Here is a 72,089-nt window from a genome sequence, read left to right as displayed (position 1 = left end):
AGCCATTCATTAGGACTGCTGTGAGGGGAATCCAAGTCTCTGTGGCCCTGGATCCACAGGTAATTTAAGCTTCCAGAGACTGAATAGAGTCCAGCCACTGCCTCAATCCTGGGATCCCAAGCACATCCTGGATGCAGAGACGTCCTATTTGGCCCTCCTTTCCGAGAGCTGGAACACATTGTCGAGCTGCCTGAGCCCTCTAGGTGCAGCAGTGACTCCTCAGACTCCCATGTACTTAAACACACCCTCTTCCAGAACTTCACTCCAAAGATGTGAATCTTCTAGTTTACAGTTTAACTCTTTCAGTGGCATACAGAAGTTGTGACACAGTTAAACACCCACTCACACACTTTGCACAGAGTCTAATATATTTATGTTTTTACTTAATCATATAAAGCACAGGTGAGTACAAATCTAAAACAATAAACCCTACACGCATTTCCTTGCCTCAGTATCCTCACCACTTCAGGGCATTGTTTTGGTTTGGAGGTCAGAGTCCCTTGAGTTGTCCAGAGTCTTTCTGCTTCTGCTTCAGAGTGCCTGGCTTGAGGGTTGCAACGTGCTGGGTTGCTTGTCCCTTATGGACTGGAGAAAAATGCCCCGAAAACAGCTTCATCCCCTTTTAAAACCCTTCAGCACCATGTGTCAGGTGACACCTTTGCCAGCTTCCTCACAACCACAAATCCCTGTTAGGTGACTTTGTTGCCTGTGTGACCTCCTGCTGCTAAACCAGTCTGTCTGGGCAGGGACCAGTCTTGTCTAGAGTGACTAGATTTCCAACTGGGTACTTAACGTCAACTGTTCTCTATTGTCAGCCTTCTATATCTTTTTGTGTTGGGACTCCAGCCCAACATGGAGGCAAAACAGCAATAGAGAAGGCAAAAAGTTGCACATGGAAAATGTCTTCAGGAGTTGTATTACATCATTGAACCAAAGACAGTGTGTGAGCCTAACAATTACAGTAATTGTCAAGTTTTCTTTTCTTTCTTATTTGAAGGGTATATGTTCAATAGTGTGGTGCTGAAAAACTGGTTATGTAGCGCAACTAAATGTTTTATTTAAATTGTCAACATAATACCCAGGGTGAGATTACATGAAAGCAAAAAATCTCCCATTGTCAGAAGTCCCAATCCCTGTCTTGATTTTGTAAGGTATTATATATTTGCTATTTCATCTGTATGTAATATTCTTCATTTTAAAGGAAAATAAATTTCTAGTTAGAGATGTTAGTCTAGCAAGAGTACATTGTAACTGCTATGCTGTAATGGTTTATCTTTGGAGTTTTCGTCACAAAAAGGAATTTGGGAATATTAATTGTGTGTGGGCATAACTGTTTTATGGCAAAGACTGGTACTGGATTCCTAATGAGAGAAAGAAAGTGAATCCTATTATAATTTCTGTTGGAAGAAGAACAGGCTGACCCAGAGGTGGATTTGAGTAGATGGGCTTCTTTATTGCTGTACTTGTTCCCCTGGACCCAAATTGTCCAGTAAGCACTGGATTAGTTACATCATACTCCATTTAGTATGTAAATGTTTACATTTATTACAACACCCCCAAAACCCTTATGGAGTAATATGCCAATGCCCATACAATGAATATTGATAACCCTATACTGAATATAATTATTCCCGCCCTGATGACTATTTACCTTATTAGCATATTTTACCCATAAGTTTTCCTTTGAAGATACACTTCTTTGCTATAATTGCAGTCATGAACTTCTTGAATCAGCAGTTTCAGGGAAGGGAGAAAGGGGCCATGACCCCAAACTCGCATGTGAAAGAAAGCTGGGAAAGAAAGGGAGAGGGAGATAACACTATTTTACCCGAGAAGATTTTTTTTTGATTCCCACATTCCTTAGGCAGCTGCCCCTTATTAAGCCCTTAACAAGGAGAAAGGAGGGGAGAGGGGTAGCCCTAAATCTATCCAACACAGAACGATGCCTGCATTTTATCTATCAAGTGCTGAAGCAGTGCTTGACCGTGCCTTTACTCCCTAATGCCATTTCTGTTCACCAGCAGTTTCCCAGTTTTCTGCTTTAACTCTTACATATCCCAACAATTTCCACTTCTAGTATTTAGAGGATTTCTATAGAAAAATCCAGCTGTAGCCTCTTGCAAGGATAGGAATTCATGGTCTATGCAAATAGTTAAAATCAGATAGCAGAATTCTGTAGCACCGAATTGGTAAGTAAATGACTCCCCCTCTACATAGATTATATTTGCATAGAACACTGGTCCTTGGGCATGTTTAATAAGGTTACCCCTTTTGAGTTGAGCAGTTAGCCAATATTCAGGACCTTTCTGGGTTGTTTTCATCAGAAGGAGAAATTGATGATAGAGCAGGTATTTCTTGAGTGCAATACTCTTTATTTACAAAGCAGATACAAAGTTCTATTCCTCTGAACATCATTCTGCCGAAAAGAAGCTTACAAAATCCAGATGTGAATATGTATTGTCCCACTATTGCAAATGGCTCCCAGACTGTTGCTGATTCTGATGGAAGTGCTGAAGTATCACCTGGATGTGGATTAAAGGAATCAGTGCTGGGACAGCAAACACTAACAGTCACTGACCTACCAGGATGAGAAAAGAATGGAGTATATTCATGTATTCTCAGTTTGGGACCCCAAGGTACCAGCACAGGAACCAACAGATTAATTTGGTTAATCCCTCTGAGGCTGTAGCTCCTGTGTACCAATTACTACAATATTTAGCGCCTATGAATTTAGGCGCAACAGTATAGATACCAAGAGATCCTGTCATATTTAGGTGGTTAATTTGAACTATAGGAGTATCTCAGTCATTACACAATAAGTTTGTGATGCAAAATAAAACGGATGACACCAAAAGACTTGGTCCCTAGGTAGTGACATATTTGTTTATTTTGGAACCGAATAAAAGCTTCATAACCAAGGAAGACTTACCTGTAAGGCTGGAAGTGTCAGGATAACATGTAGTGTTGCCAGTTGGGTATATAAGCCATACACAAAGAAGAGTACACACAGTCACACAAAAAGGGAGGGCACAGTGGTTGAACTTTTTGGACAACCCCCTACTATCTTCCCTAGGGCTGATATTTTTTAGATACTCTGCCATTTCAAAGTGTGTGGTAAGGGGGGTGGACAGTTTGGATCTCTGGTTTCACACAGACACCAGATCTCTGCTGTGCATTACAGGTGTGTTTGTACTGATGGAGTAATAAAGAACCCTGTGTCTTCAAAGGACAGGATCTACATTTTGAAGCATGTTACACTATCACTAAACAAAGGGGAATTTAATTTTTCCTCACTGAGGCTGAATGAAAGGCAGCTAGCAGGCCCATCAGCTTCAACAAGGCCTGCCATTGTCTGTAGTCAAAGGCTATGTTTATACTTAACATGCTATAGCAGCACGGCTGCAGTTGCACTGCTGTAGCACTTCAGTGTAGACACTTACTACAGCAACTGGAAGGGTTCTCCCATAGCTGTATTTAATGCACTTCCCCAAGAGGTTTGACAGAAGAATTCTTCCATTGACCTAGTGCTGTCTACACTGGGGGTTAGGTCAGCTTAACTACATCTCTGATGGATGTGGATTTTTCACACCCCTGCAAGATGTAGCTTTGCCGATGTAACTTTTTAGTGAAGACAAACCAAAAGGCACACATTGACAGTTAACAGCACCCTTAAGCAGAGCAAAGATCTTTTCAGCAAGTCTGCTTGCCTGCTGCATCATGTATTACTAATGAAACATCTCAATTTATTTAGCGTTCAGCATATGCTCATTTGATCTCATCTCTCGCTAAATGCCCAGGATTTATCTCCATCTGTGTATTCTCTCTTTGTCCCCTTTTTTCCTGCTTTCTTGACATTCATAACAGATGTTGGCCATTGAAACATGCTGGCAATGAGAGAATGGTTTAGCAAAGGGATAGATCAGTATAGCCAGAATCCTGCTTTTGAGAATGCTATGACTGTGACACAAGCACACAGGACTGTAACAAAACTAGCCCTGTGAAATCCATCTGTCTTTCAGGGTCATGGTAAAGCAATTTGAGACAGGTTTTAGGCTATTTAGGTGAACTAAACCCTATGGTTCTAAATGCAGTCTCAAAGTGATCAGGGAATCCTATTCAGAGTAGCCAATATGACTTATTTACTAATAAATCAAAGCTTTCTTTAGAGAAAAGGGAAAAAATTGTGAGGGGAAAAAATGTTTTGGCAATGAGTATTTTAATTACCATCTGTTCTTAGCAGAAAATGGGAACTGGGTCTATGTATTTAGCTTTGTAAACAAAAATGTTTGTAAATAATTAGGAATACATTGTTCTATCTCTGGATGCACCAGGCTAAACACAAAACCATTAGGTCTTACTCCAAGTCAGAATCTCGGTGTGTTTGTGTTAAATAATAAAAGAATAAGGGCACGGGAGAATTAGCACAGAAGCAGTAATGGAACAAAAACAATTCTTTCCAAGTAATAAAAAGAGAAGGGAAAAACAAGAACACATTTGGAGCTTGCAGGATTCTTGGCATTTACAGTTATCAAGAAGAAAAGGAGGACTTGTGGCACCTTAGAGACTAACCAATTTATTAGAGCATAAGCTTTCGTGAGCTACAGCTCACTTCTTCAGATGCATATCGTGGAAACTGCAGCAGGCTTTATATATACACAGAGAATATGAAACAATACCTATTCCCACCCCACTGTCCTGCTGGTAATAGCTTATCTAAAGTGATTTCCAGCACAAATCCAGGTTTTCTCACCCTCCACCCCCCCACACAAATTCACTCTCCTGCTGGTGATAGCCCATCCAAAGTGATAACTCTTTACACAATGTGCATGACAATTAAGCTGGGCTATTTCCTGCATAAATCCAGGTTCTCACATCCCCCCCACCCCCATACACACACAAACTCACTCTCCTGCTGGTAATAGCTCATCCAAACTGACCACTCTTCAAGTTAAAATCCAAGTTAAACCAGAACATCTGGGGGGGGGGGGGTAGGAAAAAACAAGAGGAAACAGGCTACCTTGCATAATGACTTAGCCACTCCAAGTCTCTATTTAAGCCTAAATTAATAGTATCCAATTTGCAAATGAATTCCAATTCAGCAGTTTCTCGCTGGAGTCTGGATTTGAAGTTTTTTTGTTTTAAGATAGCGACCTTCATGTCTGTGATCGCGTGACCAGAGAGATTGAAGTGTTCTCCGACTGGTTTATGAATGTTATAATTCTTGACATCTGATTTGTGTCCATTTATTCTTTTACGTAGAGACTGTCCAGTTTGACCAATGTACATGGCAGAGGGGCATTGCTGGCACATGATGGCATATATCACATTGGTGGATGTGCAGGTGAACGAGCCTCTGATAGTGTGGCTGATGTTATTAGGCCCTGTGATGGTGTCCCCTGAATAGATATGTGGGCACAGTTGGCAACGGGCTTTGTTGCAAGGATAAGTTCCTGGGTTAGTGGTTCTGTTGTGTGGTATGTGGTTGTTGGTGAGTATTTGCTTCAGGTTGCGGGGCTGTCTGTAGGCAAGGACTGGCCTGTCTCCCAAGATTTGTGAGAGTGTTGGGTCATCCTTTAGGATAGGTTGTAGATCCTTAATAATGCGTTGGAGGGGTTTTAGTTGGGGGCTGAAGGTGACGGCTAGTGGCGTTCTGTTATTTTCTTTGTTAGGCCTGTCCTGTAGTAGGTAACTTCTGGGAACTCTTCTGGCTCTATCAATCTGTTTCTTTACTTCTGCAGGTGGGTATTGTAGTTGTAAGAAAGCTTGACAGAGATCTTGTAGGTGTTTGTCTCTGTCTGAGGGGTTGGAGCAAATGCGGTTGTATCGCAGAGCTTGGCTATAGACGATGGATCGTGTGGTGTGGTCAGGGTGAAAGCTGGAGGCATGCAGGTAGGAATAGCGGTCAGTAGGTTTCCGGTATAGGGTGGTGTTTATGTGACCATTGTTTATTAGCACTGTAGTGTCCAGGAAGTGGATCTCTTGTGTGGACTGGACCAGGCTGAGGTTGGTGGTGGGATGGAAATTGTTGAAATCATGGTGGAATTCCTCAAGGGCTTCTTTTCCATGGGTCCAGATGATGAAGATGTCATCAATATAGCGCAAGTAGAGTAGAGTAGGGGCTTAGGGGACGAGAGCTGAGGAAGCGTTGTTCTAAATCAGCCATAAAAATGTTGGCATACTGTGGGGCCATGCGGGTACCCATAGCAGTGCCGCTGATCTGAAGGTATACATTGTCCCCAAATGTGAAGTAGTTATGGGTAAGGACAAAGTCACAAAGTTCAGCCACCAGGTTAGCCGTGACATTATCGGGGATAGTGTTCTTGACGGCTTGTAGTCCATCTTTGTGTGGAATGTTGGTGTAGAGGGCTTCTACATCCATAGTGGCCAGGATGGTGTTATCAGGAAGATCACCGATGGATTCACCATGGAAAAGAAGCCCTTGAGGAATACAACCTGAAGCAAATACTCACCAACAACCACATACCACACAACAGAACCACTAACCCAGGAACTTATCCTTGCAACAAAGCCCATTTCCAACTGTGCCCACATATCTATTCAGGGGACACCATCACAGGGCCTAATAACATCAGCCACACTATCAGAGGCTCGTTCACCTGCACATCCACCAATGTGATATATGCCATCATGTGCCAGCAATGCCCCTCTGCCATGTACATTGGTCAAACTGGACAGTCTCTACGTAAAAGAATAAATGGACACAAATCAGATGTCAAGAATTATAACATTCATAAACCAGTCGGAGAACACTTCAATCTCTCTGGTCACGCGATCACAGACATGAAGGTCGCTATCTTAAAACAAAAAAACTTCAAATCCAGACTCCAGCGAGAAACTGCTGAATTGGAATTCATTTGCAAATTGGATACTATTAATTTAGGCTTAAATAGAGACTTGGAGTGGCTAAGTCATTATGCAAGGTAGCCTGTTTCCTCTTGTTTTTTCCTACCCCCCCCCCAGATGTTCTGGTTTAACTTGGATTTTAACTTGAAGAGTGGTCAGTTTGGATGAGCTATTACCAGCAGGAGAGTGAGTTTGTGTGTGTATGGGGGTGGGGGGGATGTGAGAACCTGGATTTATGCAGGAAATAGCCCAGCTTAATTGTCATGCACATTGTGTAAAGAGTTATCACTTTGGATGGGCTATCACCAGCAGGAGAGTGAATTTGTGTGGGGGGGTGGAGGGTGAGAAAACCTGGATTTGTGCTGGAAATCACTTTAGATAAGCTATTACCAGCAGGACAGTGGGGTGGGAATAGGTATTGTTTCATATTCTCTGTGTATATATAAAGCCTGCTGCAGTTTCCACGATATGCATCTGAAGAAGTGAGCTGTAGCTCACGAAAGCTTATGCTCTAATAAATTGGTTAGTCTCTAAGGTGCCACAAGTCCTCCTTTTCTTTTTGCGAATACAGACTAACACGGCTGTTACTCTGAAACAGTTATCAAGGAAATTTTATCTACATTAGCATGAAAGTCTCTCTTTTTCTCACTGTGGGAAATAGTTTAAATGAAAACAAAGCTACAGGTGAATTCTTGAAACAACAGTGTTTGGAAAAGGCAATTATGCACAGTGTCTAGAACATTTTACTACCTTTGTCACATTCATCACTAACTGCTAACTCCAACTCTACCCATTACTCTAGCTGACATTTTGTTTAAATGGCATAGAACTTGTATGATTCAAGGCAATGATTACATTGTATGGCACTGAGCACATTATTACTGCTTACATAATAATAGAATATGAATCAAACCCCAAAAGTATCAGCTGTTCACTTTTATCCAAACTGAATATAACTCTTCACTGATATCAGCATTTTCATTTTCTTCAGCTGTGATATTAGGAAATAGCTGAGAAGCAGAGGGCCACATCATCTCCTTCTGTGGTAAAATCTCCAGGAAAGGATGAAGAGAAGGAAAACACCGTATGAAAATTCACACACACACATGCGGATTTCAGGAGGAAGGCCCGAGGAGTAATTCTGGCCCTATTGAAGTAGATGGAAAAACTTATTCATTTCAATAGGACCAGGATTTTACCTCTCTGCTTGTGCAGTGGCTTTGCTACCCAACAGCCTCTGCTTCCTGACAATTACCTTGGTCTGCTTCTAGCCACAGATACCCCGCACACAAAAGGTAATTTCCAGAGATTCTCCATGGGGCCAGAGGGGGATAATTTGTTTCTCCTTGCCCATCATTCAGCCTACTCACGCCTTCCCATGGCTAGCCCAGTCTCCATCTCCTGCTCCTGCATGAAAAGCATAACCTGTGGAGAGGCATGGTGCTGCCCGGTTGGCCAACACCCAGTTTCCACATGATGGGTGGGAAGATCCAAGCACTAAGGATCTCCTCCATATGAAGATCTAGGGGACACAGTCTGAACCATGGAAATTTACATAAACATATTCTACAGGTATTCCTTCCTTCTTATTGCTAGGTAACTGGGTTTTTCTTAAGCTGCTACAATTATCAACAGACAAATGGCTTTTTCCTAGGGTGGTCTGTTTAAGTAAAACAAAAAGTCAGACCTTTTCTGTTTTCTGTCCATTGTTCACTTTTTATCATAAGTGTTTCCCATATATTTGTTAGCTTCTGAAACAGAGTTAGGTACTTTTAGTTACAGGTGATAAAGTAGTGCATGGATGTCATGCCACTTGTTTAGGTGGACCCCTACATCTGTGCAGAATCCCATTTACTTTAGTTATGGCTCCATGATCACATGAATCTAATTGCAGGACGAGGGCATCAGCAGTCCCCAATTCCTGTAATTGAATAACACAATGGCTGTTCCATCAGTCATTTGACCCAGGCACCAAAGCACAATTCAAAAAAGTTAGAGATAATTACTCATTTTTACTAAGAAATTGTAGTTTAACATTAAAAATAACACAAGAGTTTTAGTTACTGTTTGTGACTCTATAACACTACAGAAGTAGCACAGCATTTACAAACAAACCTGAAGACCAGGTCCTATCTCAACTCTAAGGGCTTGTCTACACTTACAATACTAGACTAGCTTCAGTATAGGCAGTACCTACGCCAACAAGACACTACCTATTGATGCAGATAATCCACCACCTTCCATTGACCTAGCACTGTCTAAATGGGGACCTATGTCGGTTTAACAACGCCACTCAGGGGTGTGGAGTTTTCATACCTCTTACCAATGTAGTTAAAACATAATTTTCTAGTGTAGACTAAGCCTAAATATCATTTAAGGCCAAACGAGCACTTGTATATTTATGTGTTTGAACTTTACCATTTCCCATCAGAAGAATACTGATAGAAGGACACATTCACAATACGATAAAGATGGGGCCAGAACCTGGTCCAGAACCTCTTTTGCCACCATCTTAAAAAATACTAACTACTGTACACATAAGTCAGATTAGTATTCATGTGCAAGAGATTTTTTTCCATTCTATTAAATTTATTACACCATCTCCACTACAGTGGTTTCTGATTAGTTTGTAAATTCCCATTGCTTTTGAGACCTGAGTATGCGCAAGGTTAGTATGAGCCTCCTGTACTTTACAAACAGACTAAATAACTTTGTTTCTTCCTAGATTACATTTACATATCTTAGGGCTTGTGTACATGGTGTGCACACCAGCTAGGGTGTAAATTTTAATGCACACCAGCACATCACACTATCTATCCATGTGGATTCTGCGGGTACGCACTAAAAGTTCCCTATTATTTGTTGACGTAGTCCCGTTTCAAACAGTACTATGTCAACACACACCAGGGAACTTTTAGTGTGTGCCAGTGTAATCGACATAGACAGAGTGCATGGTCTAGTATGCACTAAACACACCATATAGGTAAGCCCTTAGATCCTTATAGTTTTAGTGTATTTGTCCTCGCAGGCCAGCTGAGAAGTGAGGCAGTATTATCCTCATTTTATGGTAAAAGAACTGAGGCACAGAGAGTCTAAGTAAGTTGTCTACAGCAGGGATCAGCAACCTTTGGCATGCGGCCCATCAGGGAAATCCGCTGATGGGCCGGGACCGTTTTTTTACTTGCAGTGTCCACAGGTTCAGTCAATCGCAGCTTCCACTGGCAGCAATTCACCACTCCAGGCCAATGCAGGCTGCGGGAAGCGGCGGCCAGCACATCCCTCGGCTCACACTGCCTCCCGCAGCGCCCATTGACCTGTAACAGCGAACCGCAGCCAGGGGGAGCTGCAATTGGCTGAACCTGCGGACGTTGCAGGTAAACAAATGGTCCCGGCCTGCCAGTGGATTTCCCTGGTGGGCTGCGTGCCAAAGGTTACCAATCCCTGGTCTACAGTAATATAGAAAGTTTAAGGCAGTGCAAGGATTAAACCCAGGTCTCCCATATCCCAGGCTAGTGCCCTAACAACTGGACCAACCTTCCTCTCTGACTGATTAAACAATGGTATCTATAATATGGACAAATGGGTAAGGCTAGGTTTCTGGTACATAAATACTCAAGTCCAAGAGGTATTTCTTGCAAACACAAGTGGTAGTTCAAATCCAAAAGGAATGTTGAACCTGCTGCAAATGCTAATTCCTTGTGTGGTAAGAAATCCCAGCTGCTGCCTCTAAAGGCTTAGTAAAGATTATATCTGGTAGAACACTAAAATAGGTGATGATAAAAGAACAGGAGAGTTATCGTCTGTGAGGTATGATTTGATAATGCAGTTTTCATTTCAGATCCACAGCAGTAATTCCACACCTCCAGGGTCCTAATATAAATACAATCCAATACCACATCATGGACATTTATGACAGTGGATTTCAGCTTTGGGACAGTTTCATTCCCTCTATTCTTATACAGCATCTCAGTTCTGTGCTGGTGCTACAGTTACTTATTTGCCTTCAGTTCCCTGAGGATGTCACAGTAACAGCAAAACTGTAACTTTACTCACTTTTTAAATAAGAGCAGAAGGAGACAGTATACTTTTATGGGAAGCACAGAAACCAGATAATGTGGCATGAAAGAATACTATAAAGCTATGCAGGCAATATCAGTGGGAAGAACATAATGTAAAGGGATAGTCAGATGTTTTAAATGTTCTCATGCTGCTTTCCATTGTTTGTAATACCCCCTCAGAAGCTCACAGTAAAACTTATTTTCTCTTGCCAATTTAGTTTATGTTTGTAAAGGAATCATTAACCAAATTGGCTGCCATTTGTTTTTCTGTTTGTGCATCACTAATCTGCTGGACGCCAGCAAAAACTCAAATGTTTGTACAGCAGTGATTGCAGTACCACCGTAGGAAGATACCACAATTACTACAGGTACCTGGATGAGAATCATATTAGCAAAATGCTCACAGGTCTACAGTTAGTATTTGCTACAATCACTAATTACTTTCTGAGGATTTTCCCAGAGGGAAGTCACTTTGTTTCAGGTACATAAGAAAAAACTGATGGCTACTAGGCTTTTTTCTTAGTGGAAGTTTCTCATGAAGATGAAGTCAAACAAGATCATTTAAGACTAACAATCACTATGTCAAAATGTAAAATATTGGATCTGTCCTTTAAATGATGACAGGCTATGTGTGTAAGTTGGGGAGAACTGTAAGAGACAAACTAAAATGAAATAGGGACAAATTCTATTCTGTAGTATACCATGTGCAGCAATCAGGGCAAAATTTACCTGATAGGCACAGAAGATCTACCATTTTGGTAGATGGCAAGGGAGCTACATGGAGTACTGGGCATGTCAGAGGGGAGATGTTCACGCCAATTTTCCTTGTCCAGTGTGTGTGTGTGTGTGTGTGTGTGTGTACACACACAGGGATTCCTAGTAGTTTCAGTTTCCTCTGTGAGCTATTTAGCAGATAATGCAAGGAAGGAACATGGTACAGAAAGAAAAGGAAATACAAGAAAAGATATAAAAAGTAAAAACTTCAGCAGATAAGACTTATTTCACACAACTATCTACTCGAGAAGAATATTAAGGTTACAAACCAAAGCACTCTGAATTCTGGAATTTCAAGTTACAATACACTATGTAAGCATGTAACTGCAGACTATTTCCCCACAGGACCCCAGCTTCATTCAGCCTTCAGGGGAGGAGGTACCTTGCCTCATTTACTCCTTAATTTTGCTTCATTTATTTCACAGCTTTGAAATTCAACAGTGGATGAGGCAGTACTCTTCTAGACAGCAGCCTGATTTGCTACCTGATCCAGCTTCAGTAACCATCCAGTCTGAATGGGACCTGCAAGAAAGCAGTCTATGATCATGTAATTAAATATTATATGCTAATGCTAATATATAAGGAAGCAAAGGTAATCCTGCACAAGCTCCTTAACTTTGGCATTTCTAGATTTGTTTAATTTTGTAAGCCTCATATGGTCTTACTGTAGTTTTTTGAAGAGTGTGTGAGTGTACCAAGTAATTTCATCATGCAACTATTTGCTAAACAGCAGCAGAATGCTCTCTCCTGTAGAGTGTGCACATAATGAGGCAGTGGCTGTAATGCAGCCCTGTCTCCTTAGTCATGCACCTTTGCATATCAGCACAATTTCTTTTCACAGGCAGCCATGGGCAATACCTGTGAAACATTGGCAGAGTATTACTTCATTACATAGTAGAAACCAAACACACACACAGTTCTTAAACTTTACACCTCCAACAAATCGTCTCTCATTCATTAGACCACTGAAAACACCATCCTAAGAAATATTCGTACAGATTTCAAATATCCATCACCTCTTGTAAAATTCTAGAACTGTTCAAAACAAGAATACAGTTTTCTTTGAATAGCGACAGGAGTCCACCCTCTTTGCCTACACACGATTACACACAGTCTCCATAATGGCTGGCCTAGTTTTGCTCAAGTTTTCAGACAAAAAGCAAATACACAGACCACTCTTTGGCTGAGGACATCCATACAAAATTTCACACTGCAAGTTTAGTTTGAGAGTTGAAGGTATCTGAATCTGACCCCTTAGAAAGACTGTTGCAATCATAACTAGACATTGCTCTGCCTATAATGAATTGTGTTTGAGAAAAGAGGTGATCTTAGACAGAGAGTGAGCTCAGAAGTGGTGGAGGGGGAATAGTACTAGTGACTGGGAACCAAAATTAAGTTGTAGATTCTTTTACTTCATGTAAAAAATAAACCATTAGAGGATATTTGAAAGAATGATTGATTTTACACACACACACACACCCCTCCACTTTGAGAGAATCATGCACACGTATAATTGGAGAAATCAGAGTTGAAAATAATTTTCTTGCTGTGTTGTTGTAAGATCCTCTTGTCAATTGTCAAATCCGAAGCTTCTATTATAGCCTCTGTATAGGACAGAGAAGGCAGGGCAGGAGCACTGCATTGTCGCTGTTCTTTGGCAGTTGCACCTCTACATCAAGAACAGGTCAAAATGAGTTTTCTAAACATTTACCAGACAGTACAACAAGATAAGATTCTTCTTGGTGCAAATATGCCTGAAGGACAAAGGAAGAGATTGTTTTATTTATTCAAGTCTCTTGACTTTGATCCATGTGTCACATCATATTGGGATAAGCATACAATAGAGTGAAAACAAAATATGCCCACAGACAAGAATGTGAGACATAAGGAGAGTCAGGGAGATGTTTATCTAGATTTTTACATCTGATAGATCACTGCAGAATCAGAACATCTGAGACCTTATAAAATAACTGATATTAACCATCATTCAACTTTTCACTTGCAGTATTTTGTAGCCTGTAACAGATTAGCTTAAAAATATTTATGAAATTAACATATTTTCTAAATCTATTACTATGACCATTTAAAAATAAGCTGGGTATATTCTAGCAAAGATACTCTAATTACAGCTGTGCGTTTTATTTTCAGTTTACTGGCCAAACCAAATCAAAGAGAAATTTTGTTTGACCAAAACGAAAATGTTTCTGGTTCTCAACAAAAACAAAACTAATTTTGTTTTAATTTTGGGCATTTTAACTGATTTTTATGAAAAGCAAAGGAAATGTTAAAAGGCCATTCACAAAACCAGTGGTGGTGGTACCCTAACACCCTATAGCCTTGTGGATAGGGCACTCATGGGCAATGTGGGAAATCTGGGATGCATTACAGTGTCTTAACTATTGGGCTTCAGGGTATTGTGGTGTGGGTCCCAGTCTCTCTTGTTGAAGGTGTTTCACTTTGCATACATAAATATTCAATGGAGCAGGGACTGGAACCCACGTGTTCTCCCTAACCAGCAAGCTACATTTTCACACATATTCTGGATTAAATGACTAATTATTTATCCACTCTGGAACAAAGTTGTGAAAATCTAAAAAAAAAAAAAAAAAATCCCTTCCTCCCAGTTCTATTCATAAATACTCTATTTATTTATTTAATTTATAAAAAATACAGAAATAAAATAAAACTCCTGAGAGAATTCTATACCAAAAAAGTTAAAATTCTGCACACAATATTTTAAAATTCTGCAAAATTCTGCATATTTTATTTGTCAAAATAGTGCAATATAATCACACCAGTTTTAATTATTATGGTAAATATATAAAAATGTTACAATACAATGTATGGAGAATAGGAGTGGGGTACATTGGAGGAAATCCCCAACCTCCTTTTATCTACTAGTAATGTAGCTAGGTTTGATCCTTTATTTCTAGTTATTAGTCAGCAAATATATGCAGCCATATCCTCAGGGTTACATCATAGGCAACTGAAGAGCAAGTGAGGGCTTGGGTATCAAACTCACAATTTATATTGGCTACTGACCATCTACAGAAAGGTCAGTAATAAACAGTTCATTGAGCACATTTTGATTTGAAAAATTTTCAGTCCGAAAATTTAGACCAGTTGTAATCACTAAAGCACCATAAGCATTGATAAGGCCATACTGTCCTTTACCACAAGTCTCCTTTACACCAATCTGGCACTTGTTTTATGCTCCTGGGGGAATTCACTAATAATGGGAACAATTCACTAAGAACAATGGGAACAACTAAGCTGGCAGGCTGCTCTATTATGCTCTGCCTGAGGAAATAGAGCCTGCCTCATGTTTGCCTCCAAACACCCTGAAGCCTTGCCCCTCCATGCTGGGCATGCCACAATAGTGAGCCAGAGTCTCTCTTGTTCATTCATTTGTTCGCTCACTCAGATGTGCACACATCCAGCCCCACATCCTGGCAGTGATTGATGTCTCCCTTCACATGACCAGATGCCCCCCTTTAATCCTCACTTATTTACGTCTCTGCTGACTGCTCCGAGCTGCCAATGAGGGGCAAGTGATCATCCTTGCAGCTTCTCTTTGCTTCCCCTCAGAAGTCATTTTTCTGCGGGGAAGCAAAGAAATCTGTGGATAACATGAATTCTCTGACCGTCCAGTGGTACAGAATTCCCCCAGAAGTAATATATGTGAGGAGCTCAAACGGGGCCGTGTGAGCTGATTGTTTTCTAGGTTCAATAAGGTGACAAAACCAGAGATTGATTCTTCCCTGTGCCAAGGAAACCTCAACACTGTAGAGAAAGAGGACCTTATTCACAGATTCAGCCCCAGTCTCAATTCAACATAAAGCTGCGGCTAGGCAGCTTTACACTGTACCACTGAGTTAGGGTTCCGGGGGAACCCAAGCTAGTGGGGTATTACCATGGCAAAGCTCTAAACTGCCACACCCTTCCCTTTAAAATGCCTCCTGTGCCAGGATGGTGGATGTGATGCAAAACACAAGGCCAGGCTGTGGCCTATATGTGTCAGCAGAGAGTTACTCTCTAATAGGGTGCTCTCTACTGGATATTTGAATCTGGATTTTGGCTCTTTTGAACCATTTAAGTGGCATCAAGGGACTGTAATCCAGTTTGTGAGTCTGGCTCATATTCTTATGCATGCTGTCCTTTATTTCTTGTTGCCTGCACTTTATACAGTCACTTACCGAGTTGGGAGATGGGGGGCAGGTGGCATGGGAGGGAAACTGCAAGCCTCCAGAAGGCAGGTTGAGTTTCCAGTGTAAGGAGTTCTGCAAAGGAGACAGAAGACTCCTCCCAGCTTGCACCCCTCAGGCAGGGAGTCAGATTTTTGTTTATAAACAGATTGATTAACAGGTGATTAAGATAGGAAAGGGCTGTTAGGATGTTTCCTAAAGTTAAATGATCTGTTCCAAACTTGGTGAACTGCAAAAAGTAAGTAGCCTAAATAGTAGAAAGTAATTGTAGATTTTTCTACATTTGTTTCAATTGTTGTATTTGAGGTTACTAATATCTTTCTTTGAGAAGATAACTGATTTTTTTTTAAACAAAGGAAATGCAGTAGATCTGATCTACCTGGATTTTAGTAAGGTGTTTGAAGATGGGGATTAATACGAGAACTGAAAGGTGCATAAGAAATTGGTTAAACAGACGTCTACAACAGGTCATACTGAAAGGTGAACTGTCAGGCTAGGCTAGAGGGAGGTTACAAGTGGAGTTCTTCAGGGATCAGTCTTGGGATCAAACTTATTTAACATTTTTATTACTGACCTTGGCACAAAAAGTGGGAGTGCGCTAATAAAATTGGCAGATGACAAAGTTGGGAGGTATTGCCAAGGAGGACTGGAATACCATACAAGATGGTCTGGATGACCTTGTTAACTGGAGTAATAGAAATGGGATGGTATTTAATAGTGTGAAGTCATGCATTTAGGGACTAACAGTGAGAATTTTTCTATAAGCTGGTGACTTATCCATTGGAAGTGACAATGGAGGAGAAAGAGCTGGATCACAGGATGACTATGAGCTGTCAATGGGATATGGCTGTGAAAAAGGCTAATGCAGTCCTAGAATGTATCAGGGAAGGTCTTTCCAGTAGAGACAGGGATGTGTAAATACCATTATACAAGGCATTGGTGATACCTCATCTGGAGTATTGTGTGGAATTCTTGTCTCCCTTGTTTAAGAAAGATGAATTCAAAAGAGAAGAGGTGCAGAGAAGGGCTACTAGGATGATCTGAGGAATGGAAAACCTATTTTACGAGAAGAGACTCAAAGAGCTTGGGTTGTTTAGTCTAACCACTAGAAGGCTGAGAGGAGATATGATTACTCTGTATAAACACAACAGAGGGATAAATACCAGGGAAGGAGAAGAGTTATATAAGTTAAGCATCGGTGTAGATCCCAGAACAAATACATGTAAACTGGACATCAACAAGTTTAGGCTTGAAATTAGGTGAAGGTTTTTAACTATCAGAGTTAAGTTCTAGAGCAGCCTCCCAAGGGGGGCAGTGGGGGCAAAAAACCCAACTGGCTTCAAGACTGAGCTTGAGAAGTGTCTAGAGGGGATGGTGTGACTGGGCTGCTTACAATAGCGTATGGCCCATCAGTGATTGCCTGTAGCAAAAATCCCCAATGGCTGGAGACGGGACACTAAATGTGGAGGGCTCTGAGTTGTGACAGAATTATTTCCTAGGTATCTGCCTAGTGAATCTTACCCATATGCTCAGGATCTAACTGATCATCATATTTGGGGTCAGGAAGGAATTTTCCCCGGGTCAGATTGGCAGAGACACTGGAGGTTTTTCACCTTCTTCTGTAGCATGGGGTCACATGCAGGTTTAAACTAGTGTAAATGGTGAATTCTCTGTAACTTGAAGTCTTTAAATCATGATCTGAGGACTTCAGTAACTCAGCCAGAGGTTAGGGGTCTATTGAAGGAGTGGGTGGGTGAGGTTCTATGGCCTGCGACGTGCAGGAGGTCAGACTAGATGATCATGATGGTCCCTTCTGACTTTAGTAAGAGTAACTGAGTAAGAATATACATTAAAATTTTAAACCTAACCAGTGTCCCCTAAGTGACTTGCCACAAGATGTCAGAACATGTTAGTATTAGGGCTCAGTGTGTCTAATATTTATTTAAATTTTCTTTCTTGATGTATGAATTAGATACAATGCTCCTGCCAGATATTTCTAAGTTATTATCTGCAAAAACACTAGAGTTTTCAGTTACCTACATAGCCCCTGGAATCATGGTTAAATTGGTGCCCGATCCCCCAAATCTGAAATCGCATCTCTGTGGACAGGCACTGAATTTGACCCCCGCAAGGCCCCGTTGGCCTGATTGGAGCTGCCCCCGCAAATATAGAAGTCAAACTATGCCTATGTATGCTAGATATTTTAAGTTTTATAGAGAGTTTAGAATAGAGATAATAGGAAGTAAGAAAACAGGGTCATTCTCCCCCCACCCCCCGAGGTTTGTTATGGAAAGAGGTATAAGAAGGATGAATTTGCTTCCCTTAGCACTATCTCCATGAGCACCCTATCAGTCTCACCTAACAAACTAAAGACATTTCAAATATAGACAATTGTTCATACCTAGCTACAAAGTTAAACTGATTCAGTGAGCAGAATCATACTAATATCACTCTTAAGCTGAACTCTTAGCCTACTAAAGATAGTAGAATTAAAAACGACACACACACACACACACACAATTGGTGGGGAATGCTGTTTATTATGAAAATGTTTTTGCCTGAGGAAGTGACTAAGCTCAGAGAAGCAGGGCTTAATTCTCATCTGAACTATGCCATTTTTAAAACAGGTGTAACTCCCTTAGTCTAAATGGAATTAGTCCTTATTTACACCAGAGTAAGGGGAATTCCTCTCTTAAAGGGAATTCATAATTTTCACTGAGATTGCTGGATGATACATTTTGAATATGGGAAAAAGGATGTGAAACTGTAAAATAAATATTGAGCTCTATTATTGTTTGCTTTTATGCATGTACATATTCCACAAATGCATGTACTTCATTATGTAAAATGAAAGCATTTCCTTTTGACCCATTTAGTTACAATTCATGTCAGCTAGATTCATTAATTTTAATGAGCAAGCAAATTTGAGTAATTACAGAAAGATGAGAAAAGATGCAAAAACGTTATGCATGAAAATAATGGCCCCATGCTACACAGCATGTATCACATTCTATGCTGTCATAAAAATAAAGGGAAGGGTAACCACCTTTCTGTATATAGTCCTATAAAATCCCTCCTGGCCAGAGGCAAAACCCTTTCACCTGTAAAGGGTTAAGAAGCTAAGATAACCTCGCTGGCACCTGACCAAAATGACCAATGAGGAGACAAGATACTTTCAAAGCTGGAGGGGGGAACAAAGGCTCTGTCTGTGTAATGCTTTTGCTGGGAACAGATCAGGAATGCAGTCTCAGAAACTTCTGTAAAATTAGTAAGTAATCTACCTAGAAATGCATTAGATTTCCTTTTGTTTAGTGGCTGGTAAACTAAGTTGTGCTGAATGGAATGTATATTCCTATTTTTGTGTCTTTTTGTAACTTAAGGTTTTGCCTAGAGGGATTCTCTATGTTTTGAATCTTACCTGTAAGGTATTTACCATCCTGATTTTACAGAGGTGATTCTCTTACCTTTTAATTAAAATTCTTCTTTTAAGAACCAGATTGATTTTTCATTGTTTTTAAGATCCAAGGGTTTGGGTCTGTGTTCACCTGTACAAATTGGTGAGGATTTTTAATCAAGCCTTCCCCAGGAAGGGGGTGTAGGGCTTGGGGGGATATTTTGGGGGAAAGTAGTCTCCAAGTGGGCTCTTTCCCTGTTTAACACGCTTGGTGGTGGCAGCATAGGGTTCAAGGACAAGGCAAAGTTTGTACCTTGGGGAAGTTTTTAACCTAAGTTGGTAAGAATAAGCTTAGGGGGTCTTTCATGCAGGTCCCCACATCTGTACCCTAGAGTTCAGAGTGGGGAAGGAACCTTGACATATTCTATATACTCTATATATTAACTGTGACTTTCTCTCTAATACACAAAAAATGCCATCCCACATCCTTACAAATTATATGATGTAATAAAGGCATGGGCACTAGAGTTATGTAGGGTGACCAGATAGCAAGTGTGACAAATCAGGACAGCGGTGGGGGGTAATAGGCACCTATATAAGAAAAAGCCCTACATATCAGGACTGTCCCTATAAAAATAGGGACATCTGGCCACCCTAGAGTTATGCAACATGAAAACTATTAGTATTCCATATGTTCTGATCATATCCTGTAGTACAAAGCTACTAAACACTTGCAGCATTACCTGTTGTATGCAATATCCTTATATCTTGCTCCTCTCTTTTTTTTTTATTTGTTTAAGAAAAATTAGACCCTGTCTGAGTAAAAAACTTATAAAATTGGCTTTTTGATTGATATTAACTAAAAATACCACATCCAAACAACAGAGGCTGCTTCTATGGTTCTGGGGCAGGGTGTCAGAAGCTTTAAATCATTTTACTCATTGAGCAAGTTATTTTTTCTTAAAGCACAGAAACCTTTGACTACAACTGTGATGCTTCCCCAGGGTATCCAGGGTTGTGATGCACATGGTTACCACCTGCCTTAGCATTAGGGAGCCTTGTCTATCTGCCAGGCATCTGCTTCCCAATTCAATAGCCACGGGCATTACAAGCACTCCCCTGAAGGCCTAAACAGGTGCCTCTCTCTCTACAGGTTAGTGAGGTTAGGCAAACTACAACCCCCAAGCACTTTGAGCATTTTCATGGAATGTCCAGCCCCTGTTCCACTGGATGATCAAAGTATTCACAGATACACTGGTTCCAAAGAAACAGAACACCTCAGTTGGCCAGTTTCACCTCAGATCACTGTTCCATTTAACTCATGGCACTTAGATATATTTCTACTGAAAACAAGGGAAAAAAAGAGTTAAGTGATAGCATGTAGAAGTATTGGAAACAAATGGTTACATATAAAATAAAATCATAAGACATTCTAGAATCTAGATTTATTTCATGTCTTATAGAGCAATGCTCACCCAAAGTCCTTCCAGTGATTTACACTCAGGCTTGGCTGTGATCTTGCATTCATAAGACCAGTCCCACTGTCAACTTATCTCCTAGGTGAAAGATCCCAGGTGTCTGTTTGCACCCCCAGGCAAATCAGAACAATCCATTATTCTTATTCATAAACAGGACTCATGTTTGTTGGATGGTTTTCCCCATATACTCTTTTCTTGTAGATTTCACACTTAGTTAGCATTTGGCTCAATATACAAATAGGCCTATATTATGAGGCACATAGTACACAATACACAATACCCCCTGCCTAAAAGGAACCTGTCTGAGATGTGTCCCTCCTAGTTATCTTCCTTAATAACATAATTTCCAATATAGACACAGCTCCTTAAATAGTGTCTGTACATAAATTTTGCAATGATTATGATGACTAGTGGGCTACTGGTTCTCAGTAGAGCCCTCACTTGCAACGCTTTAGTGAATTATTATGCATATATCCAACACAGAGGATCCTTGTAAAATCTTATGCCTCCCCTGTGCCCTCTGCTAGTTGGCATCAAGAAGTCCTTGGTTCCAGTACTGGACTAATTAGATCAACATAGATAGGCATATATGCTTGCACTATTCTCAGTAGAGGACATTAAAGTTTATTTTTTAATGAATAGAATTTAGTGTTTGCCCATTTTTATATATTGATAATTTAAAATATATTCTTAAATATGGTTTCTACCCAAGAAACATGAATATCATATGAGATTTTTCTGATTTCATTTCCTACAAATGAGCTCCCAGCAAAGAAAGATTTCTTATTTGGAAAGAGGTGCATGAATATTGGTATTTGATATAATGAAAGAAGTATATTTTTAACTCAGTGCACAGGGAATGACCCAGGCAATTGTAATATGCCTTGTGCTGAATATTTAACCCTAAAAAGTCAGAGTTTGAACTGTGGCTGGAAGGTTTCCAGGGGTAAGTTATTTTCTTTTGTAAGTTATGTGTTTGTTTGATCCACTCTGCCTGTTTCATTAAGTTCAAACTATTTCAATTGTACTTGCCTGCTTTTTCCTCCTTGCACGGATAAATGGAAGCTTTTGGAATTATATTTGTTTCTTCCTTTCTTCTTTATCCTAAGCTTTAGGATGGGTCCTAAAGAACTGAATGACTCCCAAATTTTGGGGAAGCTCAGGTCCACATTTGAACATTGACTCAAGTTAATTTCTACTAATATATAATGTATGCTTCATGTAGAATATGAGAAAGGAGGAAATATATATTTTGATAATTAAGAAAAAACTAATTATTGCTTTAAGCTATGAAATGACGTAAACATCAGAGAGACTAAATGATATCAAAAACACATATTTCAGAAAATAGAAAATGTCAGAAGTTTTAGATAGGAAAACATAATTGGATATTTCTGTCCTTTTCTTAAGCCGTGTCTTCCCTACTTCAGATCACTATTTTATAGTCTGCCACTCCAACAGGAAATGAGACAATCAATAGTGGCTCTTCTGTTCAGATTCTATGGCATTTGCGCTCCTTCAAAAGTGCATTAAGCAGTATAACTAGCATTTGGCATCAAGATTCTTTCCACGGAAATTAGGGAAAACCCTAATTTTTATTTAATTGAATTGTTTTATGTCTGCTGTGCTATGTGTTTATTTTTGAAGGCAAGATCAGAGAAGTGCCCCTTACACTTGGAATAGTATATGGTGATGTTTGAAGTGTTTCTCAGGTCCTGTGAGTTCATTCTATGCCTTGGTACCAGTCTTCTGTACGGACAACCTCCATTGTGCCTTTGGAACAGAATTGTCAACCACAGTCCTCATCTCTGAGCTTCAGGCTTTTGGGTATCCTTGGCCCAGTTTATCCTGGGTCCTGCTTTGAGCAGGGGGAGGGACTAGATGATCTCCTGAGGTCCCTTCCAACCCTGATATTCTATGCTTCTATAATTATTCAGTGGCTTAAAGATAAGGACAAAGACCTTGAATTTGACGCAGTCTATATTCTCTTAGTTATCATTATCCATTGCCTATAGAGGAATTATATTACATTTATGAAAAAGCTTTGAAATTTGGAACCATATATCATAGATATGTAGAAGTAGGGCTGGAAGGGTCCTCAAGTCCAGTCCCCTGCTCTGAGACAACACCAGATGAACTTTGACCATCCCTGACCAACATTTGACCAACCTGTTCTTAAAAACCTCCAGTAATGGACATTCCACAACCTCCTTTGGAAGCCTATTCCAGAGTTTAACTATCCTAATAGTTAGAAAGTTTTTTGTAATAGCTATTTTACGGGACCCCGAAGTGGGTTGCAACATCATTTTAATGAGGTCGCCAGGGCTAGCATTAAACTTTCTGGGGCTAGGGCCGAAGCCCAAGCCCCACCGCCTGGGGCTGAAACCAAAGCCCCAGGGCAGGGATCAGGAATGTTTGGCACGTGGCCCACCAGGGTAAGTCCCCTGCCAGCTCAGGCAGGTTTGTTTACTGCGTCTGCAGGTTTGGACGATCTCAGCTCCCACTGGCCATGGTTTACCGCTCCAAGCCAATGGGAGATGCGGGAAGCTGCGTGGGCTGAGGGATATGCTGGCAGTATAGATATACCCACTGAAGCACGATCTATGCTGTGTTTATATACAGCTGCACTAACTGTTTTTCAGCTGGTACAGACAGCAAGCCCTGATAAGTTTAATAGCATTGTCTGTTCTGCAAGGACTCCTCGTTGTTTTTGCTCATACAGACTAACACGGCTACCACTCTAAAACCTGTTCTGCCACGGTGTATGAATAGCAGATACTTGCCTGCAGTGTATCTAAGAGGAGATAATCCAGGATATTTCATAGGGGGAAAAGCTTCATGCAAAATTTTGCAGCGTAGCCTCATTTTTTCTCAATTCCCCCATCCTAAGTAGCTTTCTTTCCAGAACCATACATAATCTGTGACACTGATCACTGAGAAGGAAACAGGTATAGCAAAAGCTGTATTGGCTCATGCTTCCAAAAGTGAGGAATCCATGAATGTTTGTCATAAGGATAGGGGCAAAATTAAGCCACAGTCCTGCAATGTGCTGCATGTGGGCAGACATCTCACTCCATCTTTGCCAGATAGGACATTATTAAGTAGAGATTTTAGCCCAGACCCACAAAAGGGACTTAAGTATTGCAATGCTCAGTGTCACAACACCTACCTTTTAGGCACCTAAACAATCACAGGAACACCACTGTGATCCACAAAGCCTGAATTAGGCATGTAGGCTCCCTATATAATCAATGGGGAGAGACAGGAATCTTAGACTGTGATCCACAAACACCAGCATGATAGGTGGGGAGCTATATAAACTAGCTAATGGGAGATGTTGAAGTGAGGGGTGTAACTTAAGCCTCACCCTTCACACAGAGACAGGCACTAAAGTCCTGGCTGCAGGGAGGTGCCTACCTCGGCTATCACCCAACAAATGGGAACCTTCTCTTGAAGTCAGGCAGTTTAGGCACCTAAGTCATATTTTGGGACAATGAGTGAGGTGCCTGCCTCACTCCATAAAAAATGACTGGAGAAGGAGGAGATGGTGGTGCCCATCTTATAACTTTTATCCCAGTGGTTAGAGCACTCACTTGGGATGTGGGACACCAAGGTTCAATTCCCCTGTCTCTGCCAGAGGTGGAGAAAGAATTTAAACAGGGGGCTCCTACCTCTCAGGAGAGTGCTCTAACCACTGAGTTATGGGATCTTATGATGTGGGGCCCTCTCAGTCTCTCCCGTCGAAGCTGTTCCACTGTGTATAAATAACAGAGTCATTGGTGCAGAGGGACTGGACCCTGGGTCTCCAACAATCCCAGTAAGTGCTGAAACCACTAGGATAAAAGTTATAAGGTAGGTGTGTTAGGGGGCTTATTCCTTCACCCACTTACTTCCCTGGTCCTCGCATGAACAGAGAGCAACAATACCCTAAGTCCAAAGGTGCAAACAAGTTGATGTTTATTGGGGTGAACTTCCAGCAAGCATGATTCCAGTTTCTTTCCTTAGTGTTCCCCTTCCCAGCTCTGACACCACAGAGCCCTACACCTGTGTCTCTGTTCCCATTCCTGCCCTTAGCCAAACATGATTCCAGTTTCCCCCACCCACCCACTTCCTGATTGACTGCAGACTATATAGTAAAACTTGAGTTCTGCTTATCTATACCTTAACCAATCATTTTACTGAAATTTAACTAACCAATCCTAACATATTGTAACATGATTATGTAACCAATTATATCCCACCATTTTAATTAGTTTACACCCAGCAAAATTAATTATACAGCAGACAGAAACAATCACAGAACCAGACAGAGATTATACAGACAAACAATGGGGAAATGGGGACTACAGTGGTAGAACAAACACAGAAATGTTCACATCCCAGCTATTGATAAGTGAGTTCTTGCCAGACAGGATGCTATCAAACTAAGTTTCCTTTTACATCTTCTAGGCACTTCCCTTTCTCTGGAGGCGATAGGCACTATCAGGACAGGATTGTATTCCTAACAGCCCAATAGCACCTTCTTTCAATGTGAATAGTTTGAGATGTGAGGATGTGACCGGTCGCTTCCCAGCTTATGGCTGCCTCTGTTGCTTAGCCAAAGGCCTTAGCCTAAGCACAGGGCCTCAGACTGTCACAGTAAGAGAAGGACCTTACACTGGCAGACAGTGATTTTGATTCTCTCTGTTATACCTCTAGAACTAGCCAAGTGATAAAAATACACCGAAATTCTTAGAGTATAGGCCTTTACAGACAGGCCTGAATATCTGTATCCTAACAAGGTGCAGTCGCCGCCACCACCTCCGAGATTTTGAATGGGCCTTGATCTGACAGGCAGCCTCTGAGCTCGCCTGCAAAATTGTCTAACTTGCATTTGGTGCCTGGACAAACAGGTATCTTCCCTTGCTTCATGGATGGCTCAGGCCGTAGGTGGGAGATAGGCACCCAGACAGAAAGTGAGGTAGCAGTGAGTTTAGGAACCTACAGGATTCAGTGGGAATTTTGTGAATCAAATTGGAACCTAAATCCTGGATTTAGGTGCTGCCAGGGTTTCTTCCCCACTCTGAACTCTAGGGTACAGATGTGGGGACCCACATGAAAGACCCCCTAAGCTTATTTCTACCACCTTAGGTTAAAACTTCTCCAAGGCACAAAGTCTTTGCCCTTGGATTAGGTAAAACGCTGCCACCACCAAGTGATTTAACAAAATCAGGGAAAGGATCACTTGGAGTTCCTATTTCCCAAAAATATCCCCCAAATCCCTTACACCCCCTTTCCTGGGGAGGCCTGAGTATAAACAAGATGAGCGCAGGCCAGCCTTGGATTTTTAATACCCAAAAAACCCAATCTTAAAAAAACAGAACTTTATTAGAAGAACAAAAAAAGGTGAGAACAACTCTGTAAGATCAGAATGGAAGATCACCTTACAGGCAGTCAAATTTAAAAACAGAGAATCCCTCTAGCAAAACCTTAAGTTACAAAAAGACATTTCCTCCAGCACAGCAAATTTCGCAAGCCAAAACAAAAAACCTAAACACATTTTCTAGCTAGAGGTGCAAGTGTTAAAACAAAACAAAGCAAGAAATCCTGGTAATCTCAAGAGGCAAACTGAATGATAATGAAATTTAAAGTGTATAAAGAATGCTCGCAGGAAATTTATATAAATGTCACAAGTAGGGTGAAAAGCTGATTAAGAAATGTGGGTAGGGAGACCTTTGTAAAAAGATGGAGCACTGACCATGGGGATTTCAATTTCTCTGACAAGTCAGGCAGGAATATCAATTCTGCAATCACTCAAGAAGCATTTAGGCCCTTCAAGAGAGAATAAGACTATTTCTTTACCATTCAATGAACAACTAACAAGATCAGTTGCAACTGAAGACAAAATGCTAGGAAATGGACCTGGTGTAATAAAATGAGAGAAGATGGTGAACATTAAAGGTTTTCTGATCTTATAAAATCAGAAGCATTCTGGAGAGCATAGTACACTTAAAGGGTAGCAGCAAGCCAAATGTACTGGACTTTGTAGAGCAGCCTAAGAGGGAAACTGTGTCCTTTTCCTTAAAATGGTTAAATTAGAATCCATTACCATCAAAATCATATTTAGGAAACTGTTATTTCAAGAGTGGAAGAGCGTGTAATCAGCAGTTGTAATAAAAATCTAACAGTCCTATTTTGGATAGCGTTCTGCACAAGTACAATTTGCAGGTCATTTGGACAGAAGAGTGGGAAGACGTGTAAGATGCACACATTGACTTTTGCCACACATGTCTATAGTTCAAATCGGGTGGAAGATAGCAGCCACTTGCCAAAATCATGCCAAGTGCCTTAAACAAAGAAATGCTTCCATTTCCAAAAAATTAAGATGCAAAGTAAAAACAATAGGAAATGCCTGGTGAGCACCAGGAGTTATGCTGATACTTTTGCATGTGGCCATAATTATAAATCATGCTCAAAAGAGAGGTCAGGAAATGCAACTACTTTTCCCCTTCCTATTCTGAGATCCTTCAGATTCCTGTCGGAAAGGGCTAGTTCTGCCATGGGAAGTGCATATATAAAATGACTGACTCCTCATCTGTTCTTTATATATTTCATCATATCTCCTTATTTTAAAAGTATACATTACAATTACACTTAGAGGGTCCAATCAGAATCAGGGCCAGATTTTGTGAGGCACTGTAAAAAACACATACAAAGAAATACTCCCTCCTCTGAAAAGATTGCCGTTTGACATTTTCATTGCTTTTTTACCCAGGTGAGTCCATGCAGAGCCAACACAGATGAATTCCATTCCTTCTTGTTAACCTTCAACAGAATTGTTTAAGTTCTAATGGGCTATAGCTATGCAAAACTATTGTTGACAATAGGGTTGTGTAGGTATCACTGAAGCTTAATATAACCTTGGCCATCTTGATATTGGAAGTGGTGTGACAGAAGAAGGAAATCACCCACCTGACACTTGGAGCTTTGATTGAGTTTGCAGGTCTGGCAGTTGGGAGGCAGGGAAATATCTTTACGACAAACTGAGAACATTTGATATGGAAATCCATGAAACATAAAGGCTCTGTCATTTTTGGATTGTCACTTTTCAGAGCAGAATCACACTTTAAGAAAACTTGTGCCCTCTGTACAGTAACCTCCTGTGGTCTAGTAGCCTATGGTTATTCATTTGAGTCCAGCCTCCTGGTAAACAGTGTCAAGATTATGGATGGTATCATCTGTGATACCCAAACCACCTTTTAAAAAAAGTCCATAATAGCAGGCATGTTTAACTGGAAGTTCCATCCCATGACTAACTCTGGAAGGCAATGGAAGTGTTCAGAAAGAATAAGCAGCCTCATTTAATTCTGCAGCCACTCCTTAGTTGCATGTTCATTGGCTTCTGGAGTTAAGAACAAAGAACCACAAGTTCATAAGTTTCTATTTTCAGAAAAAAAGGTTTTTTGGAAACCTCCCTTCCCACCTTCTTCCTCTTCCCCATTCCTCAGTGTTCTCCTCTTCTCTTCCCTGTATCCTCCCCTCCCCCCGATTCCTTTTTTCTCTCTCCATTCTCTTCATCTCCCTGCCTGTGGTCTCCCCACCTCCAGTCTCTCCTCTAGCTTCCTTCTCTACTCTCAGAGGTCCTCCTACAAGTTACCTATTGGGCAGGGAGCTGAAGCTAGAAGTCAGGACTTCTTTCTCCAGCTGGGGAGGATGAGGCTTATCACTAGGGGAAGAGGCCCTAAGCATTGAACTTTACTGGTCCTTATTGCACAGTCAAATTACCTTAATTACTACTGTGCTAACAGTACTGCAGTAGTTATTTTAGTGACTAGCATTGATCCCCTTTAAAAAGGGGAAGAGTTGAGCAACAGTAACTTAGAATAAAGTTTAAGGGGAGAGAAAAGTACTCAAAGAAAGCTAGATATATTAGAGAGGAAAAAGTATCATTGTGACATGAGAATCTATAGATGTAAAAAGAAAAGGAGTACTTGTGGCACCTTAGAGACTAACCAATTTATTTGATTGTCATGCACATTGTGTAAAGAGTTGTCACTTTGGATGGGCTATCACCAGCAGGAGAGTGAATTTGTTGGGGGGGGTGGAGGGTGAGAAAACCTGGATTTGTGCTGGAAATGGCCCACCTGATGATCACTTTAGATAAGCTATTACCAGCAGGACAGTGGGGTGGGAGGAGGTATTGTTTCATGGTCTCTGTGTGTATATAATGTCTTCCGCAGTTTCCACGGTATGCATCCGATGAAGTGAGCTGTAGCTCACAAAAGCTCATGCTCAAATAAATTGGTTAGTCTCTAAGGTGCCACAAGTACTCCTTTTCTTTTTGTGAATACAGACTAACACGGCTGTTACTCTGAAACCTGTCAGTATAGATGTAAAGTTAAAACAAATGTACTGTTTCTGAACTTTAAACACTAAAGAAAGTTACAAAAATAATTGAACATAATTTAATGAGTGGTTCTCAAACTTCATGACACTTTGACACCTTTCTGACAGCAAAAATTACCATATGACCCCAGGAGCAGGGACTGAAGCATGAGCCTGCCTGAGCCACGCTGCCCTGGATGAGGGGCCAAAGCCAAAGCCCAAGGGTTTCAGCCCCAGGCGAGGGGACCTGTAACCTGAGCCCCGCCACCCAGGGCTGAAGTTGAACCCTGAGCCCCAACACCCCGGGCAGTGGGGCTCAGATTTCACCTTCGGCCCCAGGTGGTGGGGCTTGGGCTTTGGCTTTGGCCCCTGGCCCCAGAAACTCTAGTGCCAGGGCAGGTGTCCCCATTAAAATGGGGTTGTGACCCACTTTGGGGTCCCAACCCACAATTTCAGAACTGCTGTTAGGAAATATTGTGGCAGATCAGCGTATTGAAGTGGAGAGTTTCTTCGGAGGTTCTCCACCGTCCATTTGTATGTAATGGTAAAGTCATGAAGGCTGCACAGGTCAATTCTAGATTATTTGACTCAGAAGATGACATTAGGAATTACAGCAGCATCATGGGCAATTCTGATCTTGCTTTCACCAGCATAAATCATGAATAGCTTCAGTGAATTCAGTGGAGCAACATCAGTGTTAAACTGGTGTGGAATCAGACTCAGACCCTGCACCTCTCAATAACTTTAAGCATGATATTAATAGCTTCATGGTTTATAGAGCTGCTTCAATCAACACGCTGATAGCGTGTGCTCCTCTCCTCTTTGCTGCTCCAAGCCCTCAAATGAGGGATTTTTATTGTGGCAAGTCACCACACAGGCATAGCCCAGTGGAAATGATTAAATATATTTTCTATTCTGAAGCATGGGTGCCATCTAGTGGGAAGCTGAAGAATAGCACCACTACAAGAGAAGTTTTACATTGAGTCTGACACTAAAATGTAGGTGAGAAGGACATAGAAGTGTGGTTGTGTGTTTTTTGGGAAGGGGAGAGGTTTGCATTTTTAAGTCCAAGGAAGAGACTCTGTTCAACAACATGCATCCTGATTGGTTAAAGAAATAATGATTCATAATAACAGTGTTCTTATTTTAACAAACATACATTAGCTGGCCCTAAACAGGTTGTTTTTCCCCAGTTAATTCTAACATTTTTAAAATGGTGAACAAGGATTTATTATATTGCTTGATTCTCATTAATCTTAATTAGAGTTGCATTAATAAGTGTAATGTGAAGATGTAGGGTTCTATATGCAAAGAATTTTCATTAAAGGGCAATTGGAGAGTAAATTCCTGAGCAGTTCAGTTCATTTTTCTTCACTTCAAGGCATGCACACTCACGTAAATAAAAGTACTTGCACTACTCCCTATCCTTACGTTATGTGACAAGGATAGATTAAAATTAATGTATGGGCAGCATGTACTGCAGGCTTCCAAATATGCCTCTTTTGTAGATGGAAAATGATTCTCCACTGCCTTATACCTCGACAAAGTGATTTTAAAATGCTACCAAATCAGTGTTCTCTCCTCACTTTCATGGGTTTTGCATTCAACTTGTACCGATGGAAATTTATACAGGATACAAAGGCTACTGAAAATATGGATTCTTCCCCCCACCCAGGGAAAATTTTGTGGAAAAAACAAAACAAAATCATTTGTAAAAAATGTGACTTAAACAGTCTAAATTTGACAGTCTAAACACTTTTCTGTTGGCAAAAAAACAGCTGAAAAATGTTGGTTTAAGGGTTTTCAGTTTTCTGGCAGAGTCAAAAATTTTCAAAGAAATCAGATACTTTTTAAAAAAAAAAAGTTTAGAAACCACATTTAGTCTTTTTTTAAATAAAAAACAGCCCTACCTATGACTGTTTTCATATATTCCAAGGCCAGAAGGGATGACTGATAGTCTAGTCTACCCTCTTGTATAACAGGCGATAGAACTTCCCCCAAAATCATTCCTACAGCAGAGCTTTTAGGAAAAAAACATCCAATCTTGATTTTAAAATGGTCTGTGATGGAGAATCCACCATGACCTTTGGTACGTTGTTCAAATGGTTAATTGCTTTTACTGTTAAATTTATGCCTTATTTCCAGTCTGAATTTGTCTAGCTTCAGCTTCCAGTCACTGGATTGTTATACCTTTCTCTGCTAGGTTGAAGACCCCATTATTAAATATTTGTTTCCAATGTAGGCACTTATAAATTGTAATCAAGTCACCCCTTAATCTTCTCTTTGTTAAATTAAATAGATTGAAAAGGAGTACTTGTGGCACCTTAGAGACTAACATTTATTTGAGCATAAGCTTTTATGCATCCGATGAAGTGAGCTGTAGCTCACGAAAGCTTATGCTCAAATAAATGTTAGTCTCTAAGGTGCCACAAGTACTCCTTTTCTTTTTGCAGATACAGACTAACATGGCTGCTACTCTGAAACCTAAATAGATTGAGCTCCTTGAGTCCATCACTCAAGATATGGCATATTTTTGAAGGCTTCCGTCATTTGCATTGGCTCTTCTCTGAACCCTCTCCAATATATCAACATGCTTCTTGAATTGTGGACACCAAATGGGCACAGTATTCTAGCACCAGCATCAAATACAGAGGTAAAATAATCTCTCTACTCCTACTCAGATTCCTGTTTCTCCTTACCAGGATTGCATTAGCCCTTTTGGCTACAGCATTGCACTGGGAGCTCATGTTCAGCTGATTATGCACCACAACCCCCAAATTTTTTCAGAGTTACTGCTTCCTAGGATAGAGGCCCCCATTGTGTAAGTATGGCCTCCCTTCTTTGTTCCAAGATGTATACATTTAATCATATTAAAATGCCAGCTGTTCTCTTGTGCCCAACTTACATAGCAACCTGTCCTTTTATTTACCAGTCCCCCAATTTTATTTTATTTTTGTCATCTTCAATGTTTATCAGTGATGATTTTGTGTTTTCCTCCAGGTCCTTAATAAAAATGTTAAATAGCATAGGTCCAAGAAGCTATTCTTGATGCACCCCATTAGAAACACACCCATTCAACTATCATTCTCCATTTATAATTTGAGACCTATCCACTAGTCAGGTTTTAGTCCATTTAATGTGTGCCCTGTTAATTTTATATCTTTCTAGCTTTTAATGAAAATGTGATGTGGTATAAAATGCCTTACAGACATATAAATATATTACACCAAACACTTTTACCTCCATCAGCCAAACTTGAAACCAAAAAGATATCAAGTTAGTTTGGCAAGATCTATTTTCCATAATCCAGTATAAATCTTAACCTTTTAAAGAGATATATTCATTCAGAGGTAAAAATCCTGTTCAATGGATAGGCTTCCTGATCATCTTGCAACTCTTGGATGTACCTCCCAGGGACTCTTAGAGCAAGAGTGGAATCCACAAAGTTGCACATTAGGAGGGGAGCCACCTAAATCCCCTACTAAAGGGCAAATGGGAGATGCCAATTAGGGAGGTATATCCTAACCCAGGGATCGACAACCTTTGGCATGTGGCCCGCCAGGGTAAGCTCCCTGGAGGGCCGGGCCTGTTTGTTTACCTGCTGCTTCCACAGGTTCGGCTGATCGCAGCTCCCACTGGGCGCGGTTCGCCGCTCCAGGCCAATGGGGGCTGCGGGAAGCAGCGGCCAGCACATCCCTTGGCCCACACCGCTTCCCACAGCCCCCATTGGCCTGGAGCGGGGGACCACGGCCAGTTAGAGCCACGATCGGCCAAACCTGCGGACCCAGCAGGTAAACAAACCAGCCCAGCCTGCCAGAGGGCTTACCCTGGCGGGCCACATGCCAAAGGTTGCCAATCCCTGTCCTAACCCATTCATAGAATTAGATGCCTAAGTCTGGGCTGCAGGGAAGCACCTAACTCTGCTAGTGATTCAAAAAGTTGGGAAAGATAAATAATCCTCCACCTAACTCATTGTAGGTATACTCATACACTGCCTAACTCCATACAAAACAGCTGGAGGGCATGGGAGGGCAGACCCTTCTAGCCCAGTGGTTAAGAGTGCTCAGCTGGGATGGAGGAGATCCGTGGTTCAAGTCCTCTGTTTGCCTGCAGAACAGGGATCTGCTACTTCTCAGGTAAGTGTCCTACCTATTAGGCTATAGGACGTTCTGATGTGGGGTTCCCTCAATCCTTCCTACTTAAATAGTTCCACTTTAATTGAATAATTAAATACTAATCAGGCCAGAGAAAGACAAAATCATTCTGTAGATCTTGGCTGTTGTGTGTGGAGTTAGGCAGCCTCAGAGCACACCCACACACAAGTTAGGAAGATAAATGCCCATCTTGTCTCAGTTTGTGGATTGCTCTGAGGCTCAGGTGGGAAATAGGCACCCAGGGAGCCAGTATACATGGCCAGAGACAGGGACATAGGCAATTAGGGAACTTGTACTGAGGGAGAAAAAAAAAAGGAGGTGCCAAGTCAGTCAGGCATTAGGCAACAGCCATGTCAGGCAGTGGTACCCCAAAAAGGGATTTAAGGGCCTAAATCTGGGGATTAGGTGCCTAAGTACCTTTGTGGATCCAGGCCAATGTGACTAGAGAGTCAGAACAGGAACATATAGGCCAAATCTTGAAGTCTGTATTCTGGCTTTACTCAATCTCCTCTCAGGGGAAAACTGCAGCATTACATCCATACAGCTGTTCAGACTCCACAGTGATGGGTGCAGTATGAGAACCTGACTACAATAAAAATTACTAAGCAAATCATACAGCATTCTATGAGGATTTTCAAACTGAATGGTTGGGATCATGAGTTAAGATTTTCTATTTCTCTATAGAAGAATGGTGTGAATAAAACAGCAGGGACATGTACAGGTGAGATAAGAGTTAAATTGTCTTATTAGACTCATAAAAGAAATAAGAGGGTGCCTAATCAAGGCTGTAGTACCCCACCACAAATTACAAATCCAAATTAGACCACCTCAAAACACTCAACTCCCCCACATCTGATTTCTCACTAAGGCCTAGGGTGACCAGATGCCCCTGTTTTATAGGGACACTCCTGATATTTGGGGCATTTTTTTATATGGGCTCCTTTTACCCTCCACCCCCGTCCCGATTTTTCACACTTGCTATCTGGTCACCCTACTAAGGCACACCTCAACAGCAGTCCCCTACAGTAAATAGATGGGTCTTGCAGCATGCTCTGATGGCCAATAGATCTGGACTAATCAAACCAATGTGGGGGGGGGGATGCCTATTCCAGAGAAATGCTCACTATAAGTGACAAGATCCAGCAATATTGTTTTTTGTTAGTCTCTCTAATGTCCTGGTGGTTCTCTTATTCAGATATTAGCAGCAGATTTTCTTCTCCTAACTCCTCATTCTCGGAGAGCCACATGAATTGACACATCCTTCATTGCAGATGGTGTTTTGAGGAGCTGATGGAGATTGCAAGAGAATTAAGAAAGAGACTAACTGCTACAAACCATGATAGAGGAGCATGCAAGTAACTGGCATTTGATATATGTTAGGTTATCATATGCAAATCTGGCAGCAGCTGTGCTTAGTGGGAGAGGGTTAAAAAGGACACTGTTACAGTTGACAGGTCCACAATTGGAACTAAACAAGCCTTCATTTAAAGAAACAGAATTTTAGAAATGTCCTCTAATTCTGAAGAGAGAAAGAGAAAGGCCTCAGTTCCTCTGAAACACACTACAGCAGAGATAGTGCTGTAGTTACCTAGCGCTTTTCATCTTGTCTTGTGCTAACTAAATAAGCCTCACAGGGTAAGTGTGAGGATGGTAAGTGTTGTTGCCCACACTGTGGATAAAGCACCAGCTTGTGATTCAAGCCATCTGGATTCAGCTCCTAGCTCTGCTGCAGTCTTGATACTGGGGCTGTCAAGCGATTTTAAAACGTAATGGTGATTAATCGCACTGTTAAACAATAGAATACCATTTATTTAAATATTTTTAGATGTTTTCTACATTTTCAAATTTGATTTCAATTACAGCTTAAAATACAAAGTGTACAGTGCTCACTTAAAACTTATTACAAATATTGCACTTTAAAAAAACAAAAGAAATAGTATTTTTCAGTTCACCTAATACAAGTACAGCAGTGCAATCTCTATCATGAAAGTTGAACTTACAAGTGTAGAATTATGTACACAAAAATAACTGCACTCAAAAACAAAACAATGTAAAACTTTAGAGCCTACAAGTCCACTCTGTCCTACTCCTTGTTCAGCCAATCGCTCAGACAAACAAGTTTGTTTACATTTATGAGAGATACTGTACTATTTATTTTGTTTATCTTTTTACAGTGCAAATATTTGTAATAAAAAATAGAAAGTGAGCACTGTGCACTCTGTATTTGGAGTTCTAATTGAAATTATATTTAATAAATTTCAGTTGGTATTTTATTGTTTAATAGTGCAATTAAAACTGATTAATGTTTTTAATAGTGGTTAAAATTTGAGGTAATTGCATGAGTTAACTGTGATTAATCGACAGCCCTACTTGCTACATGACTTTGGATAAGTCCTTTACTTTTTGTCCTTTGGTTCCCCATTGATAACACAGGTATAACAAAGCTTCCTTTCTTCCATCTTTGTGAGCTTTTAAGCGACAGTTCCTGTCCTGATGATTCTGTACAGTGCTTAGCGCCATGGGCCTCCAATTTCTCTAGGCACTGTGTTAATACACAATACATAAGTACTTTTACAGACAGGGACACTGAAGCAAAGTTGTTAAGGCTTCATCTTCTAAAGAGTGTGCACTAACGGACTTACCCAAGATCAGAGGAATTCCGGGTCAGAGCTAGATTTAGAACTCAGGGTTTCCAGCATTCCAGTCCTGTGCTTAGACCACATCCCTCTCTCAGCTTCTTGGCTAAGTGACCTAGCAAAAGCAAATCTATAGCACTCTGCTGTGTTTCCATGGGAATAAAAAAACAACACACTATGTCATCTGGATTCATACAGTAATGCCATTCAATTCTATTCAGCAAGTGTTTGCTTTAGATGTGGTTTGGCCTCTGTAAGCTTATCTCACATGAAAGCTCAGTAGACAAATCTGGGATATGATCACACACACTGGACTATGTGGAGCATAAAGACTTTCACTATGTTCAGTTAGAAATGATAATCTAAAATTCTGAATGAAATGACTGCACTCAGGAGAATAAGTCAGCGAGCCTGTATAGGAAATGGTTCTTAGAGGCACACCTGTATAATCCATTCCTGATGAGAATTGTCAGGAGACTTATGTTCACAGGTGGTTTTTACTGAGCTCTTAAAATCTCTTTATCCACTGATGTGCTGAGGTAGGGACTACATCCAAATGCCCCAACACAGTGACCTTTAAAAGTGACCCCACAGTTAGGCAAACTCTTTGCCACTTTGCCCCACCTGAAGCCCTCCCTCCCCCAACCTTTTCATTTGTTTCGTTGGGTTTTACCCTTTGTCTAGTTGCCCACTGGTTGAGGCAAGTGAAGAACTTATTGGAGTAACATTCATTCTCCTCTGTCTTTTTCTGCCACAGAATCACACTTGTACTGCATTTATTGTGGAACTTTTGAGGACATGAAAACTTTTCCAGGCTCCAGCTGCAATGCATCTGTTTATGGAAGCCACAAGAGCCAGAAAACTGTACTCTTTTATTCTGCCTGTTTGTGTTTTCTTCAACATGTATGTGTCAACAGGTGTTATCCACTGTACAAAAAAAAAAAAAAAAAAACAAACCCACACACACCACACACAAAACAAGGCACACGGCACTAAGGGGCACTTACTGCAGAAACCACACTTCTAGGTATTTTACACATATTGTCCCTGTAAATCAGTGTTTGACTAGCATTGGGATACAGGTGCTAGGTCACAGCTAGCTCATAAGGGGACCAACTACCTCGTTTCTCAGTCAACATTTTCTGCCTACAGTATCTCCATTTAACATACTGTATGCAGCACCACTTTGTGTATACTTCAGATGCATTAGTTTAAAAATATTCCCTTTATATCACCTAGAGAAGGTGAGTCTGCAGCTGCAGCCAGAACTTTGCCCAGATTATATCAAAACAGCTATTTTTGCAGGTAATTAGGATGCTTAGTATGAAAAGCATTCAAGAGAGTCAGGTTGGTTAACTGCACAATCACTCAGCTCACTTTAACACTGCTCAAGTTTCTGAAAATACCTTGTTCAGACTGGGCATTACTACAAGTGCTCTCCTCTTTCCGAACTCAAGGAACTTTCCCCAAAACCACAGGAAGATTTAATCTCTCTCCCCCGAAATGTGTTATGATATTTGAACCATGGCATATTTGTTATCACATTTTAATTTGGTGGGTTCAGCTTTGCACACATATTTGCCATTATGGCCAAACAGTTATAAAATGTTTGAGAGACAGTATGGCCAGTGGAAGCAAGTGATTATGAGAACCAGGCAGAAACAGAGCTCAGGAACAGGTTTACTGAATTGGAAAATGAAGAGGGGTCACAGCAGGCGGTAACAGAAGGTGGGAGAGCAAGGAAGACAAGTCCTACAAGAAAAGCGGAAAAGTCAATGGAGATGTGATAAGTGTATGTGGGGGGAGGGAGGGGTAGCTCCCTTTTATGAGCACCCAGCCAGCAAGCTATAAAATCTGTCTTGGTGCCTGAGGGATGTACTGGCCAGCGTTTCCCGCAGCCCCCATTGGCCTAGAACGGCAAACCGTGGCCAGTGGAAGCTGCGATCGGCCAAACCTGCAGATGCTGCAGGTAAACAAACCTGGCCCACCAGCGGATTTCCCTGATGGGCCACGTGCCAAAGGTTGCTGATCCCTGTTCTAAAGGATTGCACAACTTGTGGGTGGCTAGCAGAGGTTCAAAGAAAACAGAACCCCAAACTGAACCATCTCTAATTTGTATTTTAACAAGTAAATAAAACACTAAGTTTTACATAACCAGACTTGGTTTTGATCACTTTAGAAATAAATTAATTTGTATTACTGTAAGCCCTAGTTATAGACCAGTACCCATTGTGATAGGCACTATTTAAACACAGAACAAAAAGTATAAAGGACAAAAGACAACAGATGGATACAGACTGAGGTGTATAAGGAAACTATGAGACAACACTGGTCAGTATGATGGTCAGTGGTCTCAGTACAAGAGTGGGGTACCCATTGTTGAGACTTTTTGAAGGCATATTGGCAAAGGAGAGTTTTAAGAAAGGATATGAAGGAGAACAGTGAAGTGATTTTGCAGATGTTTATTGGAAGGACCACCTGGGTGGGAGTGGAAGCAAGGGGAAAGGAAAAAGATACCTATTTGAAAATTAAACAAGTGTGCAATGGAGTCTTCCATCACTGGCTGATTGGAGGTGAGTGTCTGAAACTGAATGGCTATTTATAAATTGATGTCTGTGTGTCTGTTAAATATGAATGGCACTTGTAAGGAGGACACTTCAAGAGTATAGACCCCTTTACTTGCAGCTTTCATTATCTTCAAGAAGTGTGAAATTTAGAAATAATTTTACATTTTTACTCTTAATTGTGCTTATAAATCCAAAACAAATTAATTTTCAGTCACTATGCTGTATTTAAAAAACAAAGTATTTTTAAGCACCAGAAAGCCTCAATTGCTTTCAGATGCTACTTCTATGGTTCACCAAAATATTGATTGAAGTGCCAACAATCTGGAATACAGAACCTGATAAGCTATTAGATCACTTCAGATTTTAATGCATGTCAATTGTTGTGTCTTAAAAGTTGCTAATTTAAGTGCTGTAAATTCTGACCAAGTTTTCTGAGGTTGAAAACATTTACTCTGATAAAGACACTAATTCAAAAAAATTAAGCAATTTAAATTAAACCCCATGTCATAAATATAAAGGGAAGGGTAAACCCCTTTGAAATCCCTCCTGGCCAGGGGAAAGCTCCTCTCACCTGTAAAGGGTTAAGAAGCTAAAGGTAACCTCGCTGGCACCTGACCAAAATGACCAATGAGGAGACAAGATACTTTCAAAAGCTGGGAGGAGGGAGAGAAACAAAGGGTCTGTGTCTGTCTGTGTGTCTCTCTATATGCTGTTCTTTGTTGGGGATAGACCAGGAATGGAGTCTTAGAACTTTTAGTAAGTAATCTAGCTAGGTATGTGTTAGATTATGATTTCTTTAAATGGCTGAGAAAAGGATTGTGCTGAATAGAATAACTATTTCTGTCTGTGTATCTTTTTTGTAACTTAAGGTTTTGCCTAGAGGGGTTCTCTATGTTTTTGAATCTAATTACCCTGTAAGACATCTACCATCCTGATTTTGCAGGGGGGGTTTCTTCATTTCTATTTACTTCTATTTTTATTAAAAGTCTTCTTGTAAGAAACTGAATGCTTTTTCATTGTTCTCAGATTCAAGGGTTTGGGTCTGTGGTCACCTATGCAAATTGGTGAGGCTTTTTACCAAACCTTGTCAAGGAAGTGGGGTGCAAGGTTTGTTGTCACCTATGCAAATTGGTGAGGCTTTTTATCCAACATTTCCCAGGAAATGGGGGGTGCAAGTGTTGGGAGGATTGTTCATTGTTCTTAAGATCCAAGGGTCTGGGTCTGTAGTCACCTAGGCAAATTGGTGAGGCTTTTTACCAAACCTTGTCCAGGAAGTGGGGTGCAAGGTTTTGGGAAGTATTTTTGGGGGAAGGACGCGGCTCTTCCCCAGAAACAGCTCTTCCCCAGTAACCAGTATTAGTTTGGTGGTGGTAGCGGCCAGTCCAAGGACAATGGGTGGAATATTTTGTACCTTGGGGAAGTTTTGACCTAAGCTGGTAAAGATAAGCTTAGGAGGTTTTTCATGCAGGTCCCCACATCTGTACCCTAGAGTTCAGAGTGGGGGAGGAACCTTGACACCCCAGTAATAAAAACCATCCACAGGCATTTTCAGGGCGTAAATACCAAGATTGGAGAGAAATGTATGATGTTACCAGAGTATAACACTAGAAGATATGGCCTGAAAAAGGAAAATTTTAGGTTAATGATTAGCAAAACTGCTGGCCAAGGAGAACTGAGACATAATGGACTACCTCATCAAGGAAAGTAGTAGAAATGTTATTGTGTGCAACAATAAAATGTAGGGTAGGTAAAAGTTTAGAAAATGTTTTGAAAGGTAAATATTGCACAGCCAAGGGGATGGACTGGATGATCAAGAAGGTCTTTTGCATCTCACTGTATTAACTTTCAAAATTTGTTAACGTTATTAACAACCTCAATTACGAATGCTAGATGAATGAACTATGGAAAGGCTTATAACTTAAGCTATTCTTAGTTTAGAAAACCTGGCCTCCAAATACACTAATTCTGGTCTGATCTTGGGTGGAACTTTGCCCAAAACAAGAAAATTAGCAAGACATCATTCAGTGGCCTCATCAGCAATCTTCATGGTCAGGGACATGCCTAAGGAAAGTTAGGCCACAATCCTACATTACTGAAGTAGATTAGGAAATACATCTCTACATGTTCTATGTAAATGTGGAATCCACCATTGTGGACAGGACCTACAGCAGGAATACACCAAATGGAGGATAATGGGGAGTTCTTAACTTTAACAACTGTTTTTTGACCAAACAATAGTTATGCTAAGGAGGGCGCCTGAGTAAGGAAACTAGTTTGACCTAGCTGGCCTACAAGGGGACTAGGGTGATGGAATTGTGGAATATTACCAAAAGAGAGAGGTGACAAAGTAGGAGGTTATAAAAAGTATCACTGAAAGACAGAGAGACAGAAAAGTCACACTGGAAATTTGCTCAGGAGAGGGGAAGGGGTCAGACTGGACAAAGTCAGAGCAGCAGAGTTGGGGCAGAAAGCTCCGTATTTCAGAACACAAGCCATCTCTGGAGCAGAAGGATTCTCTGTGGTAACACATGACTGACCCCAGTCCAAAGAATGGTCTGGAGTCATGAGGTAACTGAGGAGGGAAATGAGTGGCAAGTTCATTCATTTTGTATAGATCTGTAGGCATCCCATACTACTAAAGACCAATACTATGTTTAAGTCCTGTGCAAAGTCTTAATGTATTATATGCTATACCTACCACATGGCTCATTGAAGAGATAGGTCAGAAGACCTACACCTCTGGGAGTGGGTTTCAAACTATGGGTGAGAAGGGAAGTCTGAGGAGTCAGTGTTGGTTCTAGGGGTTGAACACAGGACCATATTTTCCGAGGAACAACTCTGACATGATAATCAAAAAGGCTGACAAAGGAGATGCTGTCATCATGAATAGGTAGGAATATGAATGAGAGGCTGCTAGGAAGCTCTCTAATGCCACATTCTACAGGTCATTACCCTCTGATCCCACTGAGGGTTACCAAAAGAAACTACACCAGCTTCTCAAGAAACTCCCTGAAAAAGCACAGGAACAAATCTGCACACACACCCCTAGAACACTGACCAGGGGTATTCTTTCTGCTACCCAAGATCCATAAACCTGGTAATCCTGGACACCACATCATCTCAGGCGTTGGCACCCTGACAGCAGAATTGTCTGGCTATGTAGACTCTCCTCAGGCCCTACGCTACCAGCACTCCTAGCTATCTTTGAGACACCACTAACTTGATGAGGAAACTACAATCCATTGGTGATCTTTCAGAAGTCATCATCCTGGCCACTATGGATGTAGAAGCCCTGTACACCAACATTCCACACAAAGTCATCAGGAACAGTATCCCCAAAAATCTCACAGCAAACCTGGTGGCTGAACTTTGTGACTTTGTCCTCACACACAACTATTTCACATTTGGGGACAATGTATACCTTCAAGTCAGCGGCACTGCTATTGGTACCCGCATGGTGCCACAGTATGCCAATTTTTTTATAGCTGACTTAGAACAACACTTCCTCAGCTCTCGTCCCCTAATGCCCCACTCTACTTGCACTACACTGAGGACATCTTCATCATCTGGACCCATGGAAAAGAAGCCCTTGAGGAATTCCACCATGATTTCAAGAATTTCCATCCCACCATCAACCTCAGCCTGGACCAGTCCACACAAGAGATCCACTTCCTGGACACTACAGTGCTAATAAGTGATGATCATATAAACACCCTATACTGGAAATCTTCTGACCGGTATACTTACCTACATGCCTCCAGCTTTCATCCAGACCACATCACATGATCCATTGTCTACAGCCAAGCTCCACGATACAACTGCATTTGCTCCAATCCCTCAGACAGAAACAACACACCTACAGGATCTCTATCAAGCATTCTTACAACTACAATACTCACCTACTGAAGTGAAGAAACAGATTGACAGAGCCAGAAGAGTACCCAGAAGTCACCTACTACAGGACAGGCCCAACAAAGACAGTAACAGAACACCACTAAACATCTCCTTCAGCCCCCAACTAAAACCTCTCCAGCACATCAAAGATTTACAACCTATCCTGAAAAATGATCCCTCACTCTCACAGGTCTTGGGAGACAGGTTAGTCCTTGCTTACAGACAGCCCCCCAACCTGAAGCAAATACTCACCAGCAACCACACAACAAAAACACTAACCCAGGAACCTATCCTTGCAACAAAGCCCATTGCCAACTCTATCCACATATTTGTTCAAGGGACACCATCAAGGACCTAATCACATCAGCCACACCATCAGGGGCTTGTTCACCTGCACATCTACAAATGTGATATATACCATCATGTGCCACTAATGCCCCTCTGCCATGTACATTGGCCAAACCAGACAGTCTCTACGCAAAATAAATGGACACAAATTAGACATCAAGAATTATAACATTCAAAAACCAGTTGGAGAACACTTCAACCTCCCTGGATACTCAATTACAGACCTAAAAGTTGCAATTCTTCAACAAAAAAACCTTCAAAAATAGACTCCAAAGAGAAACTGCAGAACTGGAATTAATTTGCAAACCGGACACCATTAAATTAGGCTTGAATAAAGACTGGGAGTGGATGGGTCATTACACAAACTAAAAATTATTTCCCCATGCTAATTTTTCCCCTGCTGTTACTCACATCTTCTTGTCAACTGTTTGAAATGGTTATCCTGATTAATCACTACAAAAGTTTTTTTTTTCTCCTGATAATAGCCCACCTTAATTGAGTAGTCTCATTAGAGTTGGTATGGCAACCCCCGTTTTCTCAGGTTTGTGTTCTCTCTCATATATATATATATATATATATATATGAACATGAGAAAATGGGGGTTGCCATATATATCTTCCTACTGTATTTTCCACTGCATGCATCACATGAAGTGGGCTGTAGCCCACGAAAGCTTATGTCCAAATAAATTTGTTAGTCTCTAAGGTGCCACAAGTCCTCCTCATTCTTTCTGCTGTTACAGACTAACATGGCTACCACTCTGAACCCTGAAAAGATCTGTGACACCTTCATCCCAAATAGGTCTTCTAATCATTCCTTGCCTTGTTGTGTTAATGGACTCCAATACCTGATATATGCATGAACAGGAAGAGGAGGCATGTCTGGACATCCCAGCTACCCCACATGATGGAACTTAAAACAAAACAAACAAAAAAAAGAGTCCTGGGGACAGGAGAGGTCAGAAAGGAGATGCAATCTGTTCATTTTCTCTTCTACCTCCATAATTAAGATTAAAATGCATAATCTAGTTTATTTTACAAGGAGTGTAAATCTAGAGATTTTTAAGCAGTTTCTCTTTTTAAATATATTTTCCCCTCAATTTTTAATGTTTTGTTTTCGTTGAGATAACTTTGTAAGAAATTTCACACAAACATCCCGAAAGAAAAGAGAACCCCAGAACTTCACAGATAAGGTGCTGAAAGGAAGTTGTGTGACCTACTTCCCCCACCTGGCCCCCTTTGTCCCAGTCCCGGGTCATGAATAAAGGTGTTCTATCCCAGTGAGTTGTGTCATCATTAGGCTGCGGTGGGTGAATATAAAGGGAGAAGCTGAAGGACAAAGGAGGAAATGAGAGCTGGCAGAAGTGCTGGTCATGGTCATTGTCATACTATACTATACACACTACTTTTTCCATCAGGATTTCAAGGCTCTGGGTTACAGAGACTCCTGAATCACATGACTGAGCTATACTGTGCCAGCAAATATTTATTTTGTTTCTAAAGAAATAGCACTAGATCGCATATGAAACATATATAAATCTTATATTAAAATGCATAAAATATAGGCCTGTCCAAATCCTGTAACTGTATTTCGAATGTTGGATAACGAAGAAAATGTAATAAAATTTAAGAAAACCCTGAGGAGAATATTAACTCTGGTCACAATGTGTTACAGCAGGAGGACTGTGAAAGAAGAAGAAGAAGAATTTCTTATTGAAAACTTAATTACCTTAACCTCTTTTCTGCTGGTTTTGGCTACAGCCTCTAAGATCTAGGAAAAAGTAACGGAATTCTTCCAGGTGTTACTATTCCAGTTGAATACTGCTATTTCAATAATGAGGTACTGATACATGAAGCAACACTTGAAATCCTTTTGCCTCATTTAGCATAACTGGAATATTAACCAGCACTACAATAATTAGCTTCCACATATCCTTTTGCAGCCAATGAGATTCCAGAGTATAAGTGTGAAACTTCTGGCCTAAATTGCTAATTCTACAATAGGTGAATAAAGTTAGGCAAAAAAATCCATATTTAGACACCTTAAATAAGTGACTTTCTTCCACGTGGAGAGAAAACTCAGTCTTAATTTGTGGAGAAGTACAGGCACAAGAGAGCCGTTCAGGGTAACATGATCGAGTCACATGTCCTTGCACGCTTTGATGACTCAGGAACATCCATTACCTATATTCTGGCTGAAGCATCCTCAGGAAGGCCTATCATGCAGCCTTCAAGTTCTTCACTGTAGATAGGTTGGGGAGATTAACGAGAAAGGCTGACGGTTTGGTTGGAGGGGTAGAGTGAAGTGGTGGAAAGTGAGAAAAAGGATAGGAGAGAGGGAAGTGGCGAGAGGGAGGTCAACCAGCCACTTCCCTGGACCCCCCATACATTACTGTCCCCATCCCACTCTTAGCCACTTCTATCTCACACTATTCCCACTCATTCAGTTCAGTTTTTGCCTCTCCCCACCCCATGTGTTGTCATCTCAGCACACAGTCATGCACATTTATGTAAACTATTAAAAATTTATCTACATCTCATGCAAGTATTATGCTACACTTTTTTTGGCTGATGTCAGCAGCAATAGGGTTTAATTCCAGTTGGATTCAGTAGGATTTAACGCTACACTTTATTCAAAACACAGGAGGGCACATGCAAACAGGTTCAGGGAGGAGAGTGACAGTCATTAGGAGCTGTGTGTTTATGTGAGTTTGCTTGAAGTGTCCAGTTTTAACTTCTTGACTGTTTGCTTACCTCAGTCAACAACCAATAGTATTTCTTGCACCAGATTCTTTTCTGCCTTTTCTTACTCACTCTTTTGTTTAGTAGTAGTATTTATTTACTTGTTTGTTTTCTGTTTTATGTTCTTGTTGCACACCTATCCCAGTGGTATGGAGCACCAGTTCCTTCCTTCACATCACACCTTCCCATGGAGAGCCAGCTATTCCAGGCTGGCAAATTGCAGCAGAAAGACATTGTGAGACTCCCTTGCAGATTATTGACAGTGATAAGCCTTTCTGTGGAACTACAGTTTTTCTTTTGTGGTGTTTGACACCTTACCAAACAATGGACATAACAGAAACTGTTAATGCTGAAAAATTGAGACATCAAGACATCACAACAAAGCATCATTCATTCAGGCTATAGCATAGCATCTCCATGTTGTGTTGCACACACAGGTTCAGGTTTAATTTCCTTTCATTTGTAGTACTCCATCCCTCTGCTTCTCAGTCACACAACTCCAGTGTCAAACCAATCTCTAGAGGTGCTGGGATTCCCAAGGTTCAGCAGTATGGTAGCCTTAAATTCTGAACACTTTCCCCCCCCCCCCACCCCTTCATGGGTTATCCACCAAGTTCTTGGATTAGAGAGTTCTGTTCTTTTAGACAAGAACATCATGATTACAGACATTGTTCTCCTTACTGGGGAAAAGAAATTCTCTTTGTTTGAAAGGAAATCCAAGCATTTGTAACCCTTCTGCCAGGTGAAGCTGGCAGCAACAAAGGCTGGGTTCAGTATCTAGGGGTTCCTTTTCAACAATACAACACAAAACCAGCTCGAGCCCCCACCCAGTGACCTGGGACAATTACACACCACCCCCGGGCGCCTCTAAGAGGCAATACTTCCCCTCTCGCAAGCACAGAGTCTGAGTGTAGCAAATACTTTTAATAAAAGGAGGGAATTAACTCAGCATTAATTTGGGAAAACACCGCAACTAGTGTTCATAAACACAAACCATGAGCAAAAGACCCACCCCCAAGTAAATTCGGCAGTGTCCTTTTCCCCTCAGCATCTTAAGTCTAGCAATCCAAATATCCATTTAACGTGCCCGTCCCTTCTCTGTACCCCACTCACTGTTTCTGTCCTTGGCCAGTGCAGCCCCAGATTTCAGAGTTTACCTCCCACCCTGTGTGGAAGGCAGTGGCGGAGTGGGAATAAGGAATACCTTACACGTTGCACTGCTCGGGCACTCCGTCATCTCCCCAACAGCCAGTTGCCACACCTCTGCAGTGCTCTGTTCTGGCCCTCCCCACCAGCTTCTCAGCTGGTGGCTGGCCACACCTCTCTGCCAGACACCCTGCCAGCCACTTGCCAGGCCTCTCCACCAGTTGCCCGCTCACCAAGATGTCTTCAGGGGCCCACACACATACACTTAACACAGCTCTCAGTGATTTTCAGGTCTCCGTGATTTCAGCTGTTAATGGGGGAGCCTCGCTGCTGGTGCATACTGGGCAGTTTCTTGCAACAGAGACACTGTCCCAAAGTAGGTCTAATGCTTAGACTTAGGTGTCGGTGATTTCAGCTCTACAGCATATAACAAGACTCTCAATTGAGTCTAAATTAGCTCATTTATTATACCCTGGAGAAAGGAAGGGTCAAATGGTGTCTAGGACCCTTAAACAGAATCTTCCTCACCCTCTCTCAACTCATTGGGCTTTGGAACCCATGTCCCTGCCTAATAAGTGCTGTTCAGTTAGGGTAAGTCCCTCCATTGGGGTATGCCAGGTACAGTTCTGCTGCCCTCAGTTCATGCAACAAGGATAGCAACCCTTTATTACTCCTGCCCCAATAACAAGGAGACTGGGGATACAATACTAGCCACAATTGATCATTTGGGCAAGCAGTCCCATCATGCTGAGCACCTAGGCAGGGTGGGTGTGTCCATGCAAACAAGATCAGCTTCTGAAATCTTTTTCCACAGCTCACCACTAGATGTCAGGGGAGAGCTCATCCAGACTCTGCTTACAAATTCTATAAAATAACTTAACTTCTACCCCGCACAAATACATATACTGCTATTTCCAAGAATCCTCATGTAAGGAAATGGGACTGAAAAAAGTATAGTATAATGAAAATCAAATAGAAATGTAAATAGCCATGACAGACAAACTCAAACATACTAGAAGATTGGTGTCCTTTACAGAGTCAGTAAAATGATGGTCAGTCAATTACTCAGAGATGGTGCTAGTTTTGGTGAACTGTTGCTCAAAATAGTCTGAAGTTATGGCCTGTATTCTCTCACCACAGAAGAGGGTCACATTTCCTTTGGATAAGAAAGGTTGCCTTAAAATTGCAGTAGAAGTTGCAATCAAGAATGAAGTACAACTGATCTCCAAGGACATGGAAAAAAGTGACTGATAACTTATAAGAGATCCTCTTTACTGGTAAAAGCAAAATAGACTGATCAATGAGGATTTTACAAGTATCAGACATCCAAAGCTTATGAAGAGGCTGTGAGGATGACATGAATTGCTGAAATCACTGCACTCATCTGCTTTTAAACATGAATTTAGAGGCTTATTTTTTATAAATTGGCATTAACAATCCCCAAAGCCATGAAATCTCCTGAGATTTGTTCTATTTGCATGTTGCATATTCAGCAATGTGGGTGACAGTTGTCTGCAAGATTCCCATTGACTTCAGTGGCTGCTGGGTCAGGCCCCAAATTGCAACCGGAGTAAATGTGTTTTGGCAAACAACATATTTGCAAAACATCAGTGATGCTGCTTCTGCTTGAATTAGAAGGCACAATATTCTATTCTCTTTTGGCTAATTACTCACTGGGTGTTGCTATCTTGTGGAGCTAGCATGCACACCTGTTTCAGAACTACAGCAAGGAGCACAGTAATGTAACTCTTGGCATTGGGGTTGGTGTGCTACTGGAAATGCTGATATTTTAGTAGTCCTTCTTCCTCGCTGTTCTGGTGATTGCTTAGGCAGTTGTAAAAATCCCATAGCATCCATGAAAAAGCCAAAGGCATACCACAATTCACTGAGAGTTTGAAATTCAGTGATTTTTAGACATGCTTACCTATATCAGACAGAACCAATGCAGACACTATGTGCTTCAGCTCAAAGTGAGAACCACCAAGTCTCATTTATTAAGTCCCCCTTATTTAACAGTGGCTTACCTGGTTCTATATCAGATCACACGTGCCTCAATTTTCTCTCTGTTGGTAGTATGGTCTGGGTTTGGCTCTCCTGCCAAGCAAATAAAGCCTCTTCTTCCCGGGCAAAATAAAGTACAGCTAGAATGGATAGCCATTCCAGCTCTCTCCCAGCTCTGAACAAGTGTTTGGCCCTTTCAGTCCATTTCAGGTCTTTTCCAGGCTCAGTAATTTTTCCCAGGGTCTGCTCTTGGCCCTCCCCATGCTAACTAGTTCAATATTATTTTGTCCTTTGGTACAGGATATAGACTCCTGGGTCACAGGGATTTCCAAAATGACTTTTCCCATTCAATACCACCCACTGGTGACCCTATTGTGGGGATTTAGTGACCTTTATTACAGGCCTTGGTCCTGACCACTGTAGTATGGGCTGTCTGCTCTCAGGCTCCTAAACAGCTGTTTCTCAGGGCCACTTCTTACTATCCCTGCCTGTCTCTATTTAGGGCCTTCTCTCCAGCATTCCTCCACCAAACCATTTGTGGACAACTTCACAGCTCACTCTTCAGTAGCCTACCCCAAAGTCTGACTCCTAGAAACCTCCCAAGTTACTGTCTTCCACAGATCCAGTCCCCCCTAGGTCTTTTCTCATCACTGACAGGTTAGTCTCTTTCCCCTCAGAGAAAAGCAGACTCTTAAACCCAGCTTTCTCTCATATCAGTCATTACAACCCAGCTTACCCTCGGGTAATTATATCTTCCAGAATCCTTGGCCTTTGTGATGGGGTACACTCACATCTCATGAGTGCTTCTTATCAGCTAGGTATGGTGATGCAATTTATTTTTTCTCCTGACACCCCCCCATAGGTTGTTGGACTCACTAGGTTAGTCTTCAGCAGCTCAGCCCTCCACCTAAGGCACTCACTTAATAGGTGAATGGATGACCCCCTTCAATGGTATCAAAGGTCCAACACAGCCTATCACTGTGCCCAGTTGGTGTCTTTAGCCGTGTCCTCAGCCCCTTCTGGACTAGCTTTAAGTTTGTCCCTGCCCTGTTATATAGCACTTCCCCCAGAGCTTTCTCCCTTGAGACTCTTTGTTCTCAGCAGTTCTCACTGCCCCACCTCTCCAGCCAGGTCACTCTGTAAGTTCAGTCCCTTCCAGGGGTGGTAACCAAGAATTCACCAGAGGGACTGTCTGCCCTTACCAGGGGCTTCAGCCCCATGCCTGAGCCCTTTCACTTCCAGTCCTTTGCTTGGGCTTCTAAACAAGCCTTAGCCCCTTCTCAGGATTGAGGCCACTTTCCCACTGGTCATTAAGGAGACCCAAGCCCACCCACCACTCTGGTTCCCAATTCAGGGACCCCCTATAAACAGCAGCCACATGCTGCTTCCCTTAATAGCTGGTGCTGCTTCATTCCCTAGGCTGCTTCCCACTCTGCCCCATCGCCTGTATCCATTACCTTAGGGTTACGGTCCTCAGGTTCTCTCTGTCTGTTCCATGTTTGAGCAGGTCTCTCCCAAACCTCCTCACCTAGAGAGGTGTCACAGTCTTCCAGACCTTCCTCATCCTTCTGGTCCCAGGAAGGTACTGACCTACTCAGACTCCTTTTATCTGAGCCTATTGGGCTCTGATTAGAGGCTTCCCTGCAGCCTTTCTAGGTAGGCTTCGAGGACCCACCTTAACTGCTCCTTTCCTGGGGCAGGGGGTGGTAGGACTGTGGGGCCTCCAGTAGGGGGTCTCAAAGGCCCTGGTGCACCCCATCATGGCCTTAAATGACTCATGCTTTGGAACAGAGCTGGCTGGATTTCAGGCCACCTTTAAAAGGACAAACTGCAGTGTTACACTCTGTAACACAACCTGCTCATCTACGAACTGGAAGGCCAATATCTCTCTTGGTTAGAGCCACAAAGGGAGACTTAGACTGAACACTTCAATGCCTAATGATTAGGTACTCTGCCATCTAGTCAAATCCGCAGCCCTGAATTAGGCTCCCTATTCAATACATGAGGAGAGATAGACCCCTTAGAATGGGATCCACAAAAGCCAGCACACTGAGTGGGGAGCTGCCTAAATTAGACAGATGGAAATTCTAGAAAGGTGTGGCCTAAGCCCCACCCTGCAAAAGGACTTAATCACCTAACTCCAAGCTGGAAAAAGGCACTTCCCTCTCCTTGGGATTCAACAGCTGTGAATCCTCTCCTAGAGTTAGGTGCATAAGCCCATTTCTTGTCAGAAACTGGGGTGCTTCCCCCTTTTCACCTTTAGTCTAGTGGTCAGAGCACTCAACCAGGCCGTGGGAGACTCATGTTTGAATTCCAGTTCAGGCAGATATATAGCAGCGGTTTGAACGCAGGTCTCTAACTTTTCAGATACGTGCCCAACTGCTAAGCTATAGGGTATTCTAGGGCAGGTGGTCTCTCAGTCTCTCCTGTTAAATCTGTTCCATTTTGTATATATAATTAAGCAGCCATTGCATCAGAGACCTATTGACTCCATAGCCCAGTAAGGGCACTCAAATGGGATATGAGACACAACAGTTCAAGACTCCGGACCCCATCAGGCAAAACTAGGCACCCACATCCTGGGTGAATGCTGTAACCACTAAGCTAAAGGTTATTAGGGTGGCAGCATCAACAACACCAGCTGTGTTTTGTGTGAGGCTTGTTCCTGTAGATGTGTTCAGAGTATTCCTACCATCAGGTGAGATGGGTAGGGAATGTAGTTTGAGGATTCCACTGGGGGATAGGCACCTGGACATCAGGACTTAAGCAACACTGCAAAGACCCACCAGCAGAAATTTAGGAACTAGGAGTATGGCTAGGCTACAGCTGGGAGTGTGCCTCTCAGCCCAGGTAGACAAACTCATGCTGGCGCTGTTTGATATAGGGTGCTAAAAATAGCGGTGTGGATGTTGCAGAATGGGCAGCAGCTTGGCTTGTTAGGGAAAAGGGGAATTAAAGGGGGGTATTAAAGGACCCCTGCTAATGATGGAAGTTCGGATTATCCCTGATTTAGGGTCTGTCACCTATCGTCTCAGTGAAACAGAAGCAGAACATGATTAAAGGTGAATGAAAAAGACAGTTTATTAGGTACAGGTAAGCAAAGAACACTCGGTTTGGAACCAAGGGTGTGATACCCAGGCGCTCTACCCCTCACAGATGTTATGGATTAACAGTCAAGAAATCTATACTTTACAGACGAGACGTTAGTCAGGGAGGGAGGGTCATGTCCGACCGATTGCCCAGTTCTGGTGTGATGGACAACCTGGACCTTCTACTGTGCCTGGTGATGGCAGCATGCACAGGAGGCACGTGGATCAAATCGGCTGCTGGACCAGCATCCCTCCATCTCAGGTAGGTAGGGATGAGTTGACGTGATGCCTCTTGGAGACTGCTTATGGCGATCAATGACCGATACAGACACGGGCTGCCACCATGATGGATAGCACCCTATAGCCTGTGAGAGGAGCTTATGTACTCTCTTGTCTCTGTGCCGGATCATGTGACCGATCTTTTCCTGCCTTACAGAAAAAGGGTGCCAAAAGCCCAACAAGAAGGGAGACCAACATGGCTCCCAAACAACGATTTTTCAGAATTCAAAATGGAGATTGTGAACACATTTTTAAAACGATACCCTAACACAACACACAGGTAGAAGACATAACATAACAGGTTTCCTGTACAGGCTGAGCTCAGACCCAGAGGGTCAAGTGAGCTGGTACTTGGGTGGCAAGCCAAAGCTGCTGCCTGGGCTGCAATATCAACAGTGTGCGCTAGTTCGAGCAGAGCTAGTGGGAGTCTATCTACGCGGGCTGGGAGACTCACTCCTCTCTGCAGGGTAGACATATCCCAGGGGCCTGTACCCGTGGACTCTTAGGGTGTATCTACACAGGAATAGAAGACCTGCACATAGCCACGGCTGGCCAAGGTCAGCTGACTCGGGCTCACAGAGCTAAAAATTGTTCTGTAAACATTCAGGCTCAGGCCGGAGCCTCAGCACTGAGACCCTCCACCCTTGCAGGCTCCCAGAGCTCGGGTTCCGGCCTGAGCATCTACACAGCAATTTTTCAGCCCCAGAGCCTGAGCCCCATGAACCACAGTCCACTGATCCAGGCTAGCCATTGCATTTCTATTCCTGTGTAGACATGGCCTTATGCATGCAGGGAGTTTAAGCAGAGTTAGGCAGCAGCTGAGTGGGGAATTTTAGGATCTAAATTTTGGACTTAGGCACCTAAACTGGTAGTTAAGTGCCTAAATCCATTCATAGATCTAGTCCTATAAGTTTAACTTAACTCTACTGTGTCTGAGGTGCAAACACTTACAATGCCAAGCTCCTCGAATGAATATAAAAACAAAAAATAGGCATGTAATAAGAGAAGGAGGAAGTGCAAGTAAAAGTGCTATACAACATAAAGCATGATAGAGAAAATGAATTACAACTTGCTAAAGGTTGCCTAGCAATGCACTATAAGTAGGTAACAGAAATGAGGGTAATGTTCATGTAAAGTGGCAATCAATATACCCACAACATGAAAAAGTTTTGCCAAAAGCTGCTGAGCTGCTAATGGAAAAATTAGTTAGAAAACAAAGGTCCCTGAAGAATAAAATAAATCAGGTTTCAGGCTCCAAAGTACTTTTGCATACATAGAAAGTAATGACATTTCATTTCCTCTACTTCAGGCAAGAATGCCAGTCAGGCTGGATCGCATAGGGCTCATATGACCCTTCCTGTTTCAGTTCTAATTAGAATATCTTGATAATGTGAATTAAAAGATGCTAGAGAGATATAAGAAAATAATGTTTTCAGATTCAGCCTGTCTTCTGTTCATGAATAGCTTATGCCTTCTCTTATTAGTTATTTAAAATTATTTGCCAGTTTCTACAAACAATTTGTGATCTGTGGATTAGCCATGGGCCATTCGTTCCTCTTTATTTAAAATTTGAGTTGTGTCGTTTAGTTTCGCTTGGACACCTGGGCCCAGATATCTCCCCTAGATCCATAAACTGAGGGGATATCTGTACATGGATCTCCCCCATCTCAGATGCTTCTCTGGGAAGGGATGGGGATACTGAGTGAAGTTCAGAGACTGTACAGAAGAATAAGGCTTCCATGTAGATAGCCCTGGCCTCCCACAGATCTGCCGGGTTTGGAGTGGCTCCTGTGACTTTTTCTACAGATGGAATACCCGGTCTGGTAACAGGTCAATGGGTGGATATCTCCACAAGGGGATCCTTTCAGAGATTACCTTCGCAGAGCCCCTTCCCACGTGTTTTTTGGTCGGGTGGGGATGATTTAGGATGCAGTCTTGATTATATTCCTTGGCTGAATAAATATAGAAAATAAAATAGTTAAAAATTAACTTTCCCAGAAAATTTCACACAAAAACCAGGCTATTTTGAAAACCAGCAGAATGAAGCTATCTTCAAACTCTCATAAACTTTTATAATTGTTTTTACCAGCTCTACATATTTCATTCTACTGGGTTGAAAATTCTTACAAATACACATGGTATGTGTTTCATGTAAAAAAGGACCAACAAGGATTCATGAATGAATATGGTGAATTCACTCCAGTGTTATTAATGGGGTCATCTCATTTGTTGTTTTAAAGCATCATTCACGGCAGTTCTCTTGAACCCCTGAATGTGTCACAAATTCTAGTTCAAGTGATGATTCATCTGAAAATATTTATGAAAAGTGTATTGTTAATTGATATTTGTCATTTGCCATTCTCCTCTATGAAAAATTTCAGTCATCTGATCAGTCAGTAGAAACATGTGACCATCAGTAATAAACCATACAACATTAATGATAGACAGCAAATAGCCAAAGATAGTTGCAGCAAGAAGTTCACAAACAACTCATAGACTGGCATTTGTCTGCACAAACTATTCTGCAGATGCTTGAAAAAAAAGATGGAAAAATTGGGGCAGAAAGATTAAGGACCAAATTTTCAAAAACATCCAATACTTTTGGGTGGCCAACCTGAAACTCCTACTTTCTGATTTCCACCTCAACTCCATCTGAAGTCAACAGGAGTTACAGAAGCTCAGAACCTCTGAAAATCAGGCTCGAGGTCTCAGAACAGCCGCTCAAAACCTGAAGCATCCAAAATTAATTGACATGTTTTTGAAAATGTTGGCCTAACTGTCTCTGCAACCTGGCAGCAGAGCAAAGCACAAACGTATGTATCCTGACTCCCAGTCCCACATTTCATTTCCTGAATCATGATGTCTTATATATAGACTTGGAAGAATTCATTTTTTCTCAGTAAATGTTGATAAATGTCAATTTCACTGTACACATGCAAATCAACAAAAAATATTTCCATTCATAATCGCTGAAATTTACAAATCAGCTAAATAAGAAAAATGCTTCTTAAGAACTTAAGAATTTGATTTAAGGATATTTACTCTGTATGTTTTGACATGTGATATTGACGATTTGGGTTTTAACAGTTTTAAAGCTTTAACTTTTTGAATCAACATCCATTGTCATTAAATAATTAGTATCTGTTCCCAACCACATAAATTTACCTCAACTATGAAAATTTAAAATTGATAAAAATATTAAAAAATGAGTAAAAATGAACATTTATATTATCCATCAAAATGATTTTTCTTATCAGATACAGAGATTGCCAAGCCAGTTTGCGGCAGCCTCATCATCAAACTGCACAGTCCTCAGACCATCATCAAATCTTGTCAGAGGGCAGTTATATTGTCTTTGGCCAGAGCCACATGGAGGAACCATTCTTTGGCCCCAGGTATGAAGGCTGGCTGCACATTGACCATGACCTATGCAAAACAGGTTCAGAGGGGTACATGAGCAGCATGGCAACTCAAAGCTGGGTACATACATGGTCAGTTCAGTTATAAGAGTCTGGTTTCTGATGTCAGCTGCAGATCATTCTTCATACCACATCAATATCACAGAGAAATCTGGGCAGGGGCAAGTGCTTTGATGACAAGCGCTCTGTTGGGTGGTTGGAGCAGCCTCATGATGCATGTGTAGAGGAGTGATGTTTAACATGTGGAGACACAGTAGTGATGTGGATCAAATTGTCCCAGTTACAATGCACATGGTTGAGTGTAATTGTGTGTCAGCCAACTTAATGTGAGATGAATGGAGCCAGACTGGAGCATAGGATTCTGCTGTAGAGTAACAGAGGGCTAAACTAGATGATCAGAGATTTTGAGCATTTGTTCCCCATGACGTTCTGGCTAATTTGCTTGGGAGGTTGTTACTCAACCTTATCTTAGCCACAATGTTCCTCAGGTGGTTAAGATATGTGAGAGATCTAAGTAGGATTACTCTGAGGTAGACTGAGTGGAATTCATGTTTCAAGTGATGTCCATTAATAAAGATATTCAGTTCTTGTGCTGCTCTGGCATTATAAAGATGGAACACATTTGAAACTCTCTTGGACACACTTAGTTGTAAAAACCACTGTCTACAATATTCAGCCATCTTAGTCAAGTCAGTGCTTAGGGTGTCTTCAAGTTCTGGGAATGACTGTGCTTGGATGCCTAAGCAAATGTCATCTGTGTGCGTGAACTTGTGGGACTTAGTAAGTGGGAGGTTATTTGTGTACAGATTGAAAAGTGTCAGTGGCAGCAGAGAGCCTTGGGGTAGACTGTTGATTTACCTTTTCCATGTGTTAACTCTTTCTCCCATCTGCACTAAGAAATGTCTGTTGTGGAAGAGGAGGACTCTGACGTTGACTACCCATGCTGGAAATGCTCTTGACAATCTAACTATGAGCCCTGTGTGCCTGACTGTGTCACATGCTTCTGTCAGGTCCAGAAATACAGCTCCCATCTTCCGTTTTTTTCTGAAAACCATTTTCAAAAAATGTTGTCCATGCTAGCATTGGATTGTAGCTGCTCCAACCTCTCTGAATGCCTGCTTGCACAATGCTGAGTATTGACTCCATTTCTGCGGAGATGTGCTGGAGAATGAGATGCTCTAGTACCTTGAATAACACAGACAACTGGGATATTGGTCATCAAAATTATAAAAAATAAAAATGGAATTCTGCCCAGCCTAATTATATGCGTTAGCCCTTGACAAATGCCATACAATACAAAGTAAAACAAATTTATACTGGCAGTTGCTTAGTATTATTTGGCACACAGATATATTCATTTTACTAAAATTAAAAGTAAAATGACCTGAATCTTTCCTGGAAAAGTAACATTTATCTGCCATTTATTTTGTTTTTAAAAAGGGCTAGATACTCCATATAAGGACCAATTCAAAGGTTTGAGTAGTGGGAAAGTATTCTGCAAAGGCATTTAAAAAAAAATCTGAAGTCAAAGCAAACTTATCCCACTGTTCAGCCTGATATAGTTATTAATGGAGATTTCATAATTGGAGAATTTGTCTTGAGCATTAATAATATGTTTAGCAATATTATGTTATGCCAGCATATATTAATATTTATGCAGGATGATTACATGCACATAATAAAAATGACCAGCTTAATATTCCATATTGGGCCTGCCTGCCTCTGCCAGTTTTTATCAGCAACCCTTGTTTTAAAATGTGGGGCCCCAAGTCTGCACTGAAAAGCATATGGACATATTCCTGGAGCTGAGTGCAGTGCATGATTGGGGCTTTGGTGTGTATGGTACTCAATTTCTTTTTTAGTAACAGGAGATTGCTTTAGTAGGGCTGCTGGGAATTAAAAGAGGCACATATCTTAGACACAGTTATTTTGAGTTACTGTAAAAGATCAAACCATCTGTTCCTACCCCAGACCCTAAATCCCATACAGGGTATCTGGGTAACCTAGGTTCTTTGAGGTTGTCTCCACATTGCTCCCGCTGTGCGTGTAATGTTACCCCCCAAGCCTCATACTTGCAGCCCACCACACTGCATTCTGCTGCTGTGGCTACTGCTGGCCCCTGCCTGCATCTGCTATTTCCCTACCCAGCTCTCAGGCTGTCTGTGCCTTGCCTTCTCTTAACAATCAGCTCCCAGGCTGTTGCTTCCAACCTGCTACTTCTCCTGCAACCTCTCACTCTCTCCTGAGCCTAGTCAACTTTGAGCTCAGCATGATACTCCGTTTCCTGTATTTTAGGAATTATGGAATCCTCTGCCGGATGGATGTTGAACTACATAATCCAGTGGCTTCCACTGGCTCGATCCTTTCCCTCCATCACATTCAAGTTGTGGGGAAGGTATCCTGTAATGAATAGGCAGGTATCATGACTTGTGATGTGAAAATAGTAAGAGATTTCTCTCTGTGTGTCTTTTAAAAAATAGGTTAACTCCAGCCTTGTGACACAATACTGAAAAGGTTATCGAACATCATTATGTCATCTCTTTCCTAGACGCATGGATTGAAAGGCCAGAAAGGACCATTATGATCATATAATCCAACCTCCTCCATAACACATGGCATAGACTATGATTCAGTAATTTCTTCTTCAATCCCATCAATTCTGGTAGAGAGAGAATATTTCTTTTAGAAAGACATCTGATATAGGAGTGCTCTGTGAAAGATATGTCTGTATATATTCCCAGACAAAAAACACATTAAGATGGAATAAAGTTTAAGGCTATGTATCAATAAATGAAGGGTAAAAACAACATCACACTGATACTGTAATTATTTTTTAAAAAAACAAGCATTGCAAACCCAGAAAATTCAGAGTTAAAGTCACATGTACAAGAAATCCAAATACATTAAGGTCTGGCAATGTACAGAGACCCTTCACTTTTCCTTGTAGGGATGCCATTAAATAATTCTTCAATTATGATTAGGGCATTTTAGGGTTTGTGATCCAAGATTAGATTACATTGATTTTTTTTAAAGACACATTACATTTTTTCCCACATTTTTCTCTTCATAGAGTTACATACAAATGATATTTTTTTTACATTCCTAAGTAGGAACAAACCATACCTGACATTGCTAGAAACAAAGGGGGAGGGGAGGATCTAGCTCATATTTTGTTTGTCGTTGTCACTCTCAGTCTCCGAATTGCATCCAGTTTAGAAAAAATAGATGCAAGTAAGCCCTTTAGGCATACATATTTATTCTCGCCAATAAAGACCAGCTTAAGAAGCAGAAAGAAAACATTTACTTACAGCAGGTTAGAGTGGTGTGAGCATTTTGCATGTTTTCCTGCAGCCACACCCTCAACATGTGTGAAGTGTAAGTGCTATCTCTTATCATTCTGAGTGGTTCATCTATAATATCAGTTATATTGTGTCAGACTTTATCCATAAACTGTTTTATGATTTGTGTTAAAACACTATTGGAAATGCCCCTAATAAATACAAATTGCAGAGCTAGTGATTAAATCTCAAACTTTCAACATTTTCTCCAATAAGCCGCTGCTCTAATGCAGTCTTTTCCAGCTGATATCACATCGATAGAGTGTTTTATTACGGCATGATTTCTTATATTACTTAAGGCTGTGAAAATGTTATTTTAACTTCCTGCAGAATAATGTCACAACCCTTCCATTAAAATTAACCATTAGCATATGAACTGCAAGCTGCTTAATAGCACAATCTCTTAGGCTAATAAAGACCATTCCTTGTTTTTTTTCTAAATGGTGAAGTGGGCCATTGTGCAGCAGAGCTCTTTATTAGAGCTTTTTGCCCCATTTACAACTGTCACTGGGGGTCATGTGGAGGGCAACCTGGCTGAACTTTACCTTCACCCAGTAACCCCCAAAACAATCCATTGTTAACACTCATCAACCTGGGGTTGAATCAAGCATCAGAGAGAGCTATTAGGCAAAAAAAAAAAAAAAAGGTACAATAGAACTGTAAAGTTTGCTATTGCATTCTTGGCAGGATGACATATCTCAGGGCATACACTTCCCTGGAAAAATAAGAAAATTAACACACTCAAAAGGAGTGATGAGTCTGAGAACCAGCATACTGGCTGTGCAGTCACATATATTTGCCGGTACTAAATACAAGTGGGAAAGTAGCTGTAAAAAGGCCTAGAACACAAACAAAAGGGAGGTAATTATTTTATGACTCCTTTTTCTCCCTTCAATTGCTGTGTTTATAACTATATTTTATTACACATGCTGAGTGGTCACAGAAGTAGAAATGTAGGTATAGCCAGACAGTATTTGTCTTGGCAAATGAGTAATCTACTTTGACTAGTATCATCCAATAGGCTTTATCTCCTGAGGAAAGCATTAAGTTTTAATTAATGAGGATTTCAACAGTGATATCACAGTTCATTACCCAGTTCACTGCCCATGAAAAAGCTGTGCCTCAATGTTAAAAAATAAATTATTGCAACATCCAGAAGTACAACTCTAAATCCTTGCATCCAGGGATGGATTAGAGCAGTTTACTACAATAAACATGGGTTAGATTCACCTCTATGGGCATAAAGTATGGAAATTACCCTCTCTGGCACTCATGGACTCTGCAGCACCAAAAGGGATTCAGTACCTCCTTCCCCCCCCCCCCCCCCAAAGGGAAGCCACGTCAAATTCTAGAAGAACCAACACTGGAGCCAGGTTGATGGAGTCTCTTTAGGAGATTAATTGAATCTGGTACCACATGGAGCTGGTCTTCTCTTGCCAGCTCTAGCTACATCCATTGCAGCAGAAGCTCTGGACAGCTTGAGCTAGATTCACAAGGGAGGCTTAGGTGCTGGAATGTGCTTAAACACTTAATTAGTCATTGAACCAGTGAGAAAGAGTACAAGTGAATGACTTCATACTCCTTTGGCTACGGAACTCATTTAGGAGCCAGGAGACCCAGCTTCCAGTTCCCCTGTGACAACTGATATTCAATTAGTTATAGATAGTGGAACAGCTCCAACAGGAAACACTGAAAGAGACCTGCTCAGGAATATTTCATAACTCAGTGAATAGGGCACCCACCTTCAAAGTGGGAGCCTTAGGTTCAAGTCTCTACTGCAGATTAGAGAGTAGGAATTTGAACTTGAGTCTCCTACATCCTGAATAAGTGTGCTTACCAATGGATGGATGGAAGGGGGGCTCCAGCATCTTTTGTGCAGATTTAGGCATGCTTTGAGCACACCTACTGGAATGAGTTTTGAAGGTAAAATAGGCAGGGGAATTCTGGGGCTTAGGTCTGAGCTGTGTGCCGAGCTGCTGGGCAGCGTCAGGACTTAGGCAGCAGTATACGTGCCCAGATGCCAATATTTAAGTGCCTTGCAGATTTTAACAGTGGAAACTTAGGCATCTTTAGGCATCTATGGAGTTAGGGGGTAGCTGATTAGGTGCCACTGGCATTCACAAAATCACTAAATATTGGACTGAGAGGTGCCCAAAGTGACAGTCAAGTGCCTACACTGCTCTTGTGAATCTAGCCCTTTGTAGCTTCTCCAGGTAAACTTCTGCCTTGGGGACTCACAGCCCAGTGTGTACGGGTAAAATCCAAGTGATGAATCTGCCCCACTCTTATACATATTTATACATCAGCTTTCATCACAAAGGATCACAGAGCACTTTTAAAGAGCAGCTGTTTGATGGTGCAAAGCAATATTATGTGGTAGCTTAGGGCAGGAAGTATAGAAGGGTACCATATTGAACTTAAAATATTGGGGCAATTTCCAAACCAGAATTTGACCAGGACACTAGGCCTAACAACCCCATTCCCACATGCCATGAAATCTTTTAACACCTTACTCCCCTAGAACGACTTTAGTTGTGTGTTAGGAAAAATCTATGTTTTTTTAAAAAATTAGTGGCTCACCCTTTGACTACACAAACCCTCCCCTCACTCAAGCTTCCTTTCCTTTGCCATCCTCTCTAGCAGCCTCTCTTCTACTCTGTTCCTGTTCCCCTTACCCACCCTGACTCCCACTGTTCCTGTTTCCATTGCACATAGTTCTCTAGCGCCATGATACTACTCCATCTTCTTCCTACCTTTACCCACTGTCTTTTCCCTTCCACTATTTTAGCCTACCCCCTTGTGTCCCATTGCTGCTTGCTATCTAGTTGGCATCTTCTAGAACTTCCATTCCTGTTCTCCATTAATCCTATTAGTCACTCAGTTCCTACTGACTTCCAGGGTCATGAAGGACCTTGCAAAATCAGGCACAGTGAAAGAAATAGCCTGTTTTATACCAATTTGTGATGAAAATTTGTTGTCTAATAAGCCACTTCTTCACTGGTGGCACACTACGAACCTCATGAAGTCCCTTAATGTGCCTTTGGGACCTTTTCTGATTTCCATTGTTGCTTGACACATAAAACTGTACAAGAAAAACATAATGTGCACTAATTTCTGTTTGTGAGAAGTAGATTCATCTTCTGGAGGAATACGTCCAAGAGAACCATCACTAGGCCAGTGAAGAGTTTCCATCTTGTTCCAACAATTCATTCATTATTTGCTGTATATTTCCCCAGCCTTTCTGCAGTTTTACACTGTTCCATAATTTGTGTATCAAGTCAGTAATTTCTGCATTGCATTGCATTTCCACCATTTGTTGATCTCTGATATATGTTTTTGTTTCAAGTATTGGGGTTGTTGCTTTTTTGTTTCTGGCTCAAAAAACATGAACCAAGAAGTAATCTTGCACTTTACACTTTGGGGTTGTTTGTTTTTTTTCCCCCATGGTCAGTGTTACACACAAGAATTCTTCCATTTTTCAAGTATGATGGGAGTCTCCAGGTATGTTCCCCATACATTTGAACATGTCTCCGGGATTTTTTTATGTAAACTATTAAGTCACTAATTACATTATAATCATGAGTGAAATCTATAGTTATATCAGGTGCATATTTATTTATTTAGATTTGTGCACACCATAAAGTATGCTATCTCATTAACTAAAGTTGGTGCTTACAGAATCTGAATAAATTTAAATGACTCAATGTCATATATTTTGGCCATTCTGAAAGGTAGGAAATCACAGAATAAAATTAATAGGTCTCTGATGTTTTTTTGTTGCCATTCCAAGAACTCAAAGCAATTTGCTCTTTCGAAATTAAATTGTAAAGGTAGACAGGCAATGCTTGCTTTTTTCAGAAGAAATAGAAGCAATCATTCTTTATTTAGAAGGGACACTCATTTCCATTCATAAATAAGTTCTTGGCCACCAGATTTTAAGCATGTGGCCAAGAAACACATGTTGCAGCCACTGAAGAAATAACCATACATTAAGTCAGCATTTTCAGAAGGCTTACATCTACTATATTCATATAAACCACCCTCCTAGGACACTGAAGTATACACGGTTGGGTGGAATCTCTAATTCCACCACTGGGAATGGTGCATGTTTGGATGGATATGTACCATAATGCCAATTCATCATTGCATGGCTACTTCTGAAGAGGAAGTACCTCCTCAGAATAGGGTTTCGTTTCCACAGATGTTTAGCCCAGAGACTATGAGAGTCTGGCTGGATATAGCATTTGCATAATTTTGTTTAGAATAAAAAGAAACCTCAAACCAGTTTATAAATTAGTCTTAAAACAAAAATCTTGAATTATAGGATACTCTGGCTCAAATTGCACGAAAGGGTAAATTTCCCTTACTAGATAAAAATAATAGCAGAGCAGATAAAGAGATAGATAATGCAACTTGAAACAGATATGTGAAAGAAATCCACAGACTAGATCCTAGTTTTAATCCAAACCATCACAGTCTATTTTTCGGTAACACAAAGGAGGGCTTGTTTCCATTCCAGGAGGATGAATGTTACTTAACTCCTGAATTTTCTAAATGGTAAAATAGTGTTAATCACCACTCATATTCACTAAAATGCTCATTTATACTACTTCCTGTGTTTGAATCTTTTGTTTTAAAAAAGGAGAGAATATGGCTTGATTAGATGAGATTAGGTTTGACTAGAGTCACCTGCACACTGCTTTTCACTTAGTCACTTCTGCTGCTGTAAGGAACTAGTAACTTGCCCTATGGCAAGAAAAAGAAAGAACAGTTTAACATCTTATTCCATTTTATATAATGGCTTAATTGGTCATTCAGAGTAGTTGGTTACTACAGGACAGGAATGCTGATTCTTTCAGCAAAACTGAACATTTGTATAAAACTTGGCCCATTTCGCAAAGGCAGGTCATCTACACAATTAACAATTTCCAATGTCCAATCATTCAAACTGCTAACCTCCTGCACAATGCAGGCCACAAAATCTCACCCACCCACTCCTGCAATAAACCTCTCACCTATGTCTGAGCTATTGAAGTCCTCAAATCATGGTTTAAAGACTTCAAGGTGAAGAGAATCCTCCAGGGTGTGTGTCTCCTGATTAAGCCTCATTGTTATCCACATACCCCAGAAAGATGGGTGCAGCTCCATCTAAATTGCCTGCAGGGATCGATCCAATAGACATGCTTGTAGGCCCCCCAACTTCACTCAAAACACTGGGAAGGAGGCCCTCCATCACAACTTTTAGCCCACTGGTTAGGGTACCCCTCTGGGATGTAGGAGATCCTTGGGTCAAGTTCCCCCTCCGCCTGATGAGACAAAGGAATTTGAACAGTGCTCTGCCACCTCTTAGGTGTGTGTCCTAGCAATTGGACTACATACAGGGCTTTCTCAGTGGCTTCTGTTGAAGTTGTTCCACTTTACCTAAATCACTGGGCCAGTGTGAGAGAGTAAGAATGACCGTATAGCCTGCTGGGCAGCACACTCACAAGAGAGAGCCAGGATCCAGTCTGCCTGCTCCAATAGCTCTTTAGTTATTCATATTCAGTGGAACAGCTTCAACAGGAAAGATGGAAGGGACAACCTCCCCTCTTCCCCCGCATCATATCAAACTGTCTGATAGCTCAGTATCATAGAATAATAGAATCATAGGGACCACAAGGATCATCTAGTCTAACCCCCAGCCAAGATTCAGGATTTTTTGTGTCTAAACCATCCAAGACAGATGGCTATCCAGCCTCCTTTTGAAAATCTTCAGGAGTGAAGGAGCTCCCGAGGCAGTCTGTTCCATTGTCCTACTGTTCTTACAGTTAGGAAGTTTTTCCTGAGAGGTAATCTAAATCTGCTATGCTGTAGTTTGAATCTATTGCCTCCTGTCCTGCCCTCTGTGACAAAAGAACAATTTTTCTCCATCTTTTTTATGGCAGCCTTTCAAGTATCTGAAAACTGCTATCATGTCCCGCCTCAATCTCCTCTTTTCCAAACTAAACATACAATTCACTTAGGCTTGAATAAAGACTGGGAGTGAATGTGTCATTACACAAAGTAAAACTATTTCCCCTTGTTTATTCCCCCCCTCCCCCCACTGTTCTTGTCAACTGCTGGAAATGGCCCACCTTGATTATCACTACAAAAGGTCCCCCCGCCCTGGTCTCCTACTGGTAATAGCTCACCTTTCCTTATCACTCTTGTACAGTCTGTATGGTAACACCCATTGTCTTATGTTCTCTGTGTATGTAAAATCTCCCCACTATATTTTCCACTGTATGCATCCAATGAAGTGAGCTGTAGCTCACGAAAGCTTATGCTCTCATACATTTGTTAGTCTCTAAGGTGCCATAAGTACTCCTTTTCTTTTTCCAGTTCCTTCAGCCTTTGCTCATATGGCTTGTCTTCTATCCCACTGATCATCTTTGTCGCTCACCTCTGGATCCTTTCCAGTTTCTCCACATTCTTTCTATACATTGGTGACCAAAATTGGGCACAGTACTCTAGCTGAGGTCTAACCAGCGCCAAGCAGAGCAGTACTATCACCTCCTGTGAATTGCATGTTATGCCTCTGTTAATGCAACCTAAAATTGCATTTGCTTTTTTTGCAACAGCATTGCATTGCTGACTCATGCTGAGGTTGTGATTCACCACAATTCCCAGATCCTTCTCAGTAGTGTTGCTACCAAGCCAATTATTGCCCATTCTATATTTGTGCATTTGGTTTTTCTTCCCTAAGTATATAGCACCTTACATTTCTCATTGCTGAATTTCATTTTGTTGTTTATAGCCCAGTTTTCCAATTTATCAAGATTCCTCTGAATCTTAACTCTATCCTCCAAAGTGTTTTGTGTCATCTTCACATTTGATTAGTATGCTCTACATCCAGGTCATTAATAAAGATGTTAAACAACACCGGAGCCACATCAGATCCCTGTGGAACCCCACTTGAGACCTCTCTCCAAACTGACATCATTCCATTAATACTTACTCTTTCTTTGTGGTTGTTAACCAATTATGTATCCACCTAATGGTATTTCCACCAATCCTGAATTTCTCCAGCTTACTGATCAGAATGTCACGTGGGACTATCATGTGGGACTTGCTGAAGTCCAGGTATATTATGTCCACTGCATTCCCCTTATCCACAAAATCAGTTATCCTGTCAAAGAAGGAAATCAAGCTGGTTTGGCATGATTTGTTTTTGGTAAATCCATGCTGGCTACTAGTAATTACCCCTTCAGCCTCCAGGAATTTGTAAATTGAATGTTTTATACACTGCTTTAGTAGCATCCCAGGTATCAAAGTCAGGCTGATGGATCTATAGTACAGTGAGCACATGCCTGAAAGGAAAGAGACCCATGTTCAAATCCTTTCTCCCTCTAAATCAGAGGTGAGAGTTTGACCTGGGTCTTCCATGTGAGTGCTCTGACCACTGGGCTAAAAGTTATAAGGTCAGCCGCTTTCACCAGATTTTGAATAGGACATGATCCAGTAGGCAACCTCTGAGTACCTCATGGGTAAGATAGGCACTCCTCTGCCTATCTTCTCCTGCTTCATGGCTTGCACTGTGATTTTGGCAGAGACAGGCATCCAGATGCCTCATGTGAGGAAGCGATGCTCATGCCCAGAGACAGAAACCTCAGCACATAGGGAACTTCTACTGAAAAAACTTAGACACCTACAGAGTTAGGGGACAATTGAGCAGGGGGTTTTGTGTATCACAGTGAGACAGGAAAAAGAGATTTAGGTGCCTAAGTACCTTTGTGGATCTGGGTCCAAGACCCCAATCTTTGAGGCCAAATCTTCAAAAATAGGAGTTTAAAGTTAAGCTCCTGTATAAAATCCCCTAATTTTCAAAGGTGCAGTATACCCAGCAGCTCACATTCAAGTCAACTTTGGAAATTCAGGTGACTTGCACAGGGGCCAAATAAAAGGTTTAAAAGTGTCGGTTTGTGGCAGAGGGAAGGGTAGAATCCAATTCTTCAGGGCATCATGGGAGTCCATTCCAGGTTCTGGAGGGGAGTGTTCTTTAGTGGACACAGATTCTTCTGCCTGTTTCCCCAAAACCTGATGTCTTCTGCCTCTTCCCATCAAACCTGTCCCTGACCCACTTCTGTCTGTTCCCCCTGGGCCCATGATGATTGATCTGTCACCGGTGGCCCAGTGTGGGGTTGGTACACCCCGCCATAGGCTTAATTCAGTTTCTAAACTTCATCTGCAAATGATATATTTTTACTTGCAGTACATAATGAGTAGAAAGAGAAATATTTAAATTCATTTTAGATCACAATTTCACTAATAATATTTTACATTTATGCTGTGCAGCATATCTCATCTAAGGCTAACTGATGTTTATTCCTGGAACGTTAGAGAAGATTTATCCACATTTCACAGTTAAAGAAACTGACACAAAGACTTGTTAAGTAATTTGGCCCAACATCACACAAGAAGTCTGTTGCAAAGCTTTTGATAATTGTGATATCTTTTCCTTGTAACATTTCACACACTTTGGGTTTATATGTATTAAAATTAAATTTCTTTTTAAAAAGCCAAAGATGGAAGAGACATTTTGCTGTCTTTGTCTTTTATGAGATTAAAATTGTGGTATTTAACACCAGTAGGGATGGATATATAGATGGAAAAACTTACTGGGCAAAATAATCACTTTTATTAGACTAATAAAACATTTTGGAGCCAGATCCATCATTTCCTATATTTAATTCTTGAGGAAATTCAGCTGATGCTTTCAAGGTGAATAATAATGGGGTTTTGTTTTTGTTTGTTTGCTTTATATTGAGAGGATGGAAGATACAATCAGTCAATGGACCCAGAATGTTTGCAGATGTCAAATTAAAGGGGGTTATTAAGAAGGTCAGCAGATGTGTTCTCTGGAGAACAGCTCATGTTGCTGTGACCCTCTGTTTGTCCCTTAGAAAGCTAATTCACCAAATAATGAAGTGTATAAGAGCTGTTATGAAAAATGGTTACATTTTTTCTGTCAAAGGAGGTTACTATGATTAGTAAACTTACCAGCTGCAATACGAAACAAAGCAAAATATTTCTTCCTGTAAGTCTATTCCCTTCAAGGAGCTGAACACACTCAATTTCTATTGACTTGAAATCTCCTAGCACTTTGCAGGAGAACACTCATTAGGTCCTCCTGGGGTTAGGCCTATATCTATAATATGCACTTCTGCAGGACAATGAGATGAGGCTGATGTTGGATTTAAAGTTTTAACACGTGTTTAAATCAATTGGTGTAGTAGGTGCTCCAATCCTGGTCAGAAACTCTGTTGCTGTGGTATATCCACTATCTGCTTCTTTATCATCTGCAGGTAACAGGGAATGCATATTACCCAGGTGCTTTCTAGACAATTAATATTCCCACAGTTCATGGCAACTTCACCTGTATTTTCCCTCCATGGCCCATCAAAGGCACCCACTCTTAGATTTCTGGCTTCCCATCTGTCACCTCTCTTGTCTCTCCCTCTCCTGACCAGGATATTTCCAGGCTGCATTTCCTATCTACACTGTAAACACCCCAGCAAAATCAGAGTACCTGAGTAGGCTTGCTTTACTTTACTCCTCAGAGGCTATAAATAGTGTAATTACCCACTGTTAAGTTACACACAGCTCTTTCAAAGCAAGCACGACATTTTTAAGGTGCAAAAATTTCAGAGAAAACATTAAAAACAGTAAAAGAATAAGATTACCAGAGATCACCCCAATTCCAACAAGGACTGTGGCAGATTAACAGTCCTTCAAACCCCACCAAGGGGTTTTTCTGCAATCACCAATTCGTAATAGCTTTGGCTCAGAACAAGCAGTCCATGAATCTGTGAGTCACTCTTTTGCCCAATGTGGACCTCTGGTCATGTCTTCATGTAACCTGTCATCAGCAAACAATGGGTTTCTCTTCAGGGCATAGCTTCAAAAGGTTGGTTCTGAAGGTGAAAAGTTGCATTCCACTCCTCCCAAGTATTTTCTAGGAATCCCACTTAATTTTGTTTGTTTAGCATGTTGTTTCAAAGAGTACTTTGAAGCTCATAACACTTCCCAGGGTCTACGTTAGCCATCAAGAAGCTAACAAAGTTTTAAAGAAGTTATATACAATCCCACAATAATACATTTGCATTTTTAATAGAATGAACTGCGAAAATACTGAATGCAATGCAATAAGGTTTAACTTAATTCAATAAGGTTTGTCTAGGATATTTCATGAAATTGTCATAGCTGTCACAACTACCTCTTGCTAAAAGATGTGATGCAATTTTCACATTAGGTTGTTCATATCACATGCTTTTCCATCACCACTGTGGAAAAAGGGGTAAACTGTGAGGTAGCAAAATTTGCAGATGATACAAAACTACTCAAGATAGTTAAGTCCCAGGCAGACGGCGAAGAGCTACAAAAGGATCTCTCAGAACTGGGTGAGTGGGCAACAAAATGGCAGATGAAATTCAATGTTGATAAATGCAAAGTAATATACATTGGAAAACATAATCCCAACTATACATATAAAATGATGGGGTCTAAATTAGCTGTTACCTCTCAAGAAAGAGATCTTGGAGTCATTGTGGATAGTTCTCTGAAAACATCCACTCAATGTGCAGCGGCAGTCAAAAAAGCAAACAGAATGTTGGGAATCATTAAGAAAGGGATAGATAATAAGACAGAAAATATCATATTGCCTCTATATAAATCCATGGTACAGCCACATCTTGAATACTGCATGCAGATGTGGTCGCTCCATCTCAAAAAAGATATATTGGTATTGAAAAAGTTTCAGAAAAGGGCCAAAAAATGCTTAGGGGTATGGAATGGCTTCTGTATGAGGAGAGATTAATAAGACTTGGACTTTTCAACTTGGAAAAGAGACAACTAAGAGGGGATATGATAGAGGTCTATAAAATCATGACTAGTGTGGAGAAAGTAAATAAAGAAGTGTTATTTACTCCTCATAACACAAGAACTAGGGCTCATATCAAATGTAATTGATAGGCAGCAGGTTTAAAACAAACAAAAGGAAGTATTTTTTCACACAACGCACAGTCTGTCAAACTCTTTATGGGAGGATGTTGTGAAGGCCAAGACTATAACAGTGTTCAAAAAAGAACTAAATAAGTTCATGGAAGATAAGTCCACCAATGGCTATTAGTCAGGATGGGCAGGGATGGTGTCTCTAGCCTCTGTTTGCCAGAAGCTGGGAACGGGCAACAGGGGATGAATCATTTGATGATTACCTGTTCTGTTCATTCCCTCTAGGGCACCTGGCATTGGCCACTATCAGAAGACAGGATTCTGGGCTTGATGGACTTTTGGTCTGATCCAGTATGGCCACTCCTATGTTCACCCCATGTACCCTCTGTTTCCAGGCAATTAATTTTTCACATTGAGGACCAGATCTTTAGCTGGTGTAAACAGGCATAACTCCATTTAAGTCTATGGAGCTTTAACAATTTACAGTAGCTGAGGATTTTATCAATACTGAATGAGCCGACACAGTGCATTATGCCAGTGCAACTTGTTATTCTGGTATCTTTAATTCAGTCCAGTGTGTGCTACTAATTTCAAATTTTGCATTAATGATGTGGTTTTGATTTCCTTTGGACAATGGTTGTAAAATGGCTTACAAGGCTATGCATTTTACACCTGTCTGTCTTAGTTTTCCTTTGATGAGCTCCTGATGAGTGCTAAGTATCTCACTATCAATTTTTCCTACCAGAGTTGCCTAAATCATGACTTTTGGCTGGGAGCTCTGGCTTCCCCATAAGATCTCCAACTCCCTGGCCAACCTCCCTCATGTCTGTATTTTCTTGGCTGGCTACCATGCATATTTTTCTCAGTGCTTCTCCTCTGCCTGCTGATGCTCTCTTCCCCAACTTCTGACCAGACAGAAGGCCAGTAACTAAAACTTCCTCCCTCCTCTTTTTTGCCCTATTGACTGTTCAGCATGTTCATTCCTCTCAGCTCCCATTCTGCATGTCTGATGATGAGGAGAAGTCAAAGGGCCATGTGAATGTGCTGAAGAAAGGAGGAATCTCTCTCAGGTGGCCCCACAACACTGTATTGTGGCAGTAACAAGACCTGCCCCCTAACTGTCCATTCCTTGTGATGCTACGCCTTGAGAAGATGGGAAGAGGTGAAGGGGCAGAAGCCTAAGGGAGGAACAGGAGAGAGAAAAAGAAGAGACCTCAGGGAAAGAGAGAGAGAGAGAGAGAGAGATAAGAAAACAGATGCAATGCCTGTCAGCACCTGCATGAAGAGCAGCGTGCTTAAGATGAGGTGATATTGGTAGGAAGAGAGAAGGATTTTGAAGAAATGTCTCCTCTATAACGTCTCCTTCTGTCACGTACATCTGTTAATTTGCTTTACAGCCTCAAGCTCTGACTGAACTCCTCATTATTGTTATTAATGGCCAAAAAACTCTCAAATGTGATCCTGAGTTTGGGCTCACTGACATTATGGCAAGTGTGAGTCTATAGATGATTTTTAAAGTCACTATAATGATGTGGTTTATAAAATGGACGAAACCCCTTGAAACATTCTCCTAGCAGTCTGGAGAAACATTTAGGATACAGCTGCATGCCTTTAACTATAGACTGGATTGGGCTGGATTTTTCTGCTTTGCAATAGCATATAAAAACAGATAGACACCAGGGACCTGATTCGCCTCTCACTTACCTTGGTGTAATCAGAAATGACTCCCTTGATGTCACTCAAGTTATATCAGTGTAAAACTGCCGTGAAAAGAGAATCAGACCCTAGCAGTTAGACTACTAGAGGCTTGAACTGATAGGCCAGTTTCGTGGCTGCCCACCACCTTGCATTATCATTGATGCCTGAACAGACTAACTGCAACATGAGTGTAACATGGTATCAAACTGGAATTCTCCACTCACTTATGGACTTGGGGGTGCAGATAGTTGTGTGTGGTCATCTGTGCCAGTAAGTGGATAAGTAAAGTGTTGCTGGTACAGTTCTTCTATATCAGATTGCCTTTCAGAAAGTAGGAAAGGATAAGGCTGGAGAAAAGGAGAAGGAGCTGATTGGAGAGAGCAAGAGATAGAATATGGGCAAAGGTAATTGGGAGGGAGAACACTCAAGAAGTACAAATATATTAGGGTGACAAACTTGGGGGCTCAGACAAACCAATTGAACCTTCGAACCTTTAGCAGCAAATCAGTGAATATGAGAAATTAATATGAATGGTTATAAAAGGGAGCATCAGCCAATGAATAAAGTTGGGTCTTTGTTTTTAAAATAAACTACCTTCAAAATTAACTCATTCAGTATTTGAAACTATTTAGAGGAATTATTTTAGCTCCTTTTTAAAAGGCAAACAGAATATC

Source organism: Lepidochelys kempii, chromosome 1, assembly GCF_965140285.1.
Source record: "Lepidochelys kempii isolate rLepKem1 chromosome 1, rLepKem1.hap1, whole genome shotgun sequence".
Taxonomy (NCBI): Eukaryota; Metazoa; Chordata; order Testudines; family Cheloniidae; genus Lepidochelys; species Lepidochelys kempii.
This window is presented reverse-complemented; position numbering follows the sequence as displayed.